Source organism: Myotis yumanensis, unplaced genomic scaffold (genome assembly GCF_028538775.1).
Source record: "Myotis yumanensis isolate MYYU_CA2020_CCGP unplaced genomic scaffold, mMyoYum1.0.hap1 SCAF_2, whole genome shotgun sequence".
NCBI classification, from domain to species: domain Eukaryota; kingdom Metazoa; phylum Chordata; class Mammalia; order Chiroptera; family Vespertilionidae; genus Myotis; species Myotis yumanensis.
This window is the reverse complement of record NW_027223753.1, coordinates 210,407,183-210,477,061: the sequence shown is the minus strand read 5'-3', so window position 1 is coordinate 210,477,061 and position 69,879 is coordinate 210,407,183. Positions and strand designations below refer to the sequence as shown.

General features: G+C 53.7%; 1 protein-coding gene across 1 annotated transcript; it reads left to right on the top strand.

Annotated features, from left to right (window-relative positions):
* Positions 1–14,984: 14,984 nt before the first annotated feature.
* Positions 14,985–68,486, top strand: UMODL1 (uromodulin like 1). The gene is made up of 23 exons (XM_070403674.1): positions 14,985–15,060; positions 18,773–19,015; positions 23,375–23,536; positions 24,717–24,838; positions 26,883–27,069; positions 28,649–28,789; positions 35,988–36,242; positions 36,911–37,023; positions 38,727–38,946; positions 41,715–41,852; positions 42,956–43,197; positions 43,303–43,525; positions 44,539–44,796; positions 47,692–47,804; positions 50,331–50,544; positions 51,989–52,126; positions 53,671–54,008; positions 57,727–57,872; positions 58,341–58,577; positions 58,859–59,018; positions 63,824–63,908; positions 66,769–66,970; positions 67,353–68,486. Exons 1-22 carry the CDS (start codon positions 14,985–14,987, stop codon positions 66,948–66,950), a joined length of 3,993 nt encoding a protein of 1,330 aa, XP_070259775.1. The 3' UTR covers positions 66,951–66,970; positions 67,353–68,486.
* The last annotated feature ends 1,393 nt before the right edge of the window (positions 68,487–69,879 follow it).

The window sequence follows — 69,879 nt, the reverse complement described above, 5'->3', positions numbered from 1 at the left end:
CTATTCCTCGTGGTCTTCGGGTAATAACAGGGCATCTGGAACCAGTTCTTCTGATGTTAAATAACTTGTTTCTAAATTAATTTGCTCTAAATAATCAATGCAGGCTGCCTATTGCCATCCAATCTGCATGGGGGGCAGGGGACCCAATCCGATCGGCAAGGATGGATCTGGGGCGGGGTGACCTTCCTAATGCATTGAGGCCCCATCAGGAGGCTGTGGCTGCACCAGAAGTCAGCCGTGATCTTCCTGCCGCGAACTGACTCTTCCTCTCACCACAGTCGGCTGGGTGAGATCTGAAAGGGTGAGACGCGGAAGCTGTGGAGGCAGAAAGCAGGTGGCCGCAGGCGTCCATGCATGCTCCCATCTTCAGACTCTCAAGACCCGTGGATCCCAGTGTCCTTGCTTTTACCGCCTCCCCAACCCCACCCCTGTGCCCACCTTGGGAAATCCCCCTTTCCCGAGGTCTGTGTTACGGCAGCAAAGTCCAGTGTTCCCTGGAGTTGGCCAACCAGTGCTGGGTCAGCCTCGTAGAGGGGAGGGCTGAGAATTCAAAGTCAGCTTTGTTAGCTTTGAAAATGGGAGTTTTCAAGTGCAGCCAACTCCTCTTCGATATTGGAATCCGGCCGAGAGTAGAGATTTGTGTTTGAATGCAGGCATTCCCCCGGTAGCCTAGGCTACGGTGGCCCCAATTTGTCCTCCAGAACAACCCCGAAGGTGTTTGCCCAGCTTGTGACATGGAGACGCAGGGCAGTGTGACCTGGTTTGGAAGCTGATGGGGGAGAGTGATGAGTGAATGAATAGCACCACGGATTTCCGTAAGGCTCAGACGTGGCCCTTTCCACAGGGAAGTAGGAAAAAAAAACAGATAAGTGAACCAAAAAACAGCAAGTGAAATGGGAGGTGTTTGCTTCCTGTGATTACGCCTAGGTGATAAAGCCCATTCCTGCCCCCGCTTCCCTAAGGATTCCCAGGTGGCTCCGTTATCAAGGTCCCTGGACTTGCCAGGTGACTTGTAGGTGTGGGGACCCTTTTATTCCGACCCCCAGCAGCCCCCACGCCCACTTTGCCTAATCCGCACGAGGCCAGCTGCCCAGCACGTCTGGGAGCTTATCTTGGGAGTTTCCTGCTCATCCCCTGGAACTGAGGCTGACCTCCGCGCAGCGTCCGCCCGTCTGCCCGCCGGGGACAGGACGGGTGGCTCCGGAAGACACATCTGCTTCCTTGACTCAGCATCACTTCAGGACAAAGATCAGCATGGACGACTTGTCTTCTCTGTCCCACGTGGCAAAGGGAAACACCAGGCCACTCAGCAGATTTCGGTGCGAGATGGGAGAGCACAGCCTTTACAACTTGTTTTTGAAACAATAAGGCAGAAACTGGCAACTGGCTTTTCCATGTTTATCGGAAGCTCGGTGGAATCTTTAATGGCAGCATTTATTCAAAATGTGTGTCAGGGAAAGAACGTATTTGGCTTACCAGCGGCTGCGCTGGAGGAGGGAGGAGAATTCTGGGAAACCAAACCTGGGTTTCAGCATCTCTAGTCCAAACAGTCGGGAGCCATTGGTTTCCATGTCTGCAGGGAGCTGGGTGACCTCATCGTGCTCAGTCCAGTGTGACTGCCCTGTGGGGTGGGCTGTACTTGGTGGTGGTGGTGGTGGGGGCGGGGGGGGGGGGCATTCTTATCCATCCGAAAGGTACCCCTTGCATATCGTAGAATTTAGAAGGTAAGTAAAGCAATACCAAGATACACTACTAGGCCTTAGGAGCTTGACTGTGGCCGAGTGAAATTTATTTTAAGATGCTGAGGTCATCGCCACCGTATTTCATTTGTCTGAGCAACGCGCCCGTCCTGAAGCCGGAGACGCCCCACTCCAGCTTTAGGTCATTACCACACGGCTCAGACACAAGCCAGGTGTGAGGTCACCGGCGGGCGGCTGCCAAGGGCAGATTTGTATCAGATCCGCCACCCCGGCTACAGGATTGCACTTTTTGATCCCTCGCCATGCAGGGTGCTGGGCTGTGAGGAGCTGAGGTCCAAGGGGAGCAGAGAGCTCACGGCGCCGCCTCGCCCCTGCTGCCATGTGAGGACACGGTGAGAAGACGGCTGTCCAGGAACCGAAGCAAGTCGTCACCAGACATCCAATCTGCCAGAGTCTTGGACTTTCCAGCCATGGGACTGTGGAAATAACTTTCTCTTGTTTATATGTCAGTCTGTGGTATTCTGTTGGAGCAGTCCCAAGACAATACACTGTCTCTCTCTATATCCTTTCATATGACTATATACACATGTATATATAACTTTTTTCTATGTATACATCTTTTCATATACATAATGTCTATGTATATATTTTCATTACACATGTACTACATTCTCTTATAGCACCAGAACACAGTTATCAAAATCAGGAAACAACATTACTCATCTAATCCACTGTCCCTGTTTAAATATAGTGCCCCCTTTAAACGTTAAAAACATGTAGGTCTGGTTAACATTTATTTTTTATTTTATTATTTAAAAAAAAATATTTTTATTGATTTCAGAGAGGAAGGGAGAGGGAGAGAGAGATAGAAACATCAATGATGAGAGAGAATCATTGATCAGCTGCCTCCTGCACGCCCCCTACTGGGGATTGAGCCTGCAACCCGGGCACGTGCCTTGACTGGAATCAAACCAGGACCCTTCAGTCCACAGGCCGACGCTCTATTCACTGAGCCAGCTAACCAGCTAGGGTAGTCTGGTTAACGTTTATTGGGACCATTTGAGACTGCTCGGTTACCACCTCCACCATCAGCACATTTGAACCAATAGAAAATGATGGTAGATTTTGCTCAGGACCAGGATGGCTTGAAATGGGGCAGCTTCAGGGGACACCCTCCTGGAGGGTCAGTGCTGCTGGCCTGGCCCATTGTCCTCGTCCTCATAGGTTCCTTCCCTGGGACGAGTAAGGAAGGCTCTCGTCGCCCTTCCCATTTCACTGAGAAGGTCTGGAAGGTTGAAAAACATTCAAATAATGACTTGTCCAGAGATGACTTCCTGTGGGGGACAGAGGGACACCTTTCTGGGGGGAGGGGGAGATGCAGCCACTGATGATGAGTGAAAATGGAGTCGTATAAACGAGCTGCTTGTTTATGTCGTCTACAGCAAACCCGATGGCCCTCTCTGGCTGCTCTTCCGGTTCAGAATCCTGCCCAGGATCACACGTTGCCCTTAGTTGTCACGAGGATGTAGAGCGGAAGTGTTCCTTTCACTTTCTTCAGTCAAGTATGGACGAGAGCCAATGGCAGAAGCCTTGCTTTCACTTAAAGCGCTGGAATCCTCAAATCCTTTCCATCCATCAGCAGACAAAATTAAATTCCACAAAACCGCCCGGGGCACCTCCCGTGGCTGACAGCGGGAGCACGTGTGCGGGCCTGTCTCCAGGCTGCCGTTTGAAGCACTGCGGGCCTGACCCCACCTGTCCGGAGTCTGTTATTTGGTTGGAAGCACCTGGTTCTGTTCTTAAACCTGGTGTCAGGAGCTGTTTTTGTGTTCAAAGGCAGATTTCTGGCCATGTTCTTTGCCCGTGAATTTAATTATAAAATTTCCCCCTCGCTTTGAAGGAATGAAAGGCTCCCAGCTGAATTAAAGCAGTGCGTTGCTAGGTTTCAACTGGATCAGCCTGTCTCTCCATAACTGAGTAATAAATAATGCTTTGTCCCGAGCGGTATCACCCCAACCTCAAAGCCCTTTGTGGTGGCTTTATCTCCCAGGGCCTGTGTGGTGCAGATAAGGGGCGGGAGAGGTGATGATGAGATTGCTCTTGGCCACACTCTCCAGGTCTCAAGCCAGCAAAACATTTAGACCAGAGCGTCCTGACTGACGCAGGCTAAGACCTCCTGTGCCCCAGCCTCCAGCAGGTGAGACGTGCTGAGAACCATGAGCAAAATGAAGGTATGTTTTAGCCAGCCTTTTACCTAAAATAATAATAATAATAATAATAATTTTCCATTGATAACATTTTTTGCCTAACAGCAAAAGGTCCAAGACATTTCATGGGCGACTAGAAGTCATTACAAATTAAGTAAACCCGGCCTGGGTCACACATTTGATTTTTCAACATGGGGTGTTGACGGTGGCCTTGCCTTCTTAAATGTGCTTTAATAGTGATAATAAAAACAAACATTTCTGGAAAAGCTGTACTTACCTGCAGGAGAGGAAGATGAAGCTCATAGTGTATAGAAAGCTTGTCCGACATGACTCAGTGATAAGGGGTGGAGCCAGGCTCTTTCAGAGGTCAGCTCAGAGGTCAGCAGCTCAGAGGTCAGCAGCTCAGAGGTCACCAGATCAGAGGTCACCACCTCAGAGGTCACCAGCTCAGAGGTTTCCACCTTATAGAGGTCACCATTCCAGAGGTTACACCTTTTGAGGTCACCACCTTAGAGGTCACCATCTTGGAGGTCATCAACCAAGAGGTCACCACAGTGGGACCTGGTCCCAGAGAGCCATCGGGAAGCCCTGTGGACAGAAGTCAGTTTCAGCAGGAGCTCTCAGGCAGCTGGCGAGTGGCTGCACGGCCTCCTGCAAGCGGACCTGATTTCCAGGTGCTGTCACTTGATTCATTAACAGCTGACGCCTCCAGAAAGCCACTCCCTGGAGCAGCGGTCGGTCGCCAACCCGTGGTCCATGGACCACTGGTGGTCAGTGAGGTCCGAAAGGTTGGCGACCGCTGCCCTGGAGTGCATGTTTCTGTAAAAAGCACCGGATTCCCTTTGGAGTCAGGATAGGAGGATGGAATCAGCTGATCTGAGTTTGCATCCTCATTTTCTATCAGGAAATGAGCATTAACACCTTTTTCTCTCCACTTTTGCAGTTGCTTTAAGAATACTCAATGTTGAGGATATAAAAGCAGGATTTTGCCGAAACCGGTTTGGCTCAGTGGATGGACCGTTGGCCTGCGGACTGGGGGGTCCCAGGTTCGGTTCCGCATGTGCCTGGGTTGCGGGCACATCCCCAGTGGGGGATGTGCAGGAGGCGGCTGATCGATGTTTCTCTCTCATCGATGTTTCTAACTCTCTATCTCTCTCCCTTCCTCTCTGTAAAAAATCAATAAAATATATTAAAAGAATAAATAAATAAAAATAAAAGCAGGATTTTAACAGGCGCCCAGTCAACACGACAAAGGCCCCCATAAGAGGAGACGGGAGGCCTTCTGCGGCTGCGGAGAGCCATCTGTGTCCATGATCCTTGGAGCAAGGGCTTCCCAGGAGCCAGCTTTCCCCCCTTATTTATTATGAAAAATTTTAAACACGCAGAAAAGTTGGGAAAACTGTGAAGGTGAACACCCTGGATTCTCCAATTAACATTTTCTATGTTCATTTCATCACGTCTCTGCCCATCTATTTACCCTGCATCCTTCAACCCCTGTTTTCTCGTTTCTGATGAATTTCAAAGTCACTGCAGACATCAATGCCTTCCACCCTAAATACGTCACCACCGTAACATCACCTAGACTTCAACATTTGTTTATGCTCTTCTGTTTTTCAAGGTAAAATTTAGACACAGTGAAAAGCACAAATGTTAAGCATGTACCCACTGGGTTGGGACGAATGTGTAAACTTGCATTAAGGTGCAGAACGCCACCAGAACTCCAGAAAGTTCCCTAACGCTCCTTGCATTTTCTGTGGCTCTGACCCCAAAGGCTTCCAGATCTAATGATTTTGGAGACAGTCTGCGAACGTCTCTGCCCACGGGTCAATCTACTCCTGCTGCCCACAGTGAGGCCTCAGCTTGTCCACGGCCGTACAGGGCCTGCCTTCACAATGCTCCGGCTCACAGGACTTTACATGGCTTTTGGTCTGCTTGAATACTCCCGGTGTCAGGAAGCTCATTAGCACACCAGGCACCCTTACTGCGCAGCTGGAATTATGAGAAGCCTCTTTCTTATTGAGCAGAAGCGACCTGGGGGTAACCTCCAGTCATCGCCCCTTGTTCTAATTTTCAGCTTTCCACCGAATTAACATGTGCTCCTTCCCCACGACAGACCTTCGAACACTTGCCCTCAGCCATCACACCTGCCTTTGGTCTTCTCCAAGAGGACTCTTCTTGGGTACGGAACCAGGCCTGCTCTGCCCCTGCCCTGCCCCCTCCAGGTGCATCCACGGCCCATCAATGCTTTCACCTCCGGCACAGATGTCAACGAATTAGTGGAAGGGCCTGCAGACGCAGGGAAATCTGAACTTCAGCTGGTGTTAGCCAGAATGGAGTGGGCAAGCAGGGTGGAGTGGGTGTCCAGGGCAGAGTGGGGGACGGTGTGATCAGTAGCAGAAGCTGGGCCTGACCTTGCTGTGCCCTCACCCTGCATCACGTCTGCATGTGGGCAGGTCTGGCTCCTGGGTATGGAATACATAGTGGGGGAAGCAAGGGTTTGTGAGCCTGGACAGGCAAGAAGCTGCCAGAGAGGGGGCAGTGAGACTGCAGTGTCTGCCTCACAGCCCTGCCTGGGGTGCTCTGGAGCCATCCTGGACTGCCCAGCGGCACGGGGTAGAGCAATCCTGAACGAGCGGGAAGTCCCATCACCGCAAACTTCCTGTGCGTGGGGAACGCAGGGCGAGGGGGCAGATGCATCGTGGGGAGGGCCCTGCCCTCCTGCCTTTCCCTAATCTCTGGGGTTTCAGGTCGCAAGTGGGAGGGTCTCATGCAGGCTCCTGGCTGCAAAGATAAGGCACAAGGGCAAAGTCTCAGAAGTCCTCCGCTGGAACTCCAAACACAGAGGCAGCAAAACATCTGCAGGTCCAAGGCCAGAGCTGGGCTCACTAACGGGAGGCCTGGGGGTGGGGGAGGCAGCGTGGGGAATAGAGGGAAAGAGTAAGAATATGGCCCTCAACTCCAGGCCATGCCCTTCCCTCTGGAATCCTGCCAGCCTCCCTTCCTCATGCCTCCCTCCCTCTCCTTCCCTCTCCTTCCCTCTCCTTCTTAACGCCCTCTCCTTCCTTTCCCCTCCCCACTCCATCCCTTTTTTCCCTTCCATTCTTCTAAGAAAGAGTATTTCCAAGAGGATCAATTGGAGGACAACAAGCCATTTTATTTCTATTTTATAAATGTTGAGAAAAGAGAATTTGAAATGACTGCATCTCTGGGTTTCGGTCTGGAAGGTCCTGGAAGGTGTGGCCGCATCCCCAGGTTCACAGGTTGACGTGAGGGTCCTGTGTGGTTGTGTCCCTGGTTTCAGCCCCTTCGGGTTGTGGCACAGCCAGATCTGGCCCGGGCTGGTCCATCCCCCGGCCACGCTGCCTTTCTCCGGGCACTTTCTGGTCAAGGGCTGTCCTGCTGGGCTCACCGGCCGGGGAGGAAGAGAGAGCGCAGCTTGGAAGTGAAGTCAGGGGTTGCATTCAGTATGTTTCTGGCCTGCTCAACAGTTTTCTCACCTAATTTTCTCAAAATAGTTTGGGAAATCTTGAGGCAAATTATTTAAAAATCTCCTGCCAAATTTAGCACCCAGAGGCATCGTCTTCTCTGTGAGCAAGCGGATCTCAGCAAGAGGTCATTTCCTTCTCTGTGGTTTGCCACGGAGCGAGCATTAAACCAGCATCCGCGTTCAGGTGTCTTGGGAGGAAGGACAAGCGAAGACTTGGGCAAGGACCCGCCTGAGCCCCGTGTGATGCGTGCAGTCCTTTCCATTTGCGATAGTGTCCCGGGGCTGCTGTTCACAAATCACCACAAAATAGGCGGGGAAGAGCAAGAGGAATACATCTTCTTGCAGTTCTGGAGGCCAGAAGTCTGAAATCAAGGTGTGGGCAGGGCCTCCTTCCAATGCTCCAGGGGACGATCCTTCCCGCCTCCTCCAGCTCCTGGGGGTGACATTGTCCTCGGCTTGTGGCTGCATCACTCCCGGGTCTGCCTCCTCTCTGTGTCTTCTGCCTCCTAAGGATTCAGGGCTCAGCCTGACCCAGGATTAGCACCTTATTATTCTCCAGCCTCCCCTCAGTCACATCTGCAAAGGTCCTACTTCCAAATGCGGTCACCATCTGAATCTACGGGTGGACATGAATGTTAGGGAGAATCTCCAGCTACTACAACTGCTATTCTTGCTTGCATCGCTTCCTTCCCAGGGTGCCCTGACTGGTTTGTGTTCTCTTCCAACACCCTGGGGATACTCACAGGAAGCCGTGGCCCCAGGCGTTGCGGATATGGTTTCTCCCTAACGCGTTCAGCAGATCCCGGAGACAGAGCTGGAAACGCTGCGTCGTCTTTTTCCTTCTGGGATGGAAAAATGTTCTCGTGGCTCCACCGGCCAGGGAGACATTCCGAGCATTGTGTTGCGCTACCGTCACGGCTTTGAATGCCCAGGCCCAGTTCTCCAGTGGGTCCTTTTGCTTGAGAAAGAGCCCCCTTGCAGTGCCCACCCTGTGCCTGGGCTCTTGCAACGCTGAGGGGCGGGAGGGGGGTCTACACATCTGGAAAAGCAGACGATGAAGGGGGCAGGCCCGCTTCCCAGCCATCCTCCATCCTGGGGTGCGACGCGCATTCTTTTCTTGGTTGTGATTTGGAAAATGTTCTGATTTAGAGAGGACTGCTGCCCCTATAAGAATTTTAAATACATTTCAATATTAAATGTAAATATACTCCCAAGACCAAGTGCACCCATCCCTGGGCATCCATTTCTCATCTGGGATGACTTCCTATCACTCTTGGATTCCCTCGCCAGGAAGTCACTGGAGAAAGCTGCAGAAAACTAATGTTCCCCGTTTGTGATCTCCGTGGGAGAGGGGGTGCAAGCAGCCGCACCGGCAACACCGGAATGCAGGTTTTCCTGAAGGCTCGTGTCTATTCTGGGAAGTGGCTGTGGTTCTGTTAGGCTGTCTACTTACCAGAAAGTAAGGTGTCCTCGGGCAAAGGGTGGGGGAGGCCGCAGTGGGGTCCCCTCTTCTGCGTGGTTGTCTTGGTGATCCCCTACCGCGCATGGGGGCTGACCCCAGGCCATTCAGTCCACAAGCACTTATTGAGCACCTGCTGTATGCCAGACACTGGGCTGGGTATCAGGAGAGGTAGCTTAGCTATGATTCCTCCTGTTGTTGCCCAATGTCTCTCAGGGAAGAGGAGCCCTTTGCTCACATGGATATAAAAGATAAAGGGCCCAAACTGTCAGAGGGCAGAGGGCTGGGGCTGGGGAAGGGCAGGAAGGCGCAGGGGTAAATCCGTGTTTGAGCTGATGCTTACTGGACCCTGCCACCTCTGGCGGACCTCCCTGAAGCTGGCCAACCGACCCCGACCCTGGTTCCCATCTGTGCCATTCATGTGCTCATGGTCCATGCCAGGGGTCCTCAAACTACGGCCCACGGGCCACATGCAAATACAAATATTGTGTTTGTTCCCGTTTTGTTTTTTTACTTCAAAATAAGATATGTGCAGTGTGCATAGGAATTTGTTCATAGTTTTTTTTTAAACTATAGTCCGGCCCTCCAACGGTCTGAGGGACAGTGAACTGGCCCCCTGTTTAAAAAGTTTGAGGACCCCTGGTCCACGCTGTCCTGTCTGCCACACTGTCACCTGCATGACTGGCTACTGCTGGGCACCCTTGGAGACCTGACCGGACCCAGGTTGCTGAGTGTCCCCTCCCTGTACCCCTGGTGGGGACAGTCCCCCCAGCCCTGGCCAGCTCTCATCTGGGCCCAGTAAGGGTCTACCACTAGGCCAGGCCTTCACTGCCTGCCTGTCTGTCCCCAGATGACCAGTGACAAGGGGTCTGTTTGGCCAGCAGTTCCCATGCACGGACAGTGACTGCAATTGACATGGCACATGGTACAATTCCCTGTACACAGGTCACCTTGTGGTCACTCTTGTACTTGACCTTCATAAGGAGGAAGCAAGGACACTGGCCTTGATGAAGCACCAGCTGTGAGCAAGCAAGCCCTAGGGCCCCCCTGAGCAAGTGTGTTGTTCCCTGTTTGCAGGTGAGGACACAGCCCAGTGCCTTCCCAGGCTGCTCAGAGAGTGAACGGTGGTGTCAAGGTGGAGCGGGAACCTGAGGACCATGGATGGTTCTTTCTCCTCCTCCTCCCAGCGCCAGTGGGTCCCTCCCGCCCTGTCTCCTGCTCCCTGGAGCGGAGTGCCTGTTCACTCTCGCCGAAGCCACCCACTCGTGAAGGGCACCTTGATGGGAAGCTGTGATCATAGGCACAGAGGCTGGATGGGGCGCGGGTGGGAGCCCCACCTGCGTCTGGCAGGTTCACCCCGTGCCAGCTTCTCCTCGTCACAGCGCTTAGATAGATAAGGCATTCCAGCCTTAACAGTCCTCATTATCTGACCCAAATACCTCCTGCTGCAATTGAAGTCCACCCTGCGGGCCCGGCCCTGAGTGACACGGAGGCCCCACCGCACACCCTGAGGGGTCAGGTAGGGGAGGTGCCCGGGGCCCACCTCACTGGCGCTCTGCCTCGACGCCCACTTCAAGAGCGACTCGGCCCTCAGATGACCCCCTCTCCTGAGCTGGGGCTGGAAGGATGGTGTGATGGATGGGGCGGGGCCACACCAAGCTCCTGGCCCTGGAGCCTTTGTAGGCTGTGCCCTCTCCCTTCAGGTCCCAGCTTTTATCCATGGGCCCTGCTGTCGTGATGTGATCGGCTGTGAAATTAGGTTTGATGTCAGCCTTCTCCATTGCACTGTCAGAGGTTCCCAGGGCTGCTATCATGAAGTGCCACAGACCGGGTGGCTTAAAACAACAGAAATCCGTTCTCTCACAGTCCGAGGCCAGAGGTGTGAGATCCCAGCCTGGGCAGGGCCACTCTCCTGGTGGTGGCCAGACGCCGTGGCATCCCTCGGCCGGCAGCTCTTACCACCCAACCTGCCTCACTGCTCCATGGCCTTCTCTCTGTGTGTCTGCATCCCAACTCCCCTCACACAGGACCCGAGTCCTTTTGGATTTAGGGCTGGGAGAACCTCGCCTTAACTAAGTGACATCAGCAAGGCACCCGCTCACGCAGGGCACCTCGCCCTGGAAGGCACGTGTGGATGTCTGGGGGGATGGGTGAGTGAGCAGGCAGAGAGCTGACCCTGCAGCCAGGCTGGAAATGAAAAGCCCGGGCATCCAGGAAAGTCGGGTCTGTGCTGATGATTTTTCTCTTTTCCTCTGCCTTCTCGTATGTTTTGATTCTTCTGTCTCAAATGTGAATTCTCTCAACTTCACCGCCCCTCCTCCATTCTCACTTCCTGTTTCCTGCCTCTCATCTGAGCTGTTTCAGAACTCGAAACCATCAGGGCCGAATAAGAAGCAATGGTGGGACTTTCTCCTGCGCCCTGAGGCCACACAGGTCCCAAGCAGCTTCCTGTGTCACCCTGGGGCTGCTGGCATGGACCCTTGAAAAGTGCTGGCAGGGAGAGCCCCGGAGGCGCGATGCAGACCTGCCGTGATCCTCAGAGGCCAGGCAGCCCTTCTCACGCCCTGTTTTATTTCCACTTGTCTGCAGGGCAAAATCCTACACAGGCACCTTGCAAGGCCAGCTCTGACCTTGAGAGCTTTCTCCTTTCTCAGGCTCTGAGCTCATCTCTGACTGTGTCTCAGAAAACCAGCAAGACTAATAGGGCTAGGTGCTTACTGCCACCAACGTCCTCGCTCGCTCCTCCCATCACAGTGTCTTAGTCAGCTGGGGCCACCATAACAACATGCCACAGACGGTGACTTAAACACAGAAAGTTATTCATAGCTCTGGAGGATGGAAGTCCAAGATCGAGGTGCCAGTACCGTCAGTTTCTGGTGAGGATTCCTCTTACCTTTCATATGGCCACCTTCTTACTGAGTCCTCACATGGAAGAGAGAGCGAGAGAGTGAGAGTGAATGAGAGAGAGAGAGAGAGAGAGAGAGAACGAGAAAGAATGAGTGAGAGAGAGTGAATGAGAGAGAAAGAGGGCTCTGGTGTCTCCTCTTGTAAGAGCGTGGATTCTATCAGACCAGGGTCCCACCCTTATGACCTCATTTTACCTGAATCCCTTCCTTACCCCTAATATAACCGACCTCAGGGTTAGGGCTTCAACCTACACATTTTGGGAGGACACAAACTTTCAGCCCATAGCGTACACACTGCAGTGGAGACTGTTGAACCTCTGTTCATAGGACCACAGAACTCAGAGCCTGAGGTGAGAAAGGCCCCCTCCCTCCACAGGTGGAGAAAGCAGGCAGAGCTCAGCTCAGGTACCAACACTGAAAGCAGAGAGCCGGTTCATGTCCATAGAGACACTGGTTCCAGGGACAAGAAGCATGCTCATCCCGTGTGCTTGTGCATGTGTGTGAGCATGCTGGGTGTGTGCCTCTGCACGTACACACACACGTGAGTGAAAGTATGCACATGCATGCATAAATGTTCAAGCATGTGTGTCTGCATGTACACACCTACATGAGAAAGTGTGAGTGCGTGAGTGTGCAAGTGTGTGTGAGCATCTGCACAGCTACATGCACATATCAGTGTGAGAGTGTGGATGTGCGGGAGAGTGAAGGTGTGTGAGTGTGCATAGGTGAGAGTGAAGGTGTGTGAGTGTGCATACATGAGTGTGAGTATGCGTGAGTATGGACATGTGTGAATGTGCCTGTATTATGTAGACATACGAGAGTGTGAGTGCGAGTGTGTCTGTGTGCATGCATGAGTGTGAGTGTGCATATGTGTGTCCTTAAATCCAGCATCGCACCATGGAGGCTGCACCTAGAGTGAACCGGGATCTTTGCTGGATGAACCTGTGGCCGAGAATACCCAGGAGGTGATAGATGTGACGTCCTGGAGGGACATCCCTCCAGTTATAGTGCATGGTTATTTCCTCTTCAGAGTGTTCACATGAAAAAGGCAGATGTGGAAAATCCCTACAGTCATCATGCAGAAAAATATGCCTCCATAACAACTGGAGGAAGAGACCCCATTGTCGATGAAATTAACACACACACACACACACACACACACACACACACACACATCCTTCTTGTGCCTGTATGAGAGGGAGGTTGAGGGAGGACCAAGCTAGAAACAGACTGTCCGTTTTGAGGGTTTTATTACATTATATGAGTTTCAATATAAACAGAAACTATATGTGATGACATTTCATGGAGAATTTCAAATTAGAATGAAGTGCCCAGCTGCTAAAATGTCTTGGCTTTGCTACCCTCTCTTGGAGGCTGTGGCTGGATGTGCTGTTGGTTGGCACTGTGACCAGCCAGGGAGTGGAGTTGAGTGGAGCATGAAGGACTCGGCCTTTGGGGTCGGCTCTCCCACTTGCTGGCTGTGTGACCTCACTGACCCTCAGTTTCTTCTTCTGTGCCATGGGGCTAAGGGACCTGCTTCGTAGGGTCGTCCTGAACATGAGAGAAAATGGTGCACAGCCCCAATTTCAAGTTTTAAAATGTATCGTTACTCTTGATTTCACCTCCATATTTCATAGAAATGGCTATACATTATAGAAGCCAAAAGTTCTAAGAGATATGATAGAATTTCATCATAGAGAATCATCTCACATTTTTAAACATTGAGATTCCCCTAAAACACAATGTATTTTGTATTTATTCTGTTAGTGCTCATTAAATTTTGTTCTCTTGAATATTGTCTTATAGCTTTAAAATGTATTCTTTTCTTGCTGAGACTGTTTTTAACCTTCATTCCAGCACTGTCTGGGTAGAGAGTCGATCCTGCTCGCCTGGTTGTCTGTAAAGGGTGCTGTCTCCCCAGAGACTCGCGCTGAGCCCCTGAACCGCGCGATTATTTCTAGCTCCCTTTCTTGGTATTCTCGTGCTAGCATGTGTCGTTTAGCCGTTAACCATGCAAACGCAGCAGCCAGTCATCTCAGAGGCTAATCCTCGGAGAATGGGAGACTTAGCAACGCAGCCACGGTGATGCGGGCGCCAGGCTAGAAGCTCCCTCTGGAAAAACCGCTTGGTGTTTCACACACAGGGGACTCAGACTTCTGCACCTTCAGCCACGATGGGTCTCTGTTGCCCTAATTGGAAGTTTTCTCAGCAGAATTAATGAGATCTTCACCTAACGTTCAACGTCGTGCCTGGGTTTTCAATACCAGGCACCGAAAAACAACTCACCAGGGGAACGAGACAGCACCCACCAGGCAGCATTTCATAGGAGATTTAAACCCGTTTCACATACAAGATCATGGCTACTGACATAAAACGGAGATCAGCCATCATTCTGTCGCCCTCACTATGGCTCCTTTTATTCCTGCGGTCCTTTTGGGACCGTGCCCACTGGTATATATCATACAGAGTCGTGGTCTTTATGGGGACAGACTGTATGAGCTGCCGCGTTGACCTGGCTTCACTTGTGTGAAGTTTTGTCTTCCTGCTGCTAAAAGCCTTCAGGCGAGCCTGTCATTGTGTGTGGGATGTCACGTCCAGATGCTCTGTGGTAATTTACCCTCCCGTTCTCCTGCGGTGCTCACTTGATGCTTTTCCATGTTAAATCCTGACTGGGGATGAGCACCTCTGGGACCACAGTGTCCTGGCCCAGGCCGGTCCTCCGGAGCCATCACTGGGTTAAGGTGAGGGCCGTTTTCAGGGCTTTGATCTGTACTGTTCGCTTGTGGGAAGGATGCTTTTCTGAATCTGATGGACCACTTTGATTTGACGCTGTTGTCTGCTGCCAGTTCGCAATGATAAGCTTCAGAGAGTACTTTGTACTTGCTGGAGGGAGTCAGATTCGGGTCTGAAATGTGTTTCCTGCGTAACAACGAGATGGGACCCAGCGATGCAGCCTGGCGGGTGGGTACTCGCCTTTCCTCAAAGATGCCGTCAGCCTGGAGGGAGAATGGGCTGTGACATGCAGGCGCCCCCGGGGACGCGGCCGTGGCAGCGGCAGGCGCTAATGAGAAGGCATAAGGGACTGCTCCCTGGGAGCGCATCCTCTGAAGCCATTGCCACTGTTGGCGGCACAGGGAGCAGAAGGGCCCTCTCTCCAGCCCAGCGGCCCAGGCCCCTTTGTGCTTCTGCTCAGGAGAGGCCCAGAGCCGCCGCCACTGCCCCACCATGCTCCGGACACTCGGGCTGGCCCTGCTGCCTCTGCTCAGCGCCGTGGGCTCCAGCCAGGCCAGCGGCTTCACAGGTGAGGGGTCCCGGCTTCACAGTGTAGGTGATGCCAGAGGAGGGAGCTCCCTGGGGGAGGGTCTCCATGAGTACGGGCAACCCCGCTGAGAGCTGGGCAGGCGGATGCGTCTGCTTGGAGAGGGTAGCATCTGTTCTTCTCACCAAACTTTCTTGCAGCCACAAAAGAGGTGGCATGAGTGCCTCTGAATCCCCTGGGGGCCTTGGTTCAAATGCAGATTCTGAGTCAATGGTTGGGATCTGAGACTGTGCATTCCCACCGGTGGTGGGGGACGCAGAGCCACAGGCCACCCTGAGAGGAGGTGCAGATGAGGTCTCCGAGCCTTGGGTCCTCGACTTACAGAGGAGACGGAGGCCCAGGGGGTCGGGACCTCGCCCAAGGCCACACAGCCGGCGGAGGGTGGCTTCCACGAGGGACCCTGACAGGGAGCCCTGAAGTGGGCTCTCCGTCCAGCTGACCCTCACCTTGGGCCCTGCCAGCCCCCCATTTCCTCAGTGGTAAGTGAGGACCGAGGTGGCCCACCGGGGAGTGAGGAGCTGAGTCGGGGCACCTGTCCAAAGCCTTTGCCAGGCACAGGGTCAGCTGCTAAAAAACATTGATTTCTGAAGCCCCAGATTTCAAAGAATTGAGATCGGAAACCCTTAAATCATTGCCCTCCTGAAATCTGTCTCATTCAGCTGGGAACTCAAACAGGTCCATTCTGTTCCCATAATCAACTTCAGTTTGTTCTAGTGTAAAGTTTTTGACTCATAAGAGGATTTTGGTTTAGTTGTGGATGTTCTTACTCGATTTCCCCTTTGGAATGGGTTTAACGTGTGAACCACGCAGCTCAGCCCAGAAGGAGCGGGACTAACGCAGAGCTAGAGGAGACCTGGGAGGTGTTGCCTGACCCCTCATGGTGCATGTGAGGACCCGGGGACAGGAGCTCAGTGATGCTCAGAGTCTCCATCTACTTGGTCTTAGGTGCTGGGTACAGCCTTTGCAGGCATTCATTCGGTTAATCCTACAACCCAGGGCATAGCTAGTGCTTTACAAGTGACAAGACTGGGGCACTGGAGGGCATGAAGCAGGCTCCGAACCACCCAGCTGGTGATTGTGAAGCTGGTGTGCACTTGGTCCTCTGACCCCAGGGCCCAGGCTCTGGAGCACGAAGAGGTCCCGTCTCTGAGACTAGAGCCCAGGACCCCCGGCTCCCACGCTGATGGCTCTCAAAGGGATTTACTTTTATTTTTTAAATATATTTTATTGATTTTTTTACAGAGAGGAAGGGAGAGGGATAGAGAGTTAGAAACATCGATGAGAGAGAAACATTGATCAGCTGCCTCCTGCACACCTCCCACTGGGGATGTGCCCGCAACCAAGGTACATGCCCTTGACCGGAATCAAACCTGGGACCCTTCAGTCCGCAGGCCGACGCTCTAGCCACTGAGCCAAACTTGTTAGGGCCAAAGGTATTTATTGAATGGCAGGATCTGTTAAAGGGGTGTCTACTCCGGGCTCTGCTGAGCAGCCGGGCTTGGAGAGGACCCGGTGGCCTCTGGGAGAATGTAAACAACAGAACCAAACAAGTCGCTCCCAAGTGCAGCTTCACAGGAGATGTGTGTGCATGTGGCATGTGTGCTAATGACCAGCTGGGACCTTGCCATGATCAGCTGGGACCGGTGACTCTCTGGAGATAAGGACGAGGTGCCAACCACTAATGAAGGTTGGCATCTTGTCTCGGGTGAAGACGAGAAAAACAAGATCCAGGTCCACCTTGCCGAATTCTCCATGCAGGTAGTCCTTGTGCCTTGTCCTATTAGTTGATCACTTTCACGGCAGCCATTGTCCCTAGCCCCTCACCCAAGTCACCTCTAAGCTCTGGGCTAAGTGACCTTGGTCTCAGAGGCTGACTTCTCCTGCCCCACCCACCTACCAAGGGGCCTCCCATCCCTTCCCAAAGCTTACTGTCGCCCACCCTTTTGGCGGAGACGGGCAGCAGGTGTCTCCACTCCCAGAGGCCCTGCCACCCCCAAAGGTGATCAGGAGGCAGCCAGTGGTTCCCATGGCTGTGGGGTGGGCTCGCTCTGGGTTGGGGTAAGTCAGCACTGCATTCACCCCAGAGTAAGGCTTCAGGCTCTCCCACCAGCCCAGGCCAAGGGCCGGCTCAGTCCATTTCTTCCCGGGGATTGCTAGCCCCCTGCGTCTCGCTGTCTGCACACTTGGGCGCTGTTGTGAGGCAGACCGTCCAGGGATGCTGCCTGTTGCTGGGGATGAAGATGATTTATGCCGCCATCCCTGAGTTCCTCTCCAGAAACCCAGCTTCTCCCTGAGGGTTGTACACTATCAAATGGAGCGCCTACCCATTGGCTGCACAGTCTCATAGAGCTTGGCGCTCAGAGGTTGAGAATCTGAAAGTGAAAAGTATATTCAGACCTTGCATTCATAGAGCCCCATGCTGGCGGCGTGAACTCCCTGGGGCTGGCGACCTGAGTTCCCTGGGGCTGCCTGGAGGAAGTGCCACAGGCTGGGAACTAAAACAGTGGAAATTTATTTCCTCACAGTTCTAGAGGCCAGAAGTCTAAGATCAAGGTGTCAGCAGAACTAGTTCCTCCTGTTGGCTGTGAGAGAAACCCTGCCCCACCCTCTCCCCAGCTCCTGCTGGTTGCTGGCCCTTTTGGGGCTACTTGGCTGGTAGAGTATCACCTGGGTCTCTGCCTTCATCTTCATGTGGCCTTCTCCCTGGGCCCATTCCTGTCTCTGTGTCCAAATTTCTCCTGTCCTATTGGATGGGGGCCACCCTACTACAATATAACCTCACCTTAACTAACTGTATCTGCAAAACCCCTATTTATAAATAAGGTCACATTCTAAAGTACTGGGAGTGAGGACTTCAGCATATGAACTTTGGCTGGGTGCAGGACACAGTTCAGCTCATAACAGTCCCTGCTACGTGAAACAACAAAAGCTCCCTGGGCAGATGGGATGCCCCAAGACCACGGTGTCCATGACAAAGAGGCACAGGACTGGAGATGGTAGTGGGCACCACAGGGTCAGAGCCTTGAGTGATCATGCTGATGAAGGGGCCATGGGCACAGAGCCCCGTGTCATCCTACAGCGGGCACCATGCCCTCATCTCTCAATGACGACAGTAACAGTCAGATGGCACTTGACCATCTATGATTCCTCACGTGTGTTTGAGATTTCTCTTTACTTATCTTCCATCTCATTCCTTAAAAGGGTGTGATTGCTCTCTGAGCCTGGTGCATAGTAGGCCTTTAGTGTATAGTTATTGTGCGAATTGTTACTGATGCACTTCTCTTGTGACAAACTGTGGCTCATGGAGATTGAGACATGCACAAGATTCTCCTGGCTGCAGGATCACAGAGCATGAAGCTGAAAATGGGGCCCTGAGCCCTAGAAGTCTGACTCCGCCGTGTCTCCCTCCTGTGTACCTGGGTCTGGGCACAGCGCGGCTCGGCCTTGTGGCTGCTCCATGTTCTGTAGAGGAGGGTCTGGTCTCTCAGGGGACAGGTCTTTGTTTACACTTTATCCCTTTGAGTTTCCGCTGCTGCACTGACTTCTCAGTGGGCTGGTGGGCAGATTCCGAGGGGACCTGAATGCAGAGATCTTGTTTCACTCGCTTCTGCAGAAGCCAGATAACCCCTCACATCGATCTGACTCTGGTGTTTGTTCTTTCTTTGCCTCCTGCATCCTCCCTGCTCCCTCGTAGACAAAGGCCTGTCCTTGCTGAGCTACCAGCTGTGCAACTACAGCGTGACCCAAAATGTCCAGAAAGTGGAGGCCGTCCGCATGTCCCATGTGACCTACGCTCCCTGCGGCGGGTGGATCCCATGGAGGCGGTGCCCCAAGACCATTTACAAGACCCGATACCTGGCCGTGGACGTCCCTGAGTCCAGGAATGTGACCGACTGCTGCCAGGGCTACGAGCAGCTGGGCCTCTACTGCGTCCTGCGTGAGTCCAGGGCTGTGGGTGGGCTGTGGGCCACCCCCCCCACTTCCTTCTCCCTGGGCATCCTGATGAGTCTTGGGATCGTTACTGATCACATCCACTAGCCCTGAACCTACTAGCTCTTTCTGAAACGCTGGTTCCTAACCTTGAGCATAGGATCGTGTGAAGGGCTTGCCCAAGCACACATCACTGGCCCACCCCCGGCTTTGGATCCAGCGGGTTGGGGTGAAGTACAAGGTCCCAGGTGGTGCTGATGCTGCCGGCCCGGGGTTCTGGTTTGAGAACCTTTGCTCAGGAGCCATGGCACCCAGACCTCACTGCACACCGAAGGCCCCTGGGCAGCTTTAAAATCACAGCTGCCCGGGTCCTGCCCTTGGAAATTGTGATGGACTTGGCCTGGGGCATAGCTTGGGCGGTGGGATGTTTTTGAAGCTCCCCAAGCTACTGACCCATAGCTGAATTTGAGAACCAATGTTGCAGTCACCTTTTCTTTTTAAAAGTGGTAATGGATCCCTGTTTGAAATCTGAAATCCTAATCTGAACTCCAATATGTGAAAGAGATGGAAGGGGTCCCCTCAGTACCCCCTAACTGCTCAGAGGTCCCAAGTCCTCTTACTTCCTCGGTGTGGTTTGGAAGATTCTCGGGGCGGTTACCAGGGTGACCAGTGCGAGTGTGCTGGGCCAGGTGGGCTGTGCTGTGTTGGGGTTCAGGGCTCAGCCTCTCCGTGGAAAGGGAACTTTCCAGAAGACCTCTTCCAGGGGAAAGGGTGCAGATGTGAGTGTGTGTGGGTAGTGGTGATTGTTACATCTGAGTCAATACCAGATCTCAAGTGAGTTTCTGAGCAGTCAGAGGTACCTCTGTCCCCATCCGTCATGGAGGGGAAGTGGGAAGGGTGTGACTTCAGTGAGTGCCAACGGGGTCACCCTGAGTTGTGAGGGCTTCCATCTCCAGGGTGCAGAAGTCGGGTCTGAGAGGGGATCCCACTTGACCCATCCTGGGCCCGAGGCTAAGGCGTGGCCACCACACCGCAGGGGCCACAGGATGTAGCCTGTGTCCTGTAGACCTGCCGAAGGCTGCGTGGGCTTGGCATGCTGAGTCATGCCGAGCCTCCTCCCTCAGGTCCCCTACACAACTCAGCAACCAAGGCCTTAAAACGGGAAAAGCATTGAGGGCACGTACGATATTTCTTTCAGTCTAAGTGACTTTAAATTTTATCTTTAAATTCAGCGTTAGGAATGCAGCGATAACTCAGACATCACTTTATTGAGATGTATCTTTTTACTGTAATTACAAATATGAGTCCACGAGCCATGTGGAAACTCTGGAAACAAAGACGAATCTCCCAGGGACAAGGATGCCATTTTCCACGGACCTGCTCAGAGGACCAGGCACAGGGATGTCCTGACGGCTCAGGGCTGTGTCTTCAAATGAAACCATTGTCACAAACACTGCCACCACCAATAAAAACCAGATAGGGCAGCCGACCTCAGGGCGATGGCTTAGAGCCAGTTGCACATTCCCATTGGTTCTCTAAAGGGGTGCTGAAGGGAGGGCGGGGCTGTCCCCTGGAGATCCCCCCCAGGTGCTGGGTAGGAGTCTCTTCCTGTGCTGACACCTGCCCCCTCTCCTCTCTCCGTGCCTTCAAGGGCACATGCGCGAAGGGGTGGCCAGCTGGGCTGCTTGCCCATGCCCTGGGAGCCCCTCTCTTCCTGGGGGGTGGGGGTTCCATTCTTTGTGGAGATCTTGGGGCCCATGAACCTTGGTATGGAGCATCAGAATCCAGGGAAAAAAAGGCAGGTGTGGCCCTGCTCTATTTGTCTTCACCTGTGAAGGCCACACAGGTCAAAACCTGCTGGCTGTGGTCGGGGCTAGTGAGGTCACAGGTCCAATGGTCTGGAGGAGGGTCCAGGATTGGCCAAGTCACACCAGCCCCGCCCACCACAGGGTGACCTTTCTGTAAGGGCTGTTGCCCTGCTGAGCTGAACAAGTCAAGTCCCAAAGGAGAGGAGGCAGGGAGGGCTGGGGCTCCTCCCCCACCACCTGCCTCTCCTCTTTCTTCCCCGAAGCAAACCAGCCACCAGGAAATGACTCTCATGGGATATCAACCCCACTTTTAAAGTGTTAGCACCTTTAATTAGAAGCTCACCAGGTGAGAGTCCCATGGGCAGGGCTGCTCTGGGGAGTTACAGTAGAGGTGTGGCTGGAATAAGGAGAGTGGGGGCATAGGGGGGACTAGCTGAGCACCTCAGGGCCAGCGCATTGGCAGCTGGAACTGCCCGTGGTGGAAGCATTTACACCAGGGGCATTGGCAACACAGCCTCCTCCTCCTCCTAAAGCTCCTTCTTCAGAGCCTGACTGTTCGATTAGAGCTCATTCGGAGCAGCCTAGCAACAGGCTAGCTCTTTGGAAACTGAAGAGATTCAGTCTCTGTAAGGGATGCCCCGACCCACTGGTTGCGTTGCACAGGTTGGGCCAGAGGCCAGCCCCTGGATGTGGTAGCTATGGGGACAGCCTGGGCACATGGGGAGGACAGGTGGGCCTCCAGGTCCCCCTGGGCCTGGGGAGACTTGTGTCTTGGCAACCCAGGGCTCTCAGCTCCCAGGTCTCATCTCTAGGCAGCAGGGAGACTCAGACAAGGTTCCTCCTTTCCCCTCCCACTCAACAGCCGATTCACTAAAAAGGGAAGAGCGTTATGAGAACACAGTGACATGCCTTTCGGTCTAAATGGCTTTCAATTTCTAGAAACCCAGCTTTTGGAAGGCAATGATAACTCAGACATTATTTTTTTTTAAATGTATCTTTGTGCTGTCATCAAAACAAAGAATGCACACACCATGCAGAAAATCTGGGACACAGAAGAGATCACAGGGACATCACCAGTAAGCTGCCCTGCTCCCCAAAGCAGAGCCACTGTGAACATTCTCCTCTATCTCCATTCAGGGTGGGCTTTTTACGAAAGGGAGGTCACCCTGTTTGAGATTTTTCTGTAACATGCTTTTACCATTTGGCAGTGTATTTGGGCCACGTTTCATGTCAATAAATACTGTCCTGCAGCATGATTCAACGGCACATGGCATTACCTCACATGGATGTATCAGCATGTAGCAATCTCCCACCATTTCACATCAAGCTGCTTCCAAGTGTTCATTATTGTACATAATGCTGCCATGAGTGTCCATTGGTGCAAACACCGCTACACACAGCTGGGTGTGGCACGAACTGAGCATCTTAGCCGCTGCTAGCCAACTGCAGTGACACTATGGCTTCCCCTCAGCCTGCCTTCACCACAAGCCCATCATTGTGGCAGAAGGACCCCACTGCTCCCAGAGACTACCCCAAACTCCCCGTCCCCCAGGTTGAGACCAGGGCCCCTTTGGGGAAGGAGTTCGCCTGGGAAGGTGGTGGGAGTGGGAATGACATTCCAGAAGGATCACATTTCTGAGCCCAGGTGGCCTCGGTGCTGCCGCTCAGACAGAAACCTCTGTGGGTCGTCCCCTAGCACCGTGACTGACCTTGGGTTGCCAGGCACGGAGCAGTCCTGTTTCATTGTCCGTAATGAGACAGTGGAAAGAAAAGCGGATTTCTGAGTTTCTACCAAGTTGGGATTGTTGACTGTACTCTCGGACTCTCTGCGAGCACCAGCCCTGTGGGGAGGGAGGAAGGGAGTCCCCACAGCGGTCAGGTCAAGGTGAACTCGAACTGGAAAACACGTCTGTTGTGATTGACAACCATTCTTGGCTGCTGTTTTTTCTTGGTGGCCTATACTTTCTTTTCACTTAAGTAAACCTTTTAGCTTAGAATAGTTTAGATCGACAGACAAGTTGCAAAGGTGGTAGAGTTCCCCATACCCGTCAACAGGGTCCCCTGTGTTAGTGTCTTGTGTCACCATTGTATACACGTCCCCACGAAGCAACCCACGTTGGTGCATTGTTGTTCATTCCACTGCACACTATTTGGATTTCCCTGTTTTTCCTCCTCATGTCATTTTTCTGTCCCAGGAGCCACCTCACATTTAGTCTCATGTCTCCCTAACTGTAAGGCATTGGCTTTGAGGATGGGGAGAAAGCAGTCCTTGGTTTTGGGCGCACAGGGACGCTGGAACTTCTGTCCCAGTGGCTCTCTGGGTGGCACCACTTGCCCATTTTTTATGTCCCCAAAGCCAGTCCCTGTGTGGCAATTTCTCCAGGACTTTAGACATCAGAATGGCGCTGCCCAGACCTGGCCGTCGCCCTCGAGCGGCTGCCCTGTGCTCCCCTCGGCCCACAGAGGGAATGAGCTTCGGAGGCACCTGGAGGTGCGGCCTGAGCGGCTCACCTGGTTTTTATTGCCGACACCATTAACCGCTAATTGCTCTCCCCCAGCCCTGAATCGGTCCGGGGAGTTTGCATCAAGACCCGGCGTCTGCCCGCAGGAGGGGCGGGGAGCATCCACCGCGCCGTGTACCCTGGACGCCGACTGCCCTGGACTTCAGAAATGCTGTTCCTTTTCGTGGGGCCACCGCTGTGTGGCTCCTGCACCCCAAGGTAGGACTGAGACCTGCAGCAAAGCAGGCGCCCGGTGAGGGGCCCGGTCCCGATCTGGTGAAGGTCGGGGGGTGGGGTGGGGAGGGGAGTGATTTCCAGGAACCTCAGCCAAGGTCATGATTCACGGGGAGTCCACAGCTGTGTGCGGGCACATCCCACTCCCACTCAATGCAACGGCTCTGCAATGTCTCTGACACTGACGCCTCAGGGGAAGGAGGGGGAGGAGCGCTCACAGGCCTTCCTGGCAGAGCAGTGACCCGTTTCCCCAGTTGCCTGGGGCGCCCTAGAGTCCCCGGGCAGGTGGCACTTATTGGAAGCGGCCTGTCTGGTAGCTGCTCCTGAAACGCCACAGGGGCCCGAAATCCTGCTCATAGCGCCTGCCTGGCAGGCCCGTGGCCCAGCCCTCAGGACATGCCGGTCTGGTCTGGAAGGTTCTGGTCTTGACCGTGGCTGCCCCCAGGAGAACGGGTTGGTTAAGGTTCAGAGCTAAGGATAAATAATATCATACTCATTGCCCTGGCTGGGTGGTTCAGTTGGCTGGAATGTTGTCCGATCACCAAAAGGTCGCAGGTTTGATTCCATAACCTAAGTATGTGCTGGGCAAGGCAAACGCCTAGGCCATGGGTTTGATCCCCAGTTGGGGCGAACATGGGAGGTAACCGATGGATGTTTCTTTCTCACATCAATGTTCCTCTCTCTCTCTCTCTCCCTCTCTCTCTCAAAATCAATAAAAAAAAAAACATATCCTCTGGTGAGGATTAAAAAAGAAAAAGAAAATATCATATACATTATATGTTATAATATAGTCTAGTATTAGTATAGTATAAATAATGTAAAGTATTATATAGCACATATATTAATTATGCTATTTTACTATATATCACAGTATACATATCCTATAAAATACATATTACACACATTATTGTCTAGTATACATATCTCCAAAAGTATAGTATGTGGTATATATAAGATTACAAATGTTACAATGTCAGAGACGTGTGGGACAGGAGGCGGGGGAGGTGTCCCGTGCCGGCCAGCGGCAGCCCCCCTCCCGCAGGAGGGTGAATGCAGACGGGCCAGCTCCTGCCTCCCAGGCCTCCTGTCCCCCTTCTCAGCCCAGGGCCTCTGGTGGCCCCACCTGGCCCTGGGCCTGTAGCTCATCAGCCTGTGGCCCCCGCAGCTCCAGAGGGGACTTCGGGGCATTCCTGGTACAACGTGACCGTCCTGGTGAAGATGGACTTCGGGGAACTCCAGCAGGTGGACGCCAGGCTGCTGGATCACATGCGGCTGCTGCACTCCATGGTGGGTGAGGGGCGGGCGAGCCCGCAGGCCGCCCTGCTGGCGCCAGCGCAAACCAGGGGTCGGGGAGGGGTTCCACCAGTGAACTGAGAATGCCCGGCTCTGAAGCAGATGTCAATTCCTAATTTAAAAACAAAGCTTCAAAGAGGTGTGATTTATGTGCAACAAAGGGCACACCCCAAAGTGTGTAGTTTGAAGTTTGACACACATGGCGTTGAAGCCGTACACCATCATGGGGTAGAACACAGAACCCCTCATCTTCTACCGAGCTGTTGCTTAAACCAAAGGCTGCCCAGTGTAGACAGCCTGGGCCCCAGAGCTGTGCCCTCACTCGCTTCCCCCTCGATCCCCAGTGTGCTGGAAAGTGCTGGATGGGGACCTTTACCCGGCACTATCGCTGTCGGGGGCTGGATGGCTCTGTGGTGGGGGCCGCCTGTCATCATGGGATTGCACAGCATGCCTGGCCTCTCTGCACACGCACCCAGACGCATGCCTAGCTGTGACAGCCACACATGTCTCTGAACAAGGCCACATGTCCCCTGAGGGGCAACCTGTTCCTGCTGCAGACACAGCTCACACTTGCTGACGCTGCAGAACCTTCCAGCCAGGATGACTTTACCCGGCGGTGGCCGGGCCATTGCCTATCCTCACGGATGGAGGTCTCTCCAGGGTGTGGACTGCCTTCAGGGCCACATGGGCCCGTGTCCCCTGGAGTGAGCCCAGGCTCAGAAGGTCCCACACTGTGTTTAATGCTCTGGCGTTGCCTCTTGTGATGCTTCAGATTTTTGAGCAAGGCCCTCAATTTTGCTTCTGCACTGGGCCCCACACACTCTGTGGTTGGTTTTGCCTGACCTTCAGATCCCACAGATGTGTCCCATGGGTGACGGAGAGGGGGTAGACCCGGACTTGGGTCCCTTTCCCACAGAACAGGTGGCACACACACTTACCTTGCTCTGGGCTGTCCAGTAAAGCGACTTGAGAGGCATCCTGAAAGGTCACCATCCCCCAGAAACCTCCTTACCTGCCCCAGCTGGAGGAGAAGATGGCCCAGCTAGCACAGGTAAGAAGATGGCCCAAACAGCCAGTGAGAGCATGGCTCAGGAGCCAGACTGCCTGGGTTCAAATCCCGGTGCTGCCACTCATCAGCTGTGTGGCCTTGGGCAAGTTACTTAACCTCTCTGTGCCTTAGATACCACTTCCTTGAACTAGAAATGGTCATAATCCTGTTGGAGACAGTGGCTGTGAGGTTTAAACAGTGCATGGAAAGAGCTTAAAGAGATATCAGGCTGGAGCAAAAAGGATTCGGATGAAATGAGAAAAGGGGTCACGAAAGCTAAAAAAGTCAGATGTGCAACATGAGACATGGCTTGACGTCCGGTTCTCTAATTCCTGATATAACCCTCTGTCATGAGCTGTGAGGATGGGGATCTCGGGTCCCGGGGGCTGACGGGTGTTTTTTCCGGGGTGGCTGTGACAGAGCGCCACAGACTGGGGGGCTTACGTAACAGACACTTAGGGTCCCACGGGTCTGGAGGCCTGAGATCGAGGTGTGGGCAGGGCTGCTCCTTCCGAGGCTGTGAGGGAAGGGTGCCTCCCAGGCCCCTCTCCGTGGCTTGTAGGTGGCTGTCTTCTCCCTGTGTCCCCACAGCGTTTCCCTCTATCGGTGTCTGTCTCTGTGTCCAGATCTCTTCTCTGTGTAAGGACACCAATCACACTGGGCAAAGGCTCATTCGAATGACCTCATCCTAATCTGATTACATCCACTGAGATCCTATGTCCAAATAAGGGCCCATTCTGAAGTCCTGGGGGTAGGACTTTAACATAAGGATGTGGGGGTGGGTGGGTGGCCACTATTCAGCCCATGGCAACCAGCGTTGCAGAAGTATTTATAATCTGGTTTGCAGGCTTTCACTGGGCTGATGACAGAAATAAACTACCGTAGGGGTTCTCTTCTGCAGACCAGAATGGCGCATGTGCAATTAACTTAAATTCTCCGGGCCTCCGTCTCCCTGTCAGTCTGATGGGGCACTTTCCTCTGGCTTCACAGGTGACCAGTGCCCTGCGGCCGATGGACGCCGCCGTCTATCACCTGCACTCGGCCTGTGGGGACACCTCGACCACAGTGTCTCGGCTGCTGCTGGGCCTGCCGTGGCCGGTGCCTGTGGCCAACGTGTCCACAGTGTTGGACGGCATCGTGAAGCGTGTCTATGAGGTGATCAACATCCAGGTGCAAGGTGTGCTTTCCCTTGGTCCTCTCTTTGGGGCAGGGGGCGGGGTGGGGGGAGGGAGTGGAAAAATAATCCGGCAGGTGAGGGCGGGCTGGCCCACGTTAGCCCATCTGGTCCAAACCAAGTTAAACTGTGTCCCCGCCACCCGCTCCCACTCCCGGGTTTCTCCTTCCATCCAGGTGGGTGCTGGTGAACAGAACCCAGAACATGCCAGGATTTCTGCCTTCAGTTCTCAGGTTCCTACACTTCCCCTTCTTGCCTCTTCCCCACCCTCACCAAGGACATCCTTGTACCCAGAGGCTTTGTCAGCAGAACTCGTACAAAGTTGGATTTGGTGAAGCGCACAGATGTGGACTTGTGTCTGGAAGAAATGACCTGGTGTTTCCTTCTTTTTCTTTTCCTTTTTTCCTTTGGTCTATATCAGGGGTTAGCAAACACTTGGAAAGTGTCAGGCAGTAAATGCTTTGGGCTGTGGACCACATGGCCTCTGGCTCAGCGGCCGTGGGACGTGGAAGGAGCCAGGGTGGGGTGTGAGCGCGCCCACAGCGCCAGCAGCACGTCCTGTCCCAGGACAGGAGGACCTGAGTCCCCTGCTCCCCTGGGAGGGTGGCTGCTGCTGTGGGAAGCTCCTCCTAGGACAGTGAAGGTCACACACAAGGATGCCAGGCCCTGGATCTTTAATTCCCCTGAAAATCCACACATGTGCTTGAGGACCAAACCCACTCGTGCCAATAAGAGAAGTGCCTGGTGGTCTGTGAAGGCCCCCAGCCGGAGACAGGAACGCACCTGAAGGTGAACAGATTGGGGTAGCACTGGAGGGAGGGAGCGAAGGCAGGCCATGGGCTTGGGGCAGGAGGGGGCAGGTGGGAGAATCTGTTATGGGATGTGGGCTTTGACTAGGTGGGGTACTTTGTGTGTGTGTGTGTGTGTGTGTGTGTAGCTTTGATCCAGGGCTTTGTTCTAGATTGGATGCTGTCAGAAAGTGGGGATGCTATGATTGGGTATCTCAACAAGAGGAGCAAATTTGCCCGAAGATAAGCTACAATTAGTAAAAAAAACTAAGAGCCACTCCTTTTGCCCAAGGGGTGAGTGTGACATTCTGTGGGTAACAAGGTGGTCTTTTTTTGTGTGTGTCTGGCAGAGGCATGGTTCTGTCTCACTTTATCCTGGTCGCAGGGTAGCCTTGTGTGTTCTGAGATGGTTTCTGTCGGTAGGAGAGGGAAGGACCCAGCTGTGAGGGACAGGTCACCTCTGAATGCAGGGGCTGCTCTGTCCCTTTCTCAGTCCAGAAAGGAGCCCATCCACCAGACCAGTTCTCAGGTAGGATGCTTGGACCCATCATCTCATGACCCTCAGACTCAATACAGCCCCAAAGCGATTGGCTCAGGCGACCGCAGCCACCCAAGCGCAGGTGACGGCTGCAGGCGAGGGCGGCACGTGTCCTGAGACGCGGGCCAGCTGCTCTGCAGGCTTTCTGATACACCGGGGCCCACTGCCCCGTCCACTCCTCAGCTCAGAGGACACACACTGGGAGGCTAGTGAGAATGACCAGTGGGTGCCACTCACCTGCTCTTCTTTTTCATAGATGTGAATGAATGTTTGCATGAGGAACTCAACGCCTGCTCTGGAAGGGAACTGTGTTTAAACACGGAGGGCTCATACCAGTGTGTCCGCCACCCAGAAGCGCCGGCCTCGTCTCCCGAGAAGCTGGAAGGCACGTGTGAAGGTAAGATGTCACAGGTTTTGGCTAAGGAACCTTTTCAGATGGACCGTGGGCCACAGTGATCCTCTCTTCTCGCAAAGATGAACAGCTGGCTCATGGGCAGAGAGAAGTCCCCTGGTTCTGTAGATTGTTCTGGCTCTCATACCCGGCTATTCTCACCTTCTTTCTTCAATTGAACCAGTCTGCGAGATGCTGGTAATAGAAACACATATGAGTAAATCGTCATTTCTGCTCTCAGGAAACTCGGTGGAGAGCATGCCAGATGCTAGGCAGGCGTGATGCATATGAGTAGGATGCCTGTGTAATTTATTGTTTAAATCAGGACACTGAGAGTGAAGGGGCCTCATTAATACTTACACTGGGCCCAGGAGTAACCTGGACCATCTCTGGGATTACTGATTAATTAAATGTAAAAGAGAAAGAGAGAAATGAGGCAGCATGCAGATGTTTTGGCCGAACAGTGTAATAGATGGCAATACCTGAATGAGTTGGGGGAAGACTAGGGTTGTCATTATTATTTTTAACAATAATTGTTTAAATTGAGAAGGGGTTGAAATTGAGTGGAGAGGCCAGGATGCTGACTGAGCTGCATATTGGGTGCTGGAGCTCAGAGGGGGCTGAGCTGCATACAGGAATCTGGGGTCATCAGCGTCCAGGTAGCATTTCACTATGAGCATGGCTGGGGGTCCGGAAGGGGGGCCTGGTGCCTGGGGCTGAGGAACCCCGCTATTTAGAAGTCAGTACAGGAGGAGGGGCTTGCAAAGAGACAGAGTGAGATGGGAAGAACAGTAGGAAAGACAGTCTCAGGAGTGTTTACAAGGAGGAGGTACAGGGCCTGGAGGAAGGGCAGACTCCCAGGAGGGCCTTTCTGGAAGATGGAAGATGGCTGATGCCAGAGCAGGCTCGTGTGCTGATGGGAGAGACCCTGGTTGGTTCTTGCAGCTACGGCGCCCAGTCAAGCTTTCTCTCTTCTGGGAAGCTGCTCTTGGACGTCTCCCCTCTCACCAGGGCTTCCCCAGCTGGGATGACGGTCACCTGCAGCTGCTCTGGTGGCCAGCGTGTGGTCAGGAGAAGCTCGGTGGCCACAGCCTGTAGGGCTGTCTGCAGGTGAGTGAGGCTGCAGGTGCAGCTGGACGGTGAGCTGGACAGGAAGGGGCCAGTTAGCGAGCATTCATTCATTCACTTATAGGACACATTTACTGAGTTCCTGTAATGCGCCAGGTGCGGTGCCTGCTATGCTGGGTGAAGAACAGACTAGAGGAGTCACGGCAGACCACAAATCCACTCTTTCCTTCCTTAGTGACAGAAGTTAGATTGCGTTTTGTGTGGAAATGTTAGTTGAAGACACTAGGTTTCCCTACCTCTCTTGCCGGCAGGGTGGCCATGTGACTTGTCTTAGCCAATGAGACACGGCAGAAGTTTCCATGGGAACGAGGAAGACTGCTTAATGGTTATAGGCCCTGCTAAGACCAGGCTGAGCACAGGATTATGATGGCTGAGGCCCCTTGGCCATCTGAGCCACAGGGTGACCTTGAGGATAAGGCTCAGACACTAGTGATGGGAAAGCAAAGACAATGAAGAGTCCTGGGCCTGAGGTACCATAGATGTTTCCTACATAAAGGGTCCACCTCATGGGGGTCAAACCTGTTGTGGTGGGGTTTCCTATTAGATGGAGCAACTTATCCCAGTGCAAGTGGCTTGGGGCAAGGCAGGAAAGTGCAGGCAGGGTCCCGGAAGCAGGTGGCTGGTGGCGAGGTAGTGGGTGTGGCGGGGAGGTGTGTCTGCTAGACAAACACCAGGCCTCCCAGGACAACTGGGCGCAAACCACAGACAGGGCGTTAGTGGGACAGGAGACTGCAGGATGGGGCTCCATGGACTCGGTACCTCTCTCAGAGTTCAGCCTAGAGCAGATACTGCTTATTCAATTTGGCCACTAAAACTTTCTCTTGTTATTGCAGAATCTGATTTATTACATTCTAGCAACAGCGGAAAGATAAGTCACCCCCAGTCTCAGCGCGCCAGCAAACAGTTTTCTTTTTCCCTCTTCTCTTCCAGGTTTTCTACCCTATTTCAATCCTGCTATGCGTGCAGTTTTGTATTCTGCTTTCTTCACTCACCATTATGTCTTGTAAAGGCTTCCAAGAAGCAACCTGGTCTTCATCATCCTAATTTCGATGGTTGAGTAATAGTGATGGCGTATAGCAGTGATATAATGTCCTAGCTATTTGCCTCATGGGGGGCATTAAGGTGGCTTCCAACATTCTGCTATAGAATCTAGGACTTCCATTAGCAGTGTGAAGCGGTTATGGAGAATACTGTCATACTCACGTTTGAATCACTTCATTTAATCCGCATGTCCTATCCCCTTTAAAGGAATGGAACAGTTCATAGTAACACAGTCAAGAGCTGCTTAGCACGTAAGTCACGCGGGCTCTGCAATAAGCACCTTTACAGCATCACCTTATTTAATCCTTAGAACAACCCTGCCAGGCAACTGCCCCACGGTGCATCCCCCAAGGCTGCCCTCGCACAGCGTGGTGCCACCCGGTGGCCGTGCCCTTTCCTCCCCCATTCATGTGGAGGATCGGGAGCTGACCAGGGTTCTAGGGCTGTGGACTGTTTCCTCAGGTGACCCAGAGCTCAATGGGATAATGAGCGCAGGGTCCTTGCTGACTCTTCCCGCTTTGCCATGGAGGGGTGTGGGTGGAGGCTGCGGGATGACGCGGGGAGGACCTGGAGGGTCAGTCTTCATCACTGGAATGTTCTACCTCTTTCAGGATGAAGCTCCACCAGGCAGGTCTCCTGATCACTGCCAGTGAGTCCTGTACTTGGCAAATAGTGGACACTCAACACATCTATATATATATATATAAAAGCCTAAGCAACCATTATGACCAGACGATCAGAGACTGGCCAGTAGCTATGACGTGCACTGAGCACCAGGGGGCAGATGCTCAATGCAGGAGCTGCCCCCTGGTGCTCAGTGCACTCCCACAGCCAACCTCCCACGGCCAGCCAACCTCCTGTAGTCTCTCCCCCAAGCCGGCAGGCCCCGATTGGCCCAGATTGGGACTGGGTGAGATGGCCCTGATTGGCCAGGAGGGACCCCATCTGTGCATGAATTCATGCACCGGGCCTCTAGTATCTAATATTAGTGAATGAAGAGGGAGGTTTGAATGGTGGCTGTTCCTAGGATCTCTGAGTGTTGAGTGGTGAACACACCAGCCCACCTGTAGCAACAGGGCACTCCTCCACTATGCGGGTCTAATTAGAACTGTGCGTGCCCTCCACGTACAACTGGGCCTGCACAGACTCCCTTGCAGACCACCCTGGATCTTCACTGTGGCCTCTGGGGGGAGAGTCCTGTCCGTCACTGAGAATAGAAGACTGGAATTAGTTCTTGAAAATACTCTGGTCAGTAATCTGAAAAAGACATTAGGCTCTATTTATAGTTAGGGATATTGTCAGCCAGACTTTGCCATGCTTCCCGGACACTGAGTTACAAGGTTCCGTCCAGATAAAGGGCTGTCCCACAGGTGAAGGGAAAGCTGCCCTGCCCGGCTTCACTCCCCACCGGGCAGGAAAGGCGAACCCAGCGTTGCCAGCTCCGAAAGAGAGTGAATTCCAATTGCATATTGCTAAGGGAAGCAGCACATGGTTTAAATTTAAAAGCTAATATAAATGAGCAATCTGCTGGAACGGTTTAGAGGTACAAACCCGTGGAAAATACAGCACAAATTTCACATGCTTTTCTTGTGAAATTAGTCATTCGATTAATGACACACGGGGCAGCTGGATTCTTGCACAAAACAGAGACTGTAGGAAATGTTGCCTGGTTGGCATGTGACGTTCCAGGAACACGCTCTGCTTTTCGGACGGGGTGGAACTGTTCTAGGACCCTCCTAACTCCGTCCGCCACGGTCCCCTTCTCCGCTGGAGCCGAATAGCTGGTCAGCACCATAAAGAACCGTCTCCTGGACGCGTGCTTGACCAGGGCAGGCTTGCCCGCTCCAGAGCGGCCAGGCTGGCAGGCCGCTCACCGAGCCAAGACCCCATATCCCTAACTGAATGCTCAAGCTCTTGGCTCGCATCCTCAGCATTTCTACCTTTACGGGGTCAGGTCTCAGGGTGACAGGCCCCGGGGAAAAGAGGAGCAGCCTGACCGGGGTACCCTGGGAAAGGCAGCATCCCGGCAGGCTCCTTCCTGCTTCCCCAGAGGCGGGTCAGGGCTGCCCCAAAGAAACGAGGCCCAGACCCAGGGACACAGGGACTCCAATGTGCTCACTGAGATAAAGGTTACGTTCCCACACGAAGGTCGGGGAGGCACACGGCAGCAGTGTCCTCGGGTCACACAGGCTCAGGGGTTGGGTGCTATTTTCAAGGGCCTCGTTATAAGAGGGTCGTCAAAAAGCTAAAGGGCCGCAAGAGCAGGTGTCCTGGCTAACGAAGGACTAAAATCAGGTTCGAGCACGAGGGGCAGAGGCGTCATGTCCAGTTTAACAGGCCTCGAGCTCTGATTACAGCAGAGGGCTTTGGCCGAGTGTGGCAGGAGCTGGCTGATTCTGCAGCAACACGAACAATTTTCCAAGTGGCTGTCCAGCCAACAGCTGCCTTGAAAACTCGTTAAAGAAGGCTGGGAGGTGGATTCGTTTCCTGTGGCTGTTGTAACCAAGGGCCACACACCTGGTGGTGTCAACCGGCAGAAAAAAGGTAAAAAGAAAAGCAAAAGGAGGTGATCAAATTTATTTTTATTTTTTTAAAAAAAAGACTAAAAGAGCAGTAATGTATTCTCTCACAGTTCTGGAGGGCAGAAGTCTGAAAAGGACAGATGTGTCTTCCTCAGCCACTCTCTACCTCCCCTCCTGGCAGCGTTGTCAGGGCACAGTGAGAGTTTAGGTGGAGGTCCCCAGTCCCATCCAAGTAAGGCAGGGAGGGAGGGCTGGGCTCACTGTGATTTATCTCCACCTGCTTTGAGGGGGATCCACAGGGGCTCGCAGGGGGGGAGCACGCACCCACGGGGCACCCCCATGTATAGAGGCAGCTCCGTGCTCGTTGGAGGAAGACACAGCAGGGCTGAGTCATAGGACTAGGGTGAGGCACTAACCTTGATTTTGAGCCTCTTGGCAGCCAAGGCAAAAAGGAAAATGGGTTGAATTACACTGGTTTTTATTTTATTTTATTTTTTTTACTGAAAGGAAACATACACATTTGTCTGGAAAGATGGAATTTTTTTCATGATCCTAGAAAACATGCTTTATGAAGCCTTTCATGAAGGGCTCTGGGAAACTTTAGTCACTTCTGAACTGTGTCTTTTTACTATGGGTTTGCCAAAGGGTTTTTAAAAAACCTCATGACTTGCTTTATTTTAGCACTCAGATTCTGATGTAAGAATTATTGTGCCTAGACTGAGGGCTAAACTACTTTTTACATAATTCATATTCCTTAGGTGCCTGTTGTATGCCAGGATTTTCCTTCAAAAACAGAGATTAATTATATTTGAATATAAAAGTATGTTAATTATTTTATTAGAATACTAGAGGCCCGATGCACGAAAATTTGTGCAAGAGTAGGCCTTCCTTCCCCCCGGCTGCAGGCACTGGCTTCCCTTTGGCACCCGGGACCCAGGCTTCCCTCCTCTGGCCTCCCACAGGCACCTGGGACCTGGTCTGGCTTCCCTCTGGCCCTGGCTTTGTCAGTAAGGACATCTGGAATGACATCCAGAAGATGTCTGGTCTAATTAGCATATTACCCTTTTATTATTATAGATTACATGCTAAAGTGTTATATTAGAGTTTTGCTTCCCAATACATGGATTTTCATATGAAAATGTAAGAAGCCTGGTTCCTGAATCTGGCTCTCCTTCTTAAAAGAACATAGTCAGCCTGGCTGGTGTGGCTCAGTGGTTGAGCATGGACCTTTGAACCAGGAGGTCACAGTTTGATTCCGGGTCAGGGCACATGCCTGGGTTGTGGGCTCGATCCCCAGTAAGGGGCGTGCAGGAGGCAGCCAGTCAATGATTCTCTCTTATCATTGATGTTTCTAACTCTCTTTCCCTCTCCTTTCCTCTCTCTGAAACCAATCAAAACATATATTTTTTAAAAAATATATTTTATTGATTTTTTACAGAGAGGAAGGGAGAGAGATAGAGAGTTAGAAACATCGATGAGAGAGAAACATCGATCAGCTGCCTCCTGCACATCTCCCACTGGGGAGGTGCCTGCAACCCAGGTACATGCCCTTGACCGGAATCGAACCTGGGACCCTCCAGTCCGCAGGCCGATGCTCTATCCACTGAGCCAAACCGGTTCTGGCAAAACATATTTTTTTAAAAAAGGACACAGTCAGATTGGAGTAGGGCCCACCCTAATTGCCTAACTTTAACTTAGTTACCTGTTTAAAGACCTGTCTCCTACTACTGTCACATCCTGATGCACTGGGAGTTCAGACTTCACCCTGTGAGTACCGGGGGATGCAGTTCAGCCCATGACACACCATAATGGCCACAGCTGCAGCGACAGCTTAGGTCATTTCCATGTCTTGGCTCTTGTGAACAATGCTGCAGTGAACGCTGAGGCGCACACATTGCTTGGAGACAGTGCTTTCATTTCCTTTGGGAAAGTACCCAGAAGTGGGCTTGCTGGATCATGTGGCGGCTCTATAGTCTTAGTTCTTTGAGGAACTTCTGTACCGTTTCCCGCAGTGGCTGCACCAACAGTGCACGGGTTCCCTTTTGTCCCCACACCCTCGCCAGCACTTACCTCTTGTCTTTTTGATGACAGCCATTCTGACAGGTGTGAGGTGATAGCTCATTGCGGTTTTGATCGCATCTCCCTGATGATGAGCGATGCTGAGCGTCTTTTTACAGGCTCGTTGGCCATCTATATGTCTTCTTTGGGGAAATGTGTACTCAGATTTTTTGCCCATTTTGTAATTAGATTATTTGGGGTTTTTTTTGTTGTTGTTTTTGGTTTTTCTTTTGCTGTTGAGTTGTATGAGTTTCATACATATTTTGGATGCTAACCCCTTACCAGATGTGTGATTTGCAAATATCTTCTCCCATTCCCTAGGTTGCCTTTTCGTCTCGTGGGTGGTTTCCTTTGCTGTGCAGAAACGTTTTTGTTTGAGGGGACCTACTTGTGGACTTTGCTTCTGCTGCTTCTCTCTGACGTCCTCTGATTCTTCTCTTTCTGTGTGTTCACAGACGGCCCTCCCATCACAGACTACATGATCCTCAATGTCACCAGCAGCAGCTTTCAAGTGTCCTGGGGTTTAAATTCCACCCAGAACCGCACCTTCCACGTGCAGGTTTCCAGGGGCGAGGAGCCGCTCAGGAGCGCCAGGACCCAGGCGACGACCCTGGAGGTGACGGGGCTGGAGGCCGGGGTGCTGTACTGGGTGAAGACCAGCTACCAGGCCTGCAGGGCCAATGTCACCGCCACGCTGACCGTCAGAACCGGTGAGGCCCTCGTCTGAACACCGTGTGTTACCTGTGAGCTGGTCTTTCTATCCCGATTCTGTTGCCCCGGTAACTCAAACTGTGGCTCTTCTTCTAACCAGGCAGGGGCAGGCATGGGCTTGGCCCACCGTCCCAGTGGGGCAGTGGGCGCTCCGTGTCCTCTGAGCAATGCCTGGGGGTCACGGCCATCATGGGCTCCCTCGCTCCCCTCCCTGCGTCCTGCAGGCATTGAAAGACCTTCTGTGACACTTAACCCCTCAGGGCTGAGTGTGTAACTTCCCCAAACCAGGACCTGAGCGCCATGCGAAACCTGCAGAAGGTGCACTTCATTTCCCACATGGTGCATGTTTCAAGGGCATGCCCCGCCCACTGTGTCAGTGCCAGGAGAGAACTTTTCCCCAAACACACACGGGTAGGAATGAACGGGGAATTCTGGCGTCCGAAGGCAGCTGGCGTGGCCACACGACTCCGCCAGGTGGCTGACTCCTGCCCGGCTCCATGGTTCGAGCCCCCCTTGGCCTGGTCACGGTGGAACCTGGGTGGTGCAGGACTTGATCTATTTTTTAAAAATTTCCCTCAAAGCACAGGCTTTATGGAAAGGGTTGACAGAAAACCGTGGGATGCTGGGTCACTGGGCTTCAGCTAATGTGCACGATTGTCTGTCTCAGAGGCCCGTGTGTTTGGAGTCACGGTGAGGATCCTGAACCGCACCGTGACCGAGCCGCTGCTGGACCGTGGCAGCCCCGAGTTCCGGGACTTCTCCCGGCAGCTGCTTCAGGAGGTAAAGCCAAGGGCGGGCGCGGCGAGCTGTCCCTGATGTTCCGAGCGAGGAGCCCACATAAGCCGTTGCTCAAATACTCCCCCCTCCTTGTTTATGGGGGACTTAATCTAGATTTGGAGCCAAACCGTCTTTGAAATACGTGTTTTGGATTCAAATGGTCTACACCCGTGGTCAGCAAACCGCGGCTCGTGAGCCACATGCGGCTCTTTGGCTCCTTGATTGTGGCTCTTCCACAAAATACCATGTGTGGGCGCGCACGTACAGTGCGATTGAAACTTCATGGCTCATGCGCAGAAGTCGGTATTTTGTGGAAGAGCCACACTCAAGGGGCCAAAGAGCTGCATGTGGCTTGTGAGCCGCGGTTTGCCGAGCTGCAGTTTGCCGACCACTGGTCTACACCACTTGATCCTACAGCTGGGTTTCCTGTCGAACTTTCTCCCTGGGATCTGGGGGCTCGGTCTTCCCACTTGGGAGCGCTTCATCGGGACGCTAAGCAGGGACCAGGCATCCATCCCCCTGTGGCTAAAGGGGCACATGAGCACCCAGCCTGGGAGGACCAGGAAAGAAGTGACTTGATAAACAGTCAAGAACCATGAAAGGGCTAAGATTTTACCCTCCCTGCAAACGAATAAGTTAGCCTCTTCCTGTTGCCCGGGTGCTGGCAGAAGACACGAGATGCCTGGGTTAGAGACAGAGGGCTTTGTCCAGCCCAGCAGGCAGTGTGAGCGTCGTGCTGGGGCCAGTTCCCCCTCTGCCCTTGGGACCCACAGGGGTGACTCAGAAGGGCCCAGGTGGGTGATGCACGCAGTAGGTCTGCATCACAGCAGGGAATCCCCAAGCTTGCGGAGCCCGAACCTTTGTAACGGGGCTGTGAGCAACCCTGACTAAACCTTACTCCGTAAGGAGACATTACCTTTATTCTCTCCGACAGGGAACAAATCTGCCCTTTTTGCGCCATGATCTCTCTCCCCTAAGGCTGTTCATCATACAAACGTCTTGGAACGATATTCTGGAACAAAAGGGCAGTTATGGCTTCTGCTTCTGCTTGCAAAATGTGTAGAAATGCGAGAGACCAGAGGAGGGCTGTCTCTCCGCAGTCACCTACAGGAAAAATTGGTTTTTGAACTTTCTGAGAGAAGCCGTTCTGCTTTGCACTGGGCTTGGCGTGTGTGCAGGAATGGTGTGGCAGGAGCAGGGGGGCAAGGCTGCTGTCTCCCTGGCTCTGGCAGGGCTGGCCCTGAGCCCCTGGCTCTGCCTGGGGGAGACAGCCCTATAAGTGGGGGACAGTGCCAAGCAGCCATGAGCTTGTTCCTTGGGGCCCCCTTGGTCAGTCAATCCATCCATCCGTCAATCCAGCAGCCCCCTTGTCTCTCTCTCACACAATTTGCCTCCACACCGATGTTCAGAGCACCCAGAGGGCACTGCATCTCTCATGCTCCATGACAGAGAGCCGGACTATAGCGGTCACTGCCTGTCCTCACCAACGCCCGGTCTGCTGTCCCAGGGGAAGCCCGGTTGGGGTGCAGTGAGCTGGGGGACCTTTGCTTGCCCCAAGAGGTTGGTTGCTGAGTGCCTCTTCTTGGTCCTGGAGGGGACACATGGGTCCTGTGCCCCGTCTGCAGCCACACCTGGGCCTGCTTGGCGGTTTAAAGATACTGATGGGAAATTGGCTCTCACACGGGCTGTCGCCTCTCCCTGGCCAGGTTGAAAGTGCCTTCCCGCCGGCGGTGTCGGACCTGTGCAAACGGGGGAAGCTGAGGCTGCAGATCGTGTCCCTCCAGGCCGGGAGCGTGGTGGCGAAGCTCAGAGTGACGGTGCAGGACCCCGAGTTCCCCGTGGGTGTCTCCACGCTGGCCCCCATGCTCCCGCGGCTGTGGGCAAGCACAGTGTTCCAGATTGACCAGAGGGGGACGCTGGTGCAAGGTAGGTGAGGAGATCCAGAGGCCACTGGCGGCTCTACCTGCTGCAGGCCTGCCTTCTCCCTTGGACCTGGAGGGCCGCCTGGCCTTGGGCTTTAATACAGGGCCAGGTAAAGCTGTGCCCACCTTCCTGGGCTCGCTGCCCAGCTGTGTGCTGGGAGGGCCAGGGGTGGGGATGGGGGTAGGGGGGAGGGAAGGGGAGGAGGGGAGTCACCAGCACTAAAAATAGCCACCAGGTGCTCTGCAATTTAAGCCCAGATCTCCACTGGGACCTTGAGCACCTTGGGGCCCTGCTGCCGGGCCAGCCTGGGCTCCGTTCTGGCCTCCACTCCCCAGCACCCTGGCACTGCCTGCGGGCTGGTCGGGCTGGTCGTCGGGCAGGGTTCCAGAACATCTGGGGGCTGGGCCAGCAGGGTCCTGTCTGCAAAAGAGCCCAGGCAAGGTGTGTGTGTGGTGTGCGTGGTATGTGTGTGTGTATGTGGTGGTGTGTGTGGTGAGTGGTGTGTGTATGGTGTGTGGTGTGTGTATGGTGTGTGGTGTGTATATGGTATGTGGTGTGGTGTGTTGTGTGTGTGGTGAGTGGTGTGTGTATGGTGTGTGGTGTGTGTATGGTGTGTGGTGTGTATATGGTATGTGGTGTGGTGTGTTGTGTGTGGGGTATGTGGGGTATGATGGTGTGTGTTGTGTGGTGGTGGTGATGGTGGTGGTGTGTGTGGTGAGTGGTGTGTGTGTGTGGTGTGTGGGGTGTGTGGTGTGAGGTGTGTATGGTGTATGGTGTGGTGTGTGTGTATGTGATGTGTGTGTGGTGGTAGTGGTGTGTGTGGTGTATGTGTGGGGTGTGTGGTATGAGGTGTGTATGGTGGGTGGTGTGGTGTGTGTGGGGTGTGTGGTGTGTGTGGTGTGTGGTGGGTGTGTGGTATGTGTGTGTGTATGTGGTGTGTGTGTATGTGATGTGTGTGTGGTGGTGGTGGTGTGTGTGGTGTATGTGTGGGGGGTGTGGTGTGAGGTGTGTATGGTGTGTGGTGTGCATGATGTGTGTGCGTGGTGTGTGGTATGTGTGTGTGTATGTGATGTGTATGTGGTGGTGGTGGTGGTGTGTGTGTAGTATGTGTGTGTGGTGTGTGTGGTGTGGGGTGGGTGTGTGGTGTGTGGTATGTGTGTGTGTATGTGATGTGTGTGTGGTAGTGGTGTGTGGTGGTGGTGGTGTGTGTGGTGTATGTGTGGGGGGTGTGGTGTGAGGTGTGTATGGTGTGTGGGGGGTGTGGTGTGCGTGGTGTGTGGTATGTGTGTGTGTATGTGATGTGTGTGTGGTAGTGGTGTGTGGTGGTGGTGGTGTGTGTGGTGTATGTGTGGGGGGTGTGGTGTGAGGTGTGTATGGTGTGTGGGGGGTGTGGTGTGTGTGGTGTGCATGATGTGTGTGCGTGGTGTGTGGTATGTGTGTGTGGTGTGTGTGTTTAAGTGTCGCATCAGCTGACGAGTGAGCCTGCTGGTCTCCGGGAGCTGCTTCCGTGAAGATCACATGAAACAAAACTGAAAACCACATGGGCCCCTGAGCATCAGCTGCAGTTTCTCTGCACAGAACTGACCCCGTCCCTTATCTTGACTTGACCCCAGCCCGGCCGGCTCCTGTGGCGCACTGGCACGATCGGGCACGCTGCCCGGGCTCAGGGAGGCGTGTGCAGAGGGCCTCGCAGCCACCCCCACGCGGGAATCCAGCCCCTCTCGGGGCCCTAGCGTGCCCTGCCAGCCAAGGTGACTCTGCTTGGAGCCACTTGTTCCCCTGAGGGAGGGGAGGTGGGGCAGGCAGTGACCCCAAGAGCTGGGTGGGCAGAAGGATGGAATTCTGGGGGTGTGGGAAACTACCTCCAGGGCCCCCCAGCCTGGAAAGCAGTTTGAGATATTCATTCCTGGAGGTTAATTGTGCTTATTGCACGTAGCCCTTCACTGATTAGCCATGTGTCCAAACGCACGGACCATCAGATTCTTTCTTAAGCAGGTAGGGAAGTACGGGTGGTGGTCCCAGGGGTCCAGGAGAGGGGAGCGGAGAGGGCAGGAGAAAGAAGGGAATGGTGTTCCTGGTGAATTTTGTTTCTCACTCTGGCCCGATGCCAGTCCTGGCTGCGGCCGATGGGAAAAGGCAGGGCTGGACTGGGTGTGGGTGGTGAGCCAGGGCCGGGGGCCACTGGGTGTTTGCAGGGACAGGGGCTTACCTGACATTTCCTTGCCCAAATCAGAAGGCTCAGGGCTTCCTGGTGACATGGGGACTTTGAGAGTCATTTCCCAGAGGGGGTGCTCCGGGGCCATTCCTGTCCATGTCAGAGAAAGCTCACATGATACTTAACTGGACATCTGGCTCCGTCATTGTCCTATTTCTTTCTTGAACACTAAGTGTTAGGGCATGTTGACACATTAGAGAGATTTAGGTCTGGAACAAAGACTAAACAAGGAAGAAATATATTCACATCTGTGGGTGTTCAGACCTTAAACAGTAGCCACCATCCCCTGATCTTTGCCCCGTATCAGCCAGCAGGGAGGGTTGGCGCATCAGGCTTAGCCAGTGGCCTCGGTGCAAGTGCAGGCCTCTGGGGAAGGACCTGTGCAGAGCCTCCTCCCAAGGGTGCGGGACACCCGGGCACTTCACTCACCCTGGCCTTGCCTTTGGGCGATTCCCTGAAAGACAGTCAGGAAGAACTTTGCTCTGTTCCCGTTCATTTCCTGACCAGCCTCTGGCCTTTCTCCCGGGCTCCGGCCCCGTCTCTCTTCCTCCCACAGACTGGGACGAGTGTGCCGACAGCCTGGAGCACGACTGCTCGCCGGCCGCCCAGTGCCTCAACCTCGAGGGCTCCTACACCTGCCGGTGCCTGACGGCCAAGGACGCCAACCCCTCCCGAGCTGGCCGGGCCTGCGTGGGTGAGTCCTCCACCCACCCCTTCCCCAGCGCGGGGCTGGCCCCCACCCTGCAGGCCTGGGTGTGGGGTAAGGGCCACTTCTCCATCAGGCACAGCGTCGAGGGCTCCTCACACAGTTAGGAACCCACAAAAATGTTTTCATTTTTTTTTAAATCAAAGGAAAGAAATGAATGTAATAATAGTAGTGACTATCAATAATGAAGCCTATCTTCATACCAGTGCAGTTTTAAAATATAATGTTTCATCTTTTTATGGAAGAAAGGGTTCACCCAGCAGGGGGCCCTCCCCAGGTGGCCTGGAACCCGAGGCTAGAGAAGCCCAGGCAAGTGAGGAGAAGGCCCTGATGGCGGGGCCCAAACATCTGCCCTGAGTTTTGGGGGGGCCAGTTCTGATTGATTGGTTGGAGCACCTGGAGGGCCGAGTGAGAAGCAGGAGGAGGCCCGTATGGATGCACGTGCTGTGATGGGCCAGCTGTGTGTGCCCTGGACGCGGGTGGGCCGTGGAGGGCTCGGCCGCCTTTGCCGTCCCAGCTCAGGCTCTGGCTGGGAGCCCTGGCAGAGAGCTGTCCTCAGGAAGGAGCTCTGTTCCCTGCCCGCTGGGCCCCTAGTTCCCCCCCCCCCCCCCCCCCCATGGCAGAGCTTCCCTTCTCCGTCTTCTCAGTCATGTGTCCAGTAGGTGGGCACCAGTGCCAGCGCCAAGCCCCACATCTGGGGAAATCACTCCATTTCCCAAAGGCGGATAGATTCGTGTGAACTTGCAGGAACCAGGCCCTGCATCTAGGTCCTGGCTCGGTAGCCCTCCCCCCCGCCCGCCCCCACTCCCACCCCGGGGAAGTGACTGTGGGGCACATCCCCCAGCTGTGTTGGGCCCCCAACACCTGCTCTTGGTGCCCCAGCATCCTCATGTATTAAGTGGAAAGGCTCCTCCTGGCCCTCCATGCGAGTCACTTGGGTGACGCCACATTAAACATTCCTGGTCACCGAGACAGCCTGTGGCCCCACTTGGGGTCCACCTGGGGGGCTCTCGCTCATCAGTGGCACCTGGGGCTTTGCTGAGATGTTGGTGGGCCAGACACCCCATCTGAGAGTGGCCGTGTCCCACCAGGTGACGTGGTGAGCCTCCTGGAAGGTGCGCTGTCCCTGGCGACAAGGGCAACAGCCCCAGCTGTCGGCACAGAAACAGCAGCCCTTGGCCTGGAGACCCCTGCCTTGTCCCCCAGTCCTGGGCACCTGTGGGGCACCCCTGCAGCAGGCCAGGCCCAGACCCCAGGGCCCCCGCCCAGGAGAGGGGACAGTGGCGTGGTCGGGCAGGACAGGAACAGCACAGGGCAAGGTGTGGAGGAGGCAGCGCCCGGCGAGGCCCCAGGTCTGGGGACGAGCCAGTGGACGGCCAGCAGGGCTCCCAGGCCAACCCGCAGCTCCCTCGCCGGGCCCATGGACAGCCTGTTGGAGGCCTCTGGATGGTTGCTGAGAAACTCCACTGCAGAGTCGCACGCCCAGCCCAGCCCTGCTGAGGGTCCTACTGGCCACGTGTGGCACACCAGCCTCTCCACTCGGGGCACAGCGCCTGCAACTCTGGACCCTACATGGCCGCAGAACACAGACCCTGGACACTCCAGCTCCCCAGACCTGCCCTTGGCCTCCACCCCCACGTCTCTGAAGACCCCGGCCTGTGGTGAGTGCCTGGGATGGTGTGTCCCAGGGGCACTGGGACCACGTGGTCAGCGCGAGTTCTGGTGGCACAGGCTCAGACAGCTGTCGGCTCAGAGACCTTTTAGCAACACTCAGGTCGATCTTTCGTTTCAAGGCTTGGCAAGCTGCGTGCAGAGCAGCTCTGTCCCTGGGCGGCCGGCTTCGGGTCTAGTTAGGACGATAACTCGGTCTCCATGTTCTCTCTAGCCCTTCCTCCCTTCTCCGAAGCCTCCCATTTGCCAACATCTGGGGCAGGGATTCAGGAATCTGGAGGAGACTGTGGGGCACCTCCCCAGCTGTGTTGGGCCCCCCACATTTCTGCCCCTCCCCAGCCTCGCTGATCCCAGCAGCTCCACATTATACATTCCACGTAGAGGGGTTAGCCTCGCCAAGGCCCACAGGTGACAGCTCAGGAGCCAGGAGACAGCTCTGGCAGGAGACGGCCTGGCCGTGCTGCCTCCCTCAGGGCGGCCACGCTGCCACCTCTGTGAGCTCACTCGGCTGGCCCGGCTCTGGACGGCATCCAAGTGGAAGTAGCTGTTCGATGCAGTTCCTCTGCTGAGCCGGCAGCTTCTAAGACTGAACTGTTCAGCCCGAGTAGCCCAGTGCTGTCGAGTGCCCCGGGGCCCCCTGTAAAAAATGATTCTGCAACCAGCAGTGGCCACTGTGCTGACTCCTCGGAGAGTCTGCCCAGGGGGTGAGGGGCATGAACCCTCTGGAGCAGCCGCCCACAACCTGTTCCAGAGGCCTTCGTTTTGGGAAGTCCGGGGACCTCAGAGGCAGACACCAAACCGAAGGGGCAGGGGTGCTGTCCGGGGACCTGCCCCCCTGGGCTCTGCTTGTGGCGAGGCCTCACAGGTCTTCCCTGGGCCGGCGTCCCCTGAGGACGTCCCGAGCGAGCTGTGCAGTTGATTTTAGCCCCAGGGGCGAGGCTTCTCCTTTCTTCTCTCCTCGGAACATTTGTTTTTAATCTCAGCATTTGTATCCACTTCCCAGTTCCTGCCCCCATCGGAAGGGTCACTGTCTCCAATGTGACCAGCACCGGCTTTCACGTGGCGTGGGTGACAGATCTCGCCCCGCGCCCCACTTTCCAGCTCACCCTGATGTCCACGCGGAGCCCCGCCGTGCACCTGGAGACGCGGAACACGAGTCTGCAGCTGTGGGGCCTGGAGCCCGGTGTCTTGCACCTGGTTGAGATAGTGGCCAGAGCATGTGGGGAAGAAAGCGCCAGGGCACACCTGAACGTGAGGACAGGTAATGGGCTTCCAGAACGCTGGTGGCCCCTTGCTCTTTAAGGGAGGGGAGACGTATGAAAAAGGGTTTCCGTGGGTTCAGGGTTGAAAGAGCTGCATTTACCTGCAGGCTGCTGGGTTTCCATAGAAACATGGGGTTCACTTCATGCTCGGCATGAGACAGCCAGACAGAAGGCGGCTCATTTTGGGAAAAGGTGTTAGAGGTGGAGTTGCAAAGAGCTCCAGGCTCTGCCGCAAGGTTGTGGACGTCCGCCTACCTGTGCCCTGCATGTGGGCCGATGTGGGTGGTGCAGTTGAGCATCAGCCGTTCCTCCTGATCACTCTCACTCTCACTCCCAGTGACAGAGCGCCCAGAGGTCCTAACACAGTCAGCTGTCAGGACCTGCATTTGGTTTTCAGGAGTTAGGACAACAGACAGATGGACACACAGTGGGTCTGTGAATGTTCCCCAGAGCCTAGGGCTGCAGAGTAAAAGGGATGGGAATAGAATTGAGAAAATCACACGCAGACTCTGATAAGCTGCCGCTGATTGTTGACCACCTATAATAATAAAAGCGTAATATGCTAATTAGACCAGATGTCCTTTGGAGGGAGGCCTGAGTCCTGCTTGCCAGAGGGAAGCCGGTGCTGGCAGCTGGGGGAAGGAAGGCCTACTCTTGCACGAATTTCATGCATTGGGCCTCTAGTAGTCATGTCCCATATAATAAAAGGCTAATATGCAAATAGGCTGAACAGAGGAACAACCGAACAACTGGTCGCTATGATGTGTGCTGACCACCAGAGGGCACACATGAAACATGGCCGGCGTCAGCTGCAGTGGGATGGTGGAGCAGGTGAGCGGGGGTGCCAGACCAAGGCAAGGCACCAGTCGGTGTCATTGGGGCGAGCCTCTGGTGGTTACTGAAAATTCTTTGCTCCCGTGTGCCACGGTCCCGCCCGGCACATGCTCACACCTGCTTCCAGCCGTAATCGCTCAGTGCTGTCAGTGGATGCGAGTGGTGGCTGCCAGCCCCAAGTGCCCCTGAGGGAGTGGCGGTGGCAGGAGCAGGGCTGCAGGCAGACAGGGCACTGAGCAGGGGGGGAGGGGAGCCACGGCAGGAGGGGCTGGGCGGGGTGTGGAGGATGGGCTGAGACCCACTCCTGTGCCCACCACAGACTCATGGCCCACAGTTCCTTTCAAGGTGCATGAATTCATGCACTGGGCACCTAGTATACAGATAAAATTCCTCTCTTCTCCTCTCTGGCAGTTGTCAGTGGATATTTTCTTGAAAGTCTAACTTACCTGAACAGCCAAAGGGCAGGCCTGATATTGCTGTTAATCCTCAGATCTCGGGCGGCTGTCTGGGAGGTGATGGCAGCATCTCCTAGGTGGGGGGCACACCCTTGGGAGATGCCTAAGGTGACATATCCGAATGCAGTCAGAAAGTTTAGAATTTTTGTTTATATCTTTAAAGTTCTAATTAGCCATGGGCTGGGAAATAGAGAAAAGGTGTTCGATGATGCTATTATGCAAGTTGGTGGGACCTGGAGAAGGGGGGTGACTGTCGGCCGGATGGCCTGGCAGGGTGGCCTCGGGTCAGCATCAGTCTGGCCTCTGAAGGCCTCACCCACTGGACCTTCACTGGAGGGAGGAGCTGCCGGTGCCGGAGCTGGGTCGGCATCGGCTCTCACCTGTGCACTGTCCTGTTCCTGGCGGCTTCTAGTCAGGCCGCACGCTCCCGTTGTCCTGAGTCTAGACCGGTGGCCTCAGATGCAGCAGTGACCCTGAGCTCTTGGGGTGTAGGCTCATCCAGAATGCGAGTGAGACAGCGCTGTGGCTTGTCTTACACGTGGGGGGAGGGGCAGCAAGCCTCTGAGGGGGCGCCTCTCAGCTCCAGGGGGAGAGCCTTGCCCTCCACCTTCGCTGCCCAGAGGCCTGGCCCGTAGCAGGGGCCTCACAGACGCCCGGGGAAGGGCTGCATGAGAACAGACGGCTGCTGTGCAGGAGTGGGATACGGCCGGGTGACATCCTGGACCAGCTCTGTACCCCGCGCCCCTGGAAGTCCTGTGCTGAGGAAGATCCCAGTGGAACTGGCCGGTGCAGAAGCAGGGCGGCCTGGACCGCAGAGGGCGGGGCTGTAGGGGTGAGGAAGATTGACTGTGTTGGGACCTTCAGGCGCTCTGTCCTGGGCACAGGGCTCTAAGCAGAGGTTTGGCAAGGCCACCTCATGTCTGGGTTTGCCAGGACAGCTGGTGTGCACCTGAGGCCCTGGCACAATGGACTATGTACGTGCCTCCTTTCACTCTCAGAGCTGTCCCCACTTGCTGGTAAATTACCTGGACAGTCTGCACAGAGAGTGACACAGGCAGGGAGGAGACAGCTGCCGGGGCTGCGCTGTTCCACAGCCTCCACGAGGTTCTCCCCGGTGCCCCGGCTCTGTCCTGGTGTCCTCCAGTCTGCGGGCTGGGTCTGGGAGTGTTGGGCGCTGTTCCTTCTTTGTAGAGTCCAAGTCAGCGTAGTTTGATGTTCTGCCCGGCCAACATGAAAATACTATTATTAAGTTAGAAGTGGCCATGGCCAGTGTTGCTCAGTAGTTAAAGCAATAGCCCACCCATTAAATACTCATGGGTTCAATTCCCGGGCAAGGGCACGTACCTGGGTTTCAGATTCAATCCCCAGCCCCAGTTGGGGCTCGTGCAGGCAGCACCAATTGATGTGCCTCTTTCACATCGATGTATTTCTCTTTCTCTCCCCTTTTCTCTCTCTCTTTCTCCTTCTTTCTCTCCTTCCCTCCCTCCCTCTCCTCTCTCTAAAAAGCAATGGGAAAAAAATCCTCAGGTGAGGATTAAAGAAAAATGTGGTCATCTGTCCCCTAACACATTCCTGTCCCAAACATGCTTTTTCTTCACCCTGCAGCCGCCCAGAAGCTCAGTGGGAAAGTCAGAATAGCCAACGTCAGGTATTCCGAATCCTTCCGCAACACCAGCAGCAAGGAATCCCAGGATTTCCTAGAGCTATTCTTCAGGATGGTAAGTTGGTGAAATCATCCTTACTTCCTTGAGGGATGTGAAGGAGGGAGGTGGGTGGAATCCTAGCTGCAGCCCAGCAGGATTTAGACCCTCTTTTCGGAAGGAAGCTGAGACTTCCGGCTCCAGCGTGGGGCTGAGTGTCCCTGGGTCTGCTATTAAATAGACACATCAGTAGATGGGAGACACACCTTGTCCTTTGCTGCCTCCTTGCCTCATACTGTTTCCTGCTCAGTGCAACTTTATCCAGGTGGGACCCCTTGAAGCAGAAAGCCCCTCCCCTGCCTTAAAAAGAACACTTTAAAAAAAAAGGGAGATCTATTTCATATACCACAGGATACAGGGTTTTAAAGTGCACAGTTCAGTAGTTTGGACTGTATTGTATTCATAAAATTGTGCAACCATCACCACCTTCTAATTCCAGAACATTTCATTACCACCCCCCCCCCCCCCAAACCCTACCCATCAATAATCACTTTCTATTCCCCCTTCTCTCTGTTCCTGGCAACCACTAATGTGCTTTCTGTCTCTATGGTCTTGCCCGTCCTGGACATTTCATAGAAACAGAATCATACCATATGTAACCTTTTGTGTCTGGATTATTTCACTGAACATACTGTCTTCAAGGCTCACCCATGTTGTAGCATGTACAGAACTTCATCCAGGAAACCATTTCCTCCGAATAGCTGAAGAATATTCCAGCATGTGGATGGGCCACATTTTGTTTATCCTTTCACTCATTGGTGGGCATTTAGGTTGTTTCCAATTTTTACCTTAAAAAGTTATTTTCCTGCTCTTTCTTGCCCTTCCTCTGCCATCTCATCGGCATTCTTTGGGATGGTATGTTGTTACGACTTAGTCAGGGTAGCAATCTCAATGTTATTTTTGATGGAGGTTAGACTTCCCTTTGATGAATAGAGAACATGCTTGTCATGACCTAGTGACTTATTTGCACAGAAATCTCATGGATGCTAGCTTTTCCGTATCCTGGGCATTTGAGATACAGAATAGTCAGAGTTTAGCGGCGCCATCTAGTGGTGGAGTGTGAAGACATGCTGGAGCCTGAGCAATGCAGGTGGCCTCACCTTTGATTCTGTTCAACCCTGTCAGCATCACTTAGTGATAAAACGGTCGCACAGCCTCCAGGAACTGTCCAATTGAGGCTCCCCAGGATCTGGGACTCCACATTACTTATCCTGGGACCCCCAGCTCCTGGCCCAGTGCATGGGTTCCAGAGCTGTTGACTCATTCATGTATCCATCTGCTTTAGGTTAAAGATAGCTACACTGAGATTGAGCAAACACTGAAATCAGTCCACATCGCTCTGGTGGTCACATGAGGGAGCTCCATTTCCACCCCGAGTTTCTTGATTAACATTTCCTCTTTAAACCATTTCCTCATTTGCCAATTTTTGGGGGATGATTTTTGTTTGTTTTTTTATTTAGAACTTCAGGATAGCAAATAAGTGTGCCACTTATCTCGTTTGTAGGACTTTAAGACAAGTTCTGGGAAGTTGTGGGTTAATTCAATACCTTGTTCTTTGTAACTGCCTAGCAAGGAGCCTGGAACTTGGTTTGAGATGGGTTTGAAAAGCAGTTGAAGGTGGCATTGATCCAAGACTGTGACGGATCCCTCTTAGGAAGTCCCAGAAGAGCAAAAGAGACAGAGAGAGGGAGGGAGAGATAGATGATTACAGATATATAATTGCTAGCTAGCTGGCTAGATGATAGATAGATGATAGATGATAGATAATAGATACATAGACGATAGGTAGATAGATAACAGTTGACTGTTCAAATAATAATGTCAGCCATGTGACTGCAGGCAGCTCCTGGTCTCTGGGCCTCTGCAGCCTCTGAGGGGTGACAGATGCTCGGGTTGACTGCCCCCAGGCTGGGAAGTGAATCCTGGGCTTGAGCGCCTCCTACAGGGCAGAGGTGGCAAGGCTTTTTCCGTGACAGCAAAGTCTGGAGGTGCGCTCTCCATAGACGATTTCAATCCTGTGGGCTCCTTAAAGCTCATCACTATGTCCTGTCTTCCTGGGCATTTCGGCCATGATGGGCTGGACTGGAGCAATACCATGTGTGGTGCAAGGTGCTGTCCAAAGTGATAGAATAAGAAACGGCTTTCAGAGGCAGGAACCGCCTGCCCCAACAGGGTGCTCACAGGAAGCAGTTTTTGGAAAGGCGGGGAGGAGGATTAGAGAGGAAATGTGTCATATTAGGAGCAAAAGGATTATTCTAGGAAAAACAAAGTGAGTGACCACTCATCTAGGCCCCGCCCCCATGGCTCTGAGCAGATGGGGGCGGATCCCAAGGCCACTGTAAGTCCCCTCCCAAGTGAAAAGCCCCTAGGGTAGGGCTTTTGCACCAGCCCCATCCGGACAGCTGGTTAGGGGCAAACAGGGCTCTTCTCAGGATCTCAGACCCACAGGCACTGGGACTGGGCCCAGGCCCGGCCTGCGGCTTTGCCCTGCTGCTGCCTGCAATCCCAAGAGGAGTTCTTTTCACCAGCTCTGTCTCTCCGAAGGTGCGCGAGTCCCTGTCACCCACCATGCGCCAGCACCTGGACGCAGGCGGGGTGCGCGTGGAAGTGACCCGCATCGCCAATGGCAGTGTCGTGGTGGAGTTCAGCCTGCTGATCGTCGCGGACTTGGAGGTCCAGGCGGTGTCTGCCGCGTTCCTCTCCGCCTTTCAGAACGCCTCTCTGCTGGAGATGGTCGGAGGGGACACCTTCATCGGGGGTACGTGTTGGTCTGACCTGGTGGGGGCTCAGCGGGTCTGGAACGAGAGGCAGCCAGAGCCCAGCTACTGCCTTTGTTTCTGAAAGATGTCGCTCCGCGTGCTCTTTCTCCGGGGCTTCCTGGCATTAGATGGAAATGGGAAGCAGGACCCACCTCTCGCTTTTTGCTCCTATGTTGTTGTTTGTATTTATGACTTGTGGGTTGAGAACAGCCTCCGGTGAACCAGGGGTGCTGCTCCCTGGTCGCAGGCTGCGTCCTGCCCCCGCCCCTCCTCCACTGCTGTTGCCATGGGCCCAGGGCAGACGCGTCCCGCTCTGCAGCCAGACTTCCTCCAGAGCACGGTTGCCAAGGAGATCCTAGTGAAAATAATTGAAAAGCAGGGAGAAAGGGCAACTGAGATGCTCTCCTCAGATGGTCTTAGTCAGCTCAGCTGTCACAATAAAACACGCAGATGGGTGGCTCACACAGCGGACATTGGTCTCACAGTCCCGGCGGCCAGAAGTCAGGCGCAGGCGCCAGCCAACCTGGTTTCTGAGGAGGGCCCACTTCCTGGCGTGTGTCCTCGGAAGGAGAACCCCTGGGTGACTCTTCACGTAAGGACACCGATCCCACCAGATCAGGACCGCACGCTATGACCTCCTTTAACCTGAATTACCCCCGAAGGCCCGTCTCCAAACACCGTCACATGGGGGTTAGGGCTTCTGCAGGTGAACGTTCAGGGGCACAGGCCAGTCCACAGCACGTATCCCACTTGAAAATCGTGATAAAGGGCTTGCAGGTACCGGTATAAAAAATCAAAGACAACATAGATGAATATGTTTCTGAATTTTTGGAGTAAGAAGTGTTTTCCAAGGTTAAGAGCAGAAGGAAAACAAGCCCAAAGAAGAAAAGACTGGAATATTTGATTCCATGAAAATGTAAATCTTTTATGTCAAGCAAACAAAATAAAGGCGCCCTTGTAACGCAAGCAACAAACCAAAGTATAATTTTAATGTGACGAAGAATGAAACCCTAAAATAGAGAGAGAGGTCACATGCATCGATCATATCCATTTTGTTCAGCAAACCTGTGTGACTGTTAGTAAGTAACTGAGCATAGGAACCAAAGGCAGGTGTCTTGTTTTCGGGGCCCCTCGCCTGAGACCAGGGGTTGGGTGGGGCCTGCTCACCTCCTGGCTGCTCTGATCTGACACTGCTTTGCCCAGTGTCTCCCCCCTCCCCCACCCCAGCCCTGGGACCAGGAATTCTTCCAGTACAGCCCCTGCAGCCCGCTGACACCTGCCCCCACCCCATCCCTGGCTCCAGAACAGATAACTTGGATAATTTTTAACTTTCTCTGAGATGCGCTTTCCACGCAGCTGTCTGTAAGCAGCCGGCAGTGTACCCCTCTCCACAGCCCTCAAGCCCACTGAGAAGGTCTGTTTTGTTCCCGAAATGTCGCACAGATTTCGATGAGTGTGAGAGCAGGGAGGACGACTGCGAACCCGGCACAGCCTGTCGCAACACTTTCGGGTCTTTCACCTGCAGCTGTGTGGGAGCTGCCCCCGACTTCCCTGTAGAATATTCTGGAAGACCCTGTGAAGGTAACATCCTCCCGGTCCCTTTTCTGGAATGCTGTCGGTCATCTGTCCTGTGAAAAGAAGCAAAGTGCCTCTTTTCCAAATGAGGTCGGCCTATTTTATGTCCTGGGCAAGTTGCCTGGTGTGTGTGTGTGTGTGTGTGTGTGTGCATGCACATGTACCCGTGTGCATGTGTACATGTGTGTGATGCTGTCCCTTCACATCCTCTCATATGTCTCCAGCCTTCTCGGTGGTGCCTCATCTCCCCAAATGATTCTTCTGATGACTGAGATGAGAAAACACACTCAGAACCGAGGTGTATTTTCTTGCAAAACGTACAGCCCATGAGACAAGCACCATGCGCGAGACGTTTCTACTCAGCCCGTCTCCACTCAGCACTTTCCCCGTCCAGCGGGCTGTGTTGAATTCAGCACTGACTCTGAGGTGATGCCTGCCATACAGGCCCAAGTGGAGGGAGACTGATGTTTATATGAATAAACACAGTGTCACAGGGAATGTGGAATGTGCCCTCCTGCTTGAGGTAGAAGCAGGAGGCCCAGAGGAGACTAATTGTTTCAGCCCCATGTGTGTGGTCAGGGAAGGCTTCCTGGAAGAGGTGCCTTAGAGCTGGTCTCAAAGGATGGCTAAGATAAGCACTGGGCAGAGGGGGCTGTGGTGGGTGGGGGCAACAGTGAGAACAGCACTGTTCAAGGTGGGCATGGTCCAGGCATGCAGCTGGGCTAGCTTCAAAGTGGGTGCCTGCAGGAGATGGGTGGGAGGAGTGGGAGGTAGGCTGCCAAGAGCAGTCGGTGAGGCCAGTTGGGAAGGCTACCAACGCCAGGAGCAGTGATTTGGACTGCATGCTGGAGGCAGGGAGAGCTAGGTGAGGCGGCAGAGTGATGGCTGAGACCCCCCCCTCCTCCACACACATACACCTTGAGACAAAAAATGGCAGGTGCCGAGGTAGCAGGCAATGGGGCCGGGCTGTAGAGGAGGGCTCAGGGGACACACTGAGATGCATCTTGGGCCTGCTTCCTGCAGGCCAGGGAGGGAGCCCAGGAAGAATGGTGGGTGCCTTTAAAGAGCCTCTTCATTCTTCCAGAGGGTGAAGCGGAGTGTGCTTTGGGGGAAGCAGGGAGCTGGAGCAGGAGCGAGGGACTCAAGGATCCGGAGAGTAAACATCACTAACTCATCTTAGAGACAGGACTTGGGGACTCCCGAGGGTAGATGGCTTGTCCCAAGTCCATGGGCTTGGCACCTGCCCAGCCTGGGCCTGGGACAGGCTGGGAGAGGCTGGGAGAGGCTGGGAGAGGCTGGGAGAGGCTGGGAGGGCAGGAGGCCCCTCGATTCCCTGGCCCACAGGGCCCCTGGGTAGCCAAGCCGAGCCCAGCTATCTGGGTTGGCAGAAATGTGTAACACGTGTGTGTGTGCAGCCGTGGCTGGAATGTGCAGTTCCCAGGCGTGTGCTGCAGGGGCAGGGGCCTCCCTGCGGGCTCTCCACCCTCAGCGCTGGCCTCACAGTCCCCAAACGCAGACCCACCTGCTGCTTGTCTGCTCGTGCCTTGTAGGTGACTCTTCTGGTAACACAACCCAGGCCCCCGGGTCTTCTGTGGGCCCCGGCTCAGAGCAGCCCCCCACCCCCACAGAAACCAGGGCGGCCTCCGTGCAAGGGGCCAGCCCAGCGCCCCAGGACCCACCCCCGCGGCTGAACCTGACGGGAGCGGTCAGGGTGCTCTGCGAGATCGAGAAGGTGGCCATCGCCGTCGAGAGGCGCTTCCTGCGGCAGGAGTCCATCCCCGAGTCCTCCCTGTACCTGGGGCACCCGTCCTGCAACGTGAGTGACAGCAACAGCACACACGTGTTCCTGGTGGCCGCGTGGAGCGAGTGCGGCACCCTCGTGCAAAGCGTAAGTCCTGGGGCGGGGCCGTCCAAGCTGTCCGGACCCTGATACGGGGAGGGCCCGCACTGACCTGGGGACCGGAAATCCTCTGTACCCTGAGATCTCTGACTCTAAGTGAGGGACCCGCAAAGGAGTCAGGATAGGGCCGAGTTCTCACTGCAGATTGGGCTGCACCTTAGAACCAGGAGGGACCTGAGAGCCCCACCCTGCCAGGATTCTGGTGCAAAGGGCCTGGGGCACATCTGAGAGTCAGGGTGCAAAACAGCCTATCAGTGAGTCTGATGTACAGGCAGAGCCAGTGGGGAGGGAAAGGGGGAGGGAAGCTGGAGCCTATGTGTGCACATGAGCATCCATGTGTGCACGTGAGTGTCCATGAGTGAGAATATGTATGTGTGCGTTTGTGAATGTATGTGTAACTATGGTTTGTATGAGTGTGCGTGTGTGAATGTGTGTGTAACTATGGTTTGTATGAGTGTGTGTGTGTGAATGTGTGTGTAGCTATGGTTGTGTGAGTGCGGGCATGTGTTGGAGGATTTGCCATGGGCAGAGCTGTCCAGCTCCTGCTGGCGATGCTCCTGCAGGCTGTTCCCGAGCGTGGGTCCGCCGCTGTGGTGGGCGAGGGGGCCCGGAGTCAAGGCTGCCATGTCGGCTCGCTCCCTTTGATTTTCTGAGCTGGGCAAACACCTGGCTTAGCAGTTACAGTCAGCCGGGTTCAGGGCCTGGTCAGAGCAGAGGGAAATTCATCTCTTATGAGTCATACCAGCCCTGGAATCCACACAAGTTCTCGATGTTCTTTGACGTTTGTCAAAAGCTAAGTTTGCCTTGAAGACTTATTTGTACAAACTGATGGATTACACACAGCAGGTTCCACCTTACTTTTTTTTTTTTATTAAGCAGTTTACATTTTATTCACCCCCAGGTTAAAAGAAAAAAGATCACAGCCCTAGCTGAGTTGGCTCAGTGGATAGAGCGTTGGCCAGCAGACTGAAAGGTCCCGGGTTCGATTCTGGTCAAGGGCACGTACCTTGGTTGCAGGCTCCTTCCCAGCTCAGACCCTGGTCAGGGCGTGTGCAGGAGGCAACCAATCGATGTGTTTCTCTCACATCGATATTTCTCTCTGCCTTTCCCTCTCTCTTCCACTCTCTCTAAAAATCAATAGGAAAATATCCTAGGGTGAAGATTAAAAAAGAAAAAAAACAGGAAAAAGGTCACATTTCTCTGTTTGATTACTCTAAACAGGTCATGCAGATATGATTATGAAGAGACACAAATTCATCCATGCCCCCAAAAGTCTTGCTTGAGAACAGAATCATCTTCGTAAATACATGTAAGATTCTTACGAAGATAGAAGGGGATTTCTCTGTTTTTCCTGAGACACTTTGCAAAATGCTGACCGAGTCCTCCCTGTACCTGGTGTCTCTCCTCCGGCCCATCAAAGACTTGGCCTCGGGACTGAGTTAAATCTAAGAGGAACAGGAGTTTGTTTGGCTGAAAACCCACAGGGCCTGCAAGCATCTCGCAGACAATTCCTCCCAAACACGGAGATGCAAACACAGGCCTTTTTTTAAAGAAGCCAACACAAAAGATTGGCATAAATTCAAAAGGGATGAAAGGCTTCCGTGAGGGACCCATCAGTTAAGAACTGTACACATTTGGTCCTAGAAGCTAATGCATTGCTAGTCACTACTCAGGAAAATAAATTCTAAACATGAACCTGGTTTTCAGTAAGTCAGATTTTGCTCCTTATATAAAATCCTAAAGCAAATCTAATAGCTTTCAAAGACATGCTAGTGGCTCTGACGTAATCGACTTTACCAAAGTCTGTCCAGTAGCAACGAAGGAGCTGCAGAAGGGGAAAGAGACTTCTCTTCAGTGGCTCCCTCCTCAGAACCATTGAAAGCCGCCCCTTCCCCTCACTCCGTAAGCCTTGCCCCCTCCAGCGTTCTGTTCTTACACCCTCTCACGCTGGAGCCTGGCTGGCCATTGGACTCCTTGTCTCTCGGATTCATGGGTCCCGTGAGTCATGTGAGCCTGGGAATTTTTACTTTCAGCAAACACTGCACGGACAGCCTTATCAGGGTCAGAAGTTTTGTCTTACAGTGCACAGTCGGCCTCGCTCCCGCCTCCTCCGAGAAGTCCAGCGGCTTCTACTGTTCTTGGCTTGTTTCAACAACGCTAATTGGACTTCTTCACTGTCCCCAATTTTCAAAAAACCCTGCCCCTCGTTTCCTCTGCAGTCAATGGTTCTGACTTGCTGACTTCACAGAAAATTTCCCTTGTCTAGTTCTAAACCGGTGAGGCTGGCGAGCTACCTGCAGGGCAGTGCCCACTGCGAACTGTCTGTCTCGAGCTGCTGGTCACCACAGCAGGTGACCAGCTGCCCTCGGAGGGCCCTGTGCTCTGTTCTGGTGACAACTTCGGGGGTGTCAGTAGGGGACACGGGAGACCCACCACCGTGACAGTCAGACTCCAGGCCACGAGCCAGCAAAGTGCTTCAGGTATTTTGTCCAACAACAGACTTCAGTGTAGTGATGACACCCACTCCCCCCGCCGCCCCCCCCCCCCCCCCCCCGCCTTCAGGCCCTCCATCTGGTTTCCCTGTCTCGCTGCAGTCTCTTAGAAAAGCCCATTTCCAGGCCAGCGACTGCAATATCCTCCTCTTTCTGCTCAACCTCCACATGCCAGCAACCAGATTTAACTCCAGCAGACCAGGGAACATGCCTCTTTGTGCTTGAAACAAATTGCTCTACACCTTTGTTCAGAGCAGGGGTAGGGAACCTCCATATAAGACCTGTGAAATCATTTGGTCTGGCCCTGCCAAGGCAGCAGGAGTGAGGTCATTAAATGTTCGACCCAATAGAGCAGGCTAATCTTTAGGTTGATCATTCTGTATGGCCTAGGAATGATGTGATACATATCCAATGGCCCTTGGCAGAGAAAAGGTTCCCCATCCCTGGTCACTTCATTAACATCGACAGGCTTAACATTGTTCCCCAGAGACTCAAGTCTGCAGTTCAGCCGCGTTGTCACTTGCACATCTTCGTTCTCATCAGGATCATGTTCTTTCCTTCCGTTTCTCTTCTGGATCTTGGCTTGGTGTTGTTTCCCAGACTCGAGAACTTAGAAGGAGTGCTGGCTGGCTCGGCCTCAGGCCTTTACCAGGTTAACTAGATTCTCCGTTGAGGGCCCTGTGCTCTCATTTTCAGAAATCTTAATGGGATAATCTGGTGGTGGTGGTGGGGGGGTCAGATGTGTTATTGTGGGTACACCCTGATCTAGACCACCTCTATCCTCCTCCAGTGAGGAAGCTGGCACTGGACATAGGCATCAGCCAGCCCCTGAACTTCACCCTCTCTGTGACAGTTTATGTGAAAAAAATCATTTGGTTTTTTTTTTAATATTTTATTGATTTTTTACAGAGAGGAAGGGAGAGGGATAGAGAGTTAAAAACATTGATGAGAGAGAAACATCGATCAGCTGCCTCCTGCACACCTCCCACTGGGGATGTGCCCGCAACCCAGGTACATGCCCTTGACTGGAATCAAACCTGGGACCTTTCAGTCCATAGGCCGACACTCTATCCACTGAGCCAAACCGGTTAGGGCTCATTTGGGTTTTTATATTTTGGGGGGAAAAGCTTTTAAGAAGATCCTTCCCCAGTACCCCTACTGGGGTCCTGCTGGGGCCCAGGAGCTCGCTCATGCCCCACTTGGTTTGTGCTCAGAACATGACGAACACGGTGGTGAGGACCACGCTGAGGAACGACCTGTCCCCCGAGGGCATCATCCACCACCTGAAGATCCTGAGCCCCATCCGCTGTGCCTTCCGCAACGATCTCCTGACATCATCGGGCTACACCCCGGAGTGGGGGTGAGTGGAGAGGCCCCCCACCTCTTCCCATTGCGCGTTCCTCTCTAGCACCCTCGTTGTGGGTTTCCTTAGGGTTCCAATCACTCGAGGACCATCTGAGAGACTGAATACACAACAGATGGTGCCAGGACTTGGCTAATAATGGCCAGCTTTCTTCAATCTTGTTCCCGCTTCCTACTCAGGACTGACCCAAGGAAGCCATATATGTTTCTCTAATCAACCACATAGGACATCCCACTTATAGCGAGCCTGCCCACAGCTTCCCCCCTCTACTCTGCCTGTCTTTGAGTCTCCATCAGTCAGGCGATGGGACTGAGCCCCCGCTGCCGCCAGTTTAGAATAAATAGCCTTTCTTGCTTGTCCTCATTTGGGTTTTATTTCCACGCTTCTTTGAGGTTGCTTTTCGGGGAGGAGTGGGGATGAGAGGGATCCCAGGAGGGAACCTCCAGCAAACTGCTCCCTCCGCAGGGTTTACACCATCATTGAGGACCTCCATGGCGCTGGAAATTTTGTCACAGAAATGCAGCTGTTTATTGGGGACTCTCCTATACCTCGGAATTACAGCGTGTCTGCCAGCGACGACATCAAGATCGAAGTGGGGCTCTATAAACAGAAAAGCAACCTCAAGGTGGTCCTGACCGAGTGCTGGGCAACGCCGTCCAGTAACGCTAGGGACCCGGTCATGTTTGGCTTCATCAACAACAGGTAGGGGTTTGGGTGGGCCTTGTGCATTGCTGCCCCCCTTGCTGGTGGCCTGCTTTGGGCCCTCGAATTTCCAGACTTGTACGTGCATGGACCTGGGCTTTAGGTAACACCCCACAGGAGACCCTTTCCTCTCAGGAGCTGGAGATCTAGCCATCCCTGCCTTCCAGGGAGCCTGGTGGGGGTGCTCCATGTGCAGCCAGATGTATTGTAACTCTCTCGTTTTGGAACAAGGACAGGAGGACCAGTTTATAATTAATGAGTCACCTTTTCTCTCCTCCCAGCTGCCCCATCCCCAACACACATACCAACGTGATTGAGAATGGGGACTCCAACAAGGCCCAGTTTAAGCTGAAAATTTTTTCCTTCATCAACAACTCCATAGTCTACCTGCACTGCAAACTCCGCATCTGCATGGAGACTCCCGGAGCCACGTGCAAAATCGTAGGTGTTGGGTGTTCTAAGTTTCTGTCTGGGTCCTCGCTCCCTCTTGTTATGAGGAGGGTTGCTGTGTTATCCAGGGCGTGATTGGCTCTGAGAAGAGGTGCTGGGCCCTGCAGATGTGGCCCCTAAAAGGCAGGAAATGGCATTTCAACGGTGGGCACCATTGGGGGAGGACCAACGTAGCTGGTGTCACCTAAGTCCTTCTTGAGGCCATACCATCTGCTGGCCGTCACGTCAGAGCTTCCTTGTCATGAGGCTGTTGCACTTCTCAAGGCGATTTAATGCATATTTAGGTGCAAAAGTGTTATTTTAATTTCACTTTATTTTTAGCTGCTTTGATGGAACACTGCTGATTCGTAGCCACTGTGACATTCAATCAGGTGTTTCTCCTTCCCTATGTGCAGCATTCATGCTGGGATTATGAATAATTTTACATTCTCATTTTCTTTGACCTTTGAATTCAAAATGTGCTTTGAGTCCTGAGATTTGAAAGCTCTCCTTCATACCAGTGACACGTATGAGAAGTTACTGTTGTGTGTTGTCTGGGGCCAAGGACAGTGTAGGGGGCTCTGTTGGCCGCTGATTGGACCACTGCGTGTCTCTCTGCAGGTCTATGCTTGTCCCTCTGGTTTTCCTGCACAATCCACCTCCGAGCGTCAGTAGGTCATGGATGAACGAAATCCAGTGACGGTCGGTTTTGTTGATGTCACTTTTATCAAACAGTAGATCTGCTGGAGCACGGGAGGAAAGGGACACAGGCTCCTGATGACGGCCAGCTAAGGGCTCGGAGGAGTCTGCACCTGGTTGCACTGGCCCCACAGAGATGCTGAGAGTATTAATAGCCACAGTGGCACTTGGCCTCTGCAGGGAGCTGCCAGTGCCCAGATTCTTTACAACATGAGCTCCACACATTCCTTCCCAAGTTCCTTGAGGATGGCCATTGTATTGGTTTCCTGTGGCTGCTGTACAAAGTACCCCAGAAGGATTGGCTTAAGCAATAGAAATTTGTTGTCTTCCAGTCTGGGGGGCTGGAAGTCCAAGACCAGGGTGTGGACAGGGCCGGTTCCTTCTGAGGCTTAGGAGGATCTGTTCGGTCGATCTCCGAGGCTTGTAGAAGCCCATCTTCTCCCTCTATGGGTGTCTGTGTCTGTGTTCAAATTTCCACTTTGGATAAGGACACAGTCTAGCGAGGACCCACGCTAGCGAGCTCGTCTTAACTTGAACATCTGCAAAGACCCTGCCTCCAAATAAGGTCACATCACAAATACTGGGAGTTAGGGCTTCAACATCTTTTGGGGACATATGAGCCCACAGTGGGTTTAGGCAAAGGCATTAAAAGGAACACGTGGTTGCAGTAGGCTGTAGAGATGCGAAGGTGACTCTGAGAGCTTTGTTGAGAAATATCCCCGAACCATGGGATAAAGGGACCAGCACTGGTAACTAGAGACAGCTCGAGGGGCTGCTGCCTCTCATTGCTCTTGTGCACCTCCTTGTGGCCAGCCCTTCCTCCCTTTCACACTGGGCAGAGCATGTGGTCCAGGTGGTCCTGGTGGTCCAGGGGGTTCAGGTGGTCCTGGTGGTCCAGGTGGTCCAGGTAGTTCTGGTGGCCCAGGTTGTACAGGTGGTCCTGGTGGCCCAGGTGGTCCAAGTGGTCCAGGTGGCCCAGATGGTCCAGGTGGTCCTGGTGGTCCTGGTGGTCCAGGTGGTCCAGGTAGTCCAGGTTGTCTTGGTGGTCCAGGTTGTCCTGGTGGTCCAGGTGGTCTAGGTGGTCCAGGTTGTCCTGGTGGTCCAGATTGTCCTGGTGGTCCAGGTGGTCCAGATTGTCCTGGTGGTCCTGGTGGTCCTGGTGGTCCTGGTGGTCCAGGTGGCCCATGTCGTCCAGGTTGTCCTGTTGGTCCAGGTTGTCCTGGTGGTCCAGGTTTTCCTTGTGGTCCTGGTGGTCCAGGTTGTCCTGTTGGTCCAGGTGGTCCAGGTAGTCCAGGTTGTCTTGGTGGTCCAGGTTGTCCTGGTGGTCCAGGTGGTCTAGGTGGTCCAGGTTGTCCTGGTGGTCCAGATTGTCCTGGTGGTCCACGTGGTCCAGATTGTCCTGGTGGTCCTGGTGGTCCAGGTTGTCCCGGTGGTCCAGGTGGTCCAGGTTGTCCTGGTGGTCCTGGTGGTCCAGGTTGTCCTGGTGGTCCTGGTGGTCCAGGTGGTCCAGGTGGTGTTGGTCGTCCAGGTTGTCCAGGTGGTCCAGGTTGTCCTGGTGGTCCTGGTGGTCCAGCTGGTCCTGGTGGTCCTGGTGGTCCAGGTTGTCCTAGTGGTCCAGGTGGTCCAGGCAGTCCAGGTGGTCCAGGTGGTCCAGGTTGTCCTTGTGGTCTAGGTTGTCCAGGTTGTCCTGGTGGTCCAGGTGGTCCAGGTGGTCCTTGTGGTCCAGGTTGTCTAGGTTGTCCTGGTGGCCCAGGTCGTCCAGGTTGTCCTGGTGGTCCATGTTGACCTGGTGGTCCAGGTGGTCTAGGTGGTCCAGGTTGTCCTGGTGGTCCAGATTGTCCTGGTGGTCCAGGTGGTCCAGATTGTCCTGGTGGTCCTGGTGGTCCTGGTGGTCCTGGTGGTCCAGGTGGCCCATGTCGTCCAGGTTGTCCTGGTGGTCCAGGTGGTCCTGGTGGTCCAGGTTGTCCTTGTGGTCCAGGTGATCCAGGAGGTCCAGGTGGTCCAGGTTGACCTGGTGGCCCAGGTCGTCCTGGTGATCCAGGCGGTCCAGGTGATCCAGGCGGTCCAGGTGATCCAGGCAGTTGAGGTGGTCCAGGTTGTCCTGGTAGTCCAGGTGGTCCAGGTTGTCTTGGTGGCCCAGGTGGTCCAGGTTGTCCTGGTGGTCCTGGTGGTCCAGGTGGTCCAGGTTGTCCTGGTGGTCCTGGTGGTCCAGGTTGTCCTGGTGGTCCTGGTGGTCCAGGTTGTCCTGTTGGTCCAGGTGGTCCAGGTTGTCCAGGCAGTCCAGGTGGTCCAGGTGGTCCTGGTGGTCCAGGTTGTCCTGGTGGTCTAGGTTGTCCTGGTGGTCCTGGTGGTCCAGCTGGTCCTGGTGGTCCTGGTGGTCCAGGTTGTCCTAGTGGTCCAGGTGGTCCAGGCAGTCCAGGTGGTCCAGGTGGTCCAGGTTGTCCTTGTGGTCCAGGTTGTCCAGGTTGTCCTGGTGGTCCAGGTGGTCCAGGTGGTCCTTGTGGTCCAGGTTGTCCAGGTTGTCCTGGTGGCCCAGGTCGTCCAGGTTGTCCTGGTGGTCCATGTTGACCTGGTGGTCCAGGTTGTCCAGGTTGTCCAGGTTGACCTGGTGGCCCAGGTCGTCCTGGTGATCCAGGCGGTCCAGGTGATCCAGGCAGTCGAGGTCGTCCAGGTTGTCCTGGTGGCCCAGGTGGTCCAGGTGGCCCAGGTCGTCCAGGTTGACCTGGTGGCCCAGGTTGTCCTGGTGGTCCAGGTGGTCCAGGTGATTCAGGCAGTCCAGGTCATCCAGGTTGTCCTGGTGGCCCAGGTGGTCCAGGTGGCCCAGGTCGTCCAGGTTGTCCTGGTGGCCCAGGTGGTCCAGGTTGTCCTGTTGGCCCAGGCAGTCCAGGTGGTCCAGGTTGTCCTGGTGGTCCTGGTGGTCCTGGGGGTCCAGGTGGTCCTGGTGGTCCAGGTTGTCCTTGTGGTCCAGGTGATCCAGGCGGTCCAGGTGGTCCAGGTTGACCTGGTGGCCCAGGTCGTCCTGGTGAACCAGGCGGTCCAGGTGATCCAGGCGGTCCAGGTGATCCAGGCAGTTGAGGTGGTCCAGGTTGTCCTGGTGGTCCAGCTGGTCCAGGTTGTCCTGGTGGCCCACGTGGTCTAGGTTGTCCTGGTGGTCCTAGTGGTCCAGGTGGTCCAGGTTGTCCTGGTGGTCCAGGTTTTCCTGGTGGTCCTGGTGGTCCTGGTGGTCCAGGCAGTCCAGGTGGTCCAGGTGGTCCTGGTGGTCCAGGTTGTCCTGGTGGTCTAGGTTGTCCTGGTGGTCCAGGTGGTCCAGCTGGTCCTGGTGGTCCTGGTGGTCCAGGCAGTCCAGGTGGTCCAGGTGGTCTAGGTTGTCCTGGTGGTCCAGCTGGTCCAGGTGGTCCAGGTGGTCCTTGTGGTCCAGGTTGTCCAGGTTGTCCTGGTGGTCCATGTTGACCTGGTGGTCCAGGTTGTCCAGGTGGTCCAGGTTGTCCTGGTGGTCCAGGTTGTCCTGGTGGTCCAGGTGGTCTAGGTGGTCCTGGTGGCCCAGGTGGTCCAGGTGGCCCAGGTGGTCCAGGGGGTCCTGGTGGTGCAGGCGGTCCAGGTGGTCCAGGCGGTCCAGGTGGTCCAGGTTGACCTGGTGGTCCAGGTCGTCCTGGTGATCCAGGCGGTCCAGGTGATCCAGGCAGTCGAGGTGTTCCAGGTTGTCCTGGTGGTCCAGGTGGTCCAGGTGATCCAGGCAGTCCAGGTTGACCTGGTGGTCCAGGTTGTCCAGGTTGTCCTGGTGGCCCTGGTGGTCCAGGTGGTCCAGGTTGACCTGGTGGTCCAGGTGGTCCAGGTGGTCCAGGTTGTCCTGGTGGTCCAGGTTGTCCTGGTGGTCCAGGTGGTCCAGGTTTTCCTGGAGGTCCAGGTTGTCCAGGTGGTCCATGCAGTCCTGGCGGTTCAGATGGTCCAGGCCTTTGCAGCCCTCCTTCTCCCTGGCTGAGCTCATCCATTTCGATTTCACTTCTCCAGCAGGGAAAAAATCTATGAATCAGGGTACCATTCCAGAGACTGGGTACATTTCTCATAAGCGTTGTTGCACTAATTGAATTTCTCTCCTTTATAAAAAACAAAAACAACAGAATTGCAATGACTTTCGGTCCCTGAGAAGTGGTGAACCATCGGAAACACACCAGATGTCCTGGGGACCCCTCATTCGGTCTGACGGTGAGTTGGTGCCTTGGTTCAGAAAACTAAAGAAAAGACACCACCAATTCCATTTCATTAGCATGTAAACCAAAAAGCAATTCCTTGGAACACGGAGCTCGTAAGATTTTCCCTAAAGACTCATAATTAGTAACAATGCCAGCTAATGCTCACGGAGAGCACCGACTTCCCAGCACTGCGCTCCGTTCTGTACACACAGAATGTAATTTGCTCTTCTCAGCAGCCCTGCAAGGTCAGAGCTATTACCATGCCCATGTTGCAGATGAAAAACCAAGGCTTCAGCAAGTGTGCACATGGTTAAATAATGCATGTTTGGGTAAGGGGCAGGCAGTAAAGTTTCCTGACACTGGATAATTGCATGCAGTGGGTTGTTACCAGGAAGGAACTCAGTCTATAGGCAGGACAAATTCTGTGTATTTGCGTGTGTGTGTGTGTGCAAACGCATGTGAATGGGGAAGCTGTTGTATTTTAGGCTTTGCTAAATCAGAAGATGCAAAACAAAAAAAATGGCAGTGTTGTTCTCTCTCAGTATAAAACTTCCATCAGCCAACGTGAAACTCGCCATTAGTTTTCTAGGAAAACGTTTTCCTTTCTTTGTGATCTATCCTATTTTTATTTTTATTTATTTATTTTTTGTTAATCCTCACCTGAGGATTTTTTTCTATTGCTTTTTCAGAGAAAGTGGAGGGAGGAGGAGGAGACAGACACAGAGAGAGACAGAGAGAAACCTAGATGTGAGAGAGACACATCGACTGGTTGCCTCCCATATGCACACTGGCCTGGGGCAAGGAGCAAACTGGCAACCCAGGTTGGCAACCTTGACTGGGAGTTGAACCCACAACTCTTCGGTGCATGGACTGACATTCCAACCACTGAGCCACACCAGCCAGGGCTATCCTATTTTTAAAAAAATGGTTTTGGGAAATTGTGTGCTTTGGGTATTAAGACAAAAATTGCTAGCTGTTCCCCAATATCTGTTCTCCTCTCCTTCCATAATAATAAAACTCCAACTTTTTAGCTGGGAATAAAAACAATATATTTTAAAATATATAACCGACCTGGCAGCCAGGTGTGGCCATATGAGTAAGTGCTGGCCAATGAGATGCAGATGGGAAGGTCCAGTGATGACCTCCTAAGGGTTGCCTCCTCAGAACATCCCGTGCCCCTGCTTCACCCCGTCTTCCTCCTCACCTCTTCATCCTGCTGCCTGGCATGCAGGTAAGACGGCTGCCGCCAGTCCCCATCCTGGACCATGAGGACCACAGGGACAGGAGCTGGATGAGCCAGGCTCCCAAGGACGCTGCCGTGCAAAGCTGCTGGGCCAGGCCTGGGCTCTGACTTAAGCAGTTTTATGCACGAAAGAAATAAACTTCCATATTCTTTGTCACTGCTATTTTAGGTCTTCCTCTTTTTTGCAGCTACACTTAATCCTACTTGATTTTCCTTTTTTTTTTTTGTTTTTCTTCCTCATTTTGAATGGCCCTCCTTCCTCTTGATATTTTCCAGGACAAGAATGTCTGTGTTTTGGATGCAGGGTCTGAGCTGGGAAGTGCGTGCTGATCTGACGTGGACAGGGAGGGCCCCTTGCCTGGCCATTGTCAGCTGCTGGTTCTCATGCCAAGCAGTTGGGCAATGCGCACTTCCACAGGTCCCAGGCCACGCCCGGCCTCGCGGGCTCTGGAGCTGGGCGCTGGCACTGGCCCTCGGGTGACTTTGGCTTGGGTCCTAGGACAACATGCTCTTCCTACCTTCCTCATTGTCTTCAATTGCTGAGCAGAGCTGGGGCCCTCGTGTGAAATGGAACATTTGTGAATTGCATTGCCATGTCTGTGCATGCTTCCTGTTTATTCGTAGATATTACAGAAGATGTAAAAACCAGAATGGAAAAAGTTCTGGGCTTGGCATTAGGAGACCTGAGTTTGATTTTAGGCTGTCAGACTTATGAGCTGTGTGGTCTTGGGAAAATTAGTGAACCTTCTGGATTCTATCCATCCACTCATCCACCCATTTATTCACCCACCTATGCATCCATCCATCCATCCATCCATCCATCCATTTATTCATTCATCCATCTACTATCCTTCCATTCATCCACTCACCTACTCATCCATTCATCCTCTATCCATCCATTCTTCCATTCATCCATCCATCCATCCATCTACCCACCCACTTACTATTTCATCTATTGACTGTATGTCAGGCACTGCTTTTTCTCTAGAACATGGATGTGTACCTCATTTTTATCCATTCATCCTTTGGTGGACACTTGGGTTGTTTCCACCTTTGGCTGTTGTGAAGAGTGCTGCTTTGAACATGGGTTGGAAAGTATTTACTTGAGTCCCTGTTGTCAGTCTTTTGGGTCCGCACTCCTGTGTGCTTTTGTGGGTTTTTGTCCCTCCCTGGGAGGATCAGCCTGCACTCCTCCACACTGTAGAGTGTGCGAGCCGCCCCCCACCCCCCCATGTGTCTCCCTGTGGGCAGTCCCGCTGAGCCGTCTACCTCTTCCTGGAGGGCCTGTTGCTTCCATATGGCCTCCTCCTCTGGGCCAACGCTTATCCAGAACCCTGAGCAGGCTGAGCTGTGCTAGCTGCTGTGCTGTCCGGCCCTCAGACACCTTCCCCGTCAGCTTTGGGAACCGCAGGCACATTGCACACACCTCACTGCTACAGGGCTTCGGATGATGCACACTCAGACGGTCATGTTACAAAGCGGGTAGCTCACTGTACCCAGGCTCCGCCCTGAGCCCCATTCTACACTCACAACAACATCTCAATGCTGGGACCACAGGGAGACCCGCCGGGGACGGGCTTTCCTCCTGCTTGGGGCCGACCTCCCGCCTGTGCTGTCTCACCCCCTGCAGGTGAGTCTCCAGAGGTGAAGCCGGGCCTAGGACCCGGCTACATCGTCCTCATCGTGGTGGCCGTCTTCGCCGTGGTGACAGGGGCAGCTGCCCTTCTCATTGTGCGCTACCAGAGAGTGACCGGGAAGTACAACTTCAAAACCCAGCCAGACAACTTCAGCTACCAGGTGTTCCAGGACTAGGAGTCCTGGCTGCGCTGAAGGTGGGTGAGCAGCGAGGTAGCACACTCGGCTGGTGCACGTGACCTGCTTTCGCCACCGATAGAGGCCGTGCAGTGTGTCTCGGGGGCTTTGGCAAAAGGTAGATTTGTGGGTGTCAGCATGTTGTGCCTGTGATATATAATAAGACATATATACCTGGTCCTCGTTCCCTGTTCCTGGTTTTAGAGCTCCTGAAACCCTTGGCTTTCCTGTACCTCATGGGAGTTGCTGTCCTTTTATTGGTGCAGAGTCCCTCACTCTCAGCCAGCAAAGGAATCATGTCCTCAGGCTGCTGGTGACCCTCCACTCCCATACTCCACGGGTTTCCTGTATGAGCCTCTCCTTTGCTGCATGTGGCTGACCCTGGTGACCTTTCCTATACAGGTCGCCGAGAATCAAGCGGTTCTTCATTCATCAAACATTGACGGACGCCTACTCTGTCCCACACTTGGATGAGCCCCAGAGATGATGAAAACATAACCTCTGCCTGCCCCCAGGAGGCCTGTAGGTTCCAGACAAGCGGTGAAAGGAGCTGATGGAGAAGTGGGCGTGGTGTCGGCGATGCCCGGGGCTCAGACACAGGCATCTTCAAACCCAGCATGGACACAGCTCTGCCATCACCCAGTCACCTCCACCACCCCAGAGCTCCCAGACCCTTCACCACCTAATTTTTTCCACGTGGCCCTTCCTGGTTTTGCTCCCCCTTGACATCCATCCAGCTATCCATCCATCTTTCTATCCAGCCATCCAACCATCTTTCCATTCACTCATCCATCCGTTCATCCTGCCAGCCAGCCAGCTATCTGGTACTCTTTGTCAAATACGTAATATTCCTAATTTTCAAAGATATTTGACAATACACTTGAAGTTAGTTTTTTAACAATAGGTCAGTAATAAATATATTGTCTAGTAGACATCATGGTCTTAACTTTTCTCCTGCATTACCAGGATATTATTTTATTCACACAGTGGTGACTCAAAAGACACTCTATTAATGTGAAAATCTTTATAATAAGTAGAAATAACATACTATATATTACTCTTTTATATTTTTCCAAACATTTTCTCAGCCATTAAAATATAATCCTACTACAGGGGAGGTACCCTTTAACCATTACACAATGGGAAATCAGAGAAGAAATGGGGGAGTTATTTACTTAAAGTCACAACATGAATTCATGAGGAAATCAGTCTAGAATCTAAATAGCTTAGTTTAGAATTTTCTTCATTACACCACGCTAACAGATAATGCTTGTTACTTTATTTAAAGCAAATTGAACTGTATTTGATAGTTAACACCTGAATGTATAGTGTTTTTCCTGGATGAACTTGGAATTGTCACATGATCTTTAGTTCTAAATTCATGAGATTAATTTTGTTGACTATAATTAACTACCACTAATAGAAACATTTGGGAAAAGTGGGATTTTTGATGTATTGGATATTCTCAGAGTCAGTGAAGAGTTACGCTATGCACTGTTGTGGATAACCAGTTTCGAACAAGTAGAATAAATTGCTTCTGACATTGAAACTCGCCTGTGCCGGCTGCTCTGTGGTTCGGATGCTCAGCTCGCATCCGCGAGGGCCCAGTGCTGTGCTGGGCAGCCCGGGGCGACCGGGAGCGTGTCTCTGGCTCTTCCTGACGATGACAGCCATGCCAGGTGCTGAGAGGGACAAATGCATGTGTGCTGTGAGGCACCCCTGACCTGGTCCATTTGCTCCGATACCAGCTCAGGACCCATGGCATACTGTCCTTGAATGAGAGACAATGAGCGTGCAATAACCCAGCTTTGAGCCCTACGACTGTGCGGCTTTGGGATTTCAGAGCTGACGTGCATTTTAAAACTCCATCTTGAAATCTTCTACAGTTTTCATGCATCTCAAGAAAGAGTCTACATGTATTCATGTGTGTTTTCCTCAACAATGAGAATCTGGTCTCCCCTCTCCTTCCCTCACCTGCCCCAGGGACAGTGTCACCCGTCTCTCCTTTAACAAGTATTTCCCGAGCACACACCGTGCTCCAGGTCTCGGGCTCAGAGCTCCTGATGAAACTGTGGGAGAGCAGACTGAACCCTGCCCCTGTCGAGCACATGGTCTTGTTGGGGAGAGAGACACTCACATCAATCGATGATGACGGCCATGACAAGTGCTGAGAGGGACAAATGCGTGTGTGCTGTGAGGTACCCCTGACCTGGTCCATCCATCCACTCACGCAACCATTCACCATCCTCCTCTCCACCCACACACCCATCCACGTACCCATCACCCGTCCCTTTACCCACCCACCCACTCATCCATCCATCCATCCATCCATCCATCCAACAAAGGAATGTTTACTGAGTTCCAGTTCTTATAGTGATACCAGGAAGACAAAAGGAATGTGGTAGAATCCTTGCACTTAGGAACCCAAAATCCACCTGGAGGAAGTCCCTGTGAAGACCATCGCCAGGGAGGCCAGGGAGGGAAGGAGAGAGGCAGAACAGTGCACATGTGTGCACGTGGGCCTGCACATGCTCCTGTGCTCATGCCACGTCTACGGGAGGGTTCTGGGGTGCTGCTGTGTCCAGGCTGCTATGTAGGAATACACTCGTAGTGCTTGCAATTCAAATCCTCTAACCTAGACTCTTTCTGCTGGCATAGCTCAAGGCACTAAATCCATAGCATCCGAAACAGAAGGAGGAAGGGAGAGATCCCGGTGCCCTGGACACCCGTAGAGGCTGTTCATGGGTCCTGCTCTTCAGTGCAGATGCCACGCGCGGGTGGTGCAGTGCACTACCTGTAAGGCCAGAGCTGGGGGTCTTGGAAGACCTCTTCACAGACCACTGGGCTCTGGGTCCTCCTGCTCGTGGAGGGGAGGGGATTTTGTAGAAGCTATGCATGTACTTTATAGCTATTGCCTTATTGAATCCTC

What these genes read in the sequence shown, in the direction of transcription:
- UMODL1 (XM_070403674.1), top strand. Translation starts at nt 14,985, where the DNA reads ATGCTCCGGACACTCGGGCTGGCCCTGCTGCCTCTGCTCAGCGCCGTG. An exon ending in GGGCCTCTACTGCGTCCTGC is followed by an intron (nt 19,016 to 23,374) that starts GTGAGTCCAGGG and finishes GCTCTCCCCCAG; the next exon opens with CCCTGAATCGGTCCGGGGAG. An exon ending in ACCCCTCATTCGGTCTGACG is followed by an intron (nt 63,909 to 66,768) that starts GTGAGTTGGTGC and finishes CACCCCCTGCAG; the next exon opens with GTGAGTCTCCAGAGGTGAAG.